This window comes from Kogia breviceps, chromosome 14 (genome assembly GCF_026419965.1).
Source record: "Kogia breviceps isolate mKogBre1 chromosome 14, mKogBre1 haplotype 1, whole genome shotgun sequence".
Lineage (NCBI taxonomy): Eukaryota > Metazoa > Chordata > Mammalia > Artiodactyla > Physeteridae > Kogia > Kogia breviceps.
The window spans coordinates 15782350-15839281 of NC_081323.1; the positions used below are offsets into that span (position 1 = coordinate 15782350).

The 56932-nt window shown below is 45.3% G+C and overlaps 1 protein-coding gene and 1 long non-coding RNA gene across 2 annotated transcripts; one reads left to right on the forward strand and one right to left on the reverse strand.

Annotated features, from left to right (window-relative positions):
• Positions 1-16277: 16277 nt before the first annotated feature.
• LOC136792610 (uncharacterized) lies at positions 16278-26896 on the forward strand. The gene is made up of 2 exons (XR_010836632.1): positions 16278-16315; positions 26648-26896. It is a non-coding gene; the product is annotated as an uncharacterized lncRNA (long non-coding RNA).
• A 5884-nt stretch (positions 26897-32780) lies between these two features.
• On the reverse strand, positions 32781-42317 carry R3HDML (R3H domain containing like). The gene is made up of 5 exons (XM_059037866.2): positions 42060-42317; positions 38734-38852; positions 38501-38633; positions 36986-37101; positions 32781-32880 (listed from the first exon to the last, which is right to left on the reverse strand). Exons 1-5 carry the CDS (start codon positions 42315-42317, stop codon positions 32781-32783), a joined length of 726 nt encoding a protein of 241 aa, XP_058893849.1.
• Between the last annotated feature and the right edge of the window lie 14615 nt (positions 42318-56932).

Genomic DNA, 56932 nt, shown 5'->3' on the forward strand with positions numbered 1-56932 from the left:
GAGTATTTTTTAAAGTTCTCTGGTGATCCTGATATGCAACTAAGATTGAGACCTACCACAGGAGGGCTTAAAATTTTGGAGCTGGAAAGGCCTAGATGTGCATCCAAGTTCTACAACTTCCTAGGTGCCACTTCAGTGAGGCTCCGTTTCCCCATCTGTAGAATGGGAACATAATAGCTTCCTCATAAAGTCAGAATGCTAATTCAATGGGATGCTACTCAGACAGTGCTTAGCACTGTGGCGGACATGTAGGGAGCTCCTGATTCTTGGTACCGATGACTATCATTTTGGTATTGGCAAAATGAAATCGGCTTAAAATAAAGGGCCCTTCTAGGTTAAGGATTCAGAGACTCGGGGTCAGCCTTTCTCGGTTCCTGAGTCAAGCCCTAGTACATGGGTCTCCATCTTGCCTGCACACCTGTCACATTATTGAGGTCTGAGCGATTATTCTGATGGTTTGATATTTTACCCAATCTATTTAAAACACTTAAATTTCTTTTGGAATCGGTACTACATGCACACGATTCAAAAGTCAAAACAATATAAAAGGTGCATTTTGGGCTTCCCTGGTGGCGCAGTGGTTGACAGTCCGCTTGCCAGTGGCAAGGGACACGGGTTCGTGCCCCGGTCCGGGAAGATCCCACATGCCGCGGAGCGGCTGGGCCCGTGAGCCATGGGCACTGAGCCTGCGCGTCCCAAGCCTGTGCTCCGCAATGGGAGAGCCCACAACAGTGAGAGGCCCACGTAACCGCAAAAAAAAAAAAAAAAAGGTCCATTTTGAGAAGTCTGGCTTCCACCTCCAATTCCTGTCCACCAGTCCACTGCCCTCTTCACTGTAGCTAATCACTTCCCTTAACCTTCCCTGTACAGACCAGGCAGCGTATGAGATCATACGATATCATCCCCCAGCTCTTAAACTGTTCTGCACCTCACTTTGTTCATTTAATAGCCTAACCTGGAGATTTCTCCATAGCAAATGAGAACAAGCTTTGAGGAAGGACGGGTTAGTGCCCCCCTTCACAGGTGAGGAAACCGAGGCTCACACTGCTGAGTCAAGAGCATTTGAACTATGGCTGCTTTGGCTCCAGAGCCGGTGTTTGCTCCCCTGCCCCAGTGTGGCCTTCCAGGAAGCCTGACCCAGGAGTGCTTTGGAACTGGGCCTAAATCTCTCCAATGCAGGCCTGGCAGGAGGAGGTGGGGCGGGGGATGGGCTCTCAGGGCCCCCACCATATCCAGGCCCTGAAGTCACAGAGGGGTGAAGCGTGGAACAAAAGATGTCCAAAGTCATCCTGATAGTGACCCAGTGAGGGGATGTCCCCTGGATGGGACAGTTAGGGCCCGGTGGCCATGCCCTCCAGTGGAGTGGATCCTTCCAGGGACATTCTGGCAGGCTCAGACTATGCAGGTAGCAGGGGAGGGCAGGAGGAGGGGGAGAGGTGGGGAGGGAAGGGAGGCATGGCTGATGGGACAGGCCCAGGGGAGAGAAGGCTGAGGGGACCCCATTCTTGGAGGTCAGGAAGGAGGATGTGGGATCCATGGCAGAGGGGACAATGACATTTTAACCAAACATTTTCTGCTCAGGCAACCCCAGGGCTCCCTCTGGATTCCTGACCTGCCTCAGTTCACTGACTCACTGACTGGGGACAAGTCACTTTCCTGTTCGGTGCCTCAGTTTCCCCAAAGCAACATGAAGCAGATTAGGAAGCTGGTCTTTAGGCAGCCTTGAAACACCCCTAAGAGACTCTTTGAGGCTCCCCTCGCCTTGTTGACAGAATCTGGATCTTGCCTTGATCAGAATATGGGGTTCCCCCCATCAAGACCCTGGGCCTTCCTGGGTTGGGGGCTGGGGTGACAACATCTCTATACTGCTCCAAAATCTGGACTCCTCCCCTAGGTCCTGTGTCTCTCTCCCACCACCTCGTCCTCCTTTCCAGGTAGCTGTGGAGTCAGGATCATACCTGGGGTGTCCCGGGGGAAGCCCTGGCCCCAGTCTGACATCCTCCTCCTGGTGTTATGGGGTCTCACACAGTGGGCACAACCTCTTCATCCTTAAGGGAGCTCCCACAGCCACTCTGGCACCCAAGACCCTGCGAGGGCTGCTGGGCAGAGTTAATCTCTTAATACTAGTCACAATGAGATTTCAGGGATGGAGGGAGGCGGTCTCCATGGAAACTGCAGACCAGCCTGGAGACCCATGCAAGGAATTAGCCTCAGGGCTCAGTAAGGGACTCCTAGAGACCCAACCCAAATAGGAACAGGAGACACAGCGGCCTGAACTCCTAAGTCCTGCTCCAGCCCTCCTGCTGTCTCTCTGGAGGGCCTGAGACAACCCAGACCCCTCATCCTGCCTCAGTGTTCTCCTGTTAAACTGGACGGAGCCTCCTTCACAGGGAGAGCCCTGTCACCTTTCTGGGCCTCAGTTCCTTCCTTCTCCAGTTGGGGGTTATGATCCTTAACCCAGAGACTTTTCAGAAGACTTCAGGCTTCAGAAGCTGCTTCAGCTAGGCCTTTTCCACTCAGACTGTCAACCTAGGCCAGGCATTTCACTTCTCCCAGCCTCAGTTTCCTCACCTACACAATGAGCACAATCACTATGGCACCTGACTGGTGGGTACTGATGCTCAGCGTTGGAGTCTCCTTCTCACCTCTTTCTGACTGCCCCACCCACACTGTACATCTGCCCTCCACCCCAACCGCTTGCAGCTTTCAGAATCCCGTAGCCCCTGCCTTGTCTCTGGCCCTTGCATATGCCATACCTTCTGCCCAGAGCAGCTGTCACACCTCTCTCTTCGCCTCCTCATCCTCCAAGTCTCATCTTCATCTTCCTCCAGGCAGTCCTGCTGGCTTGGACAGGTCAGGGCTCCCCCTCAGTGCTCCCACAGCCCCTAATACTTAATACCATCAAAGTTTAATCACATGATGGTTACTGGTTGTCTGCCTCTTCCATTGGACTATGTCTCATTTTACCCTATAGTCCCACGACCCAGCTGGCAGTTAATATAATGGGTTGCATGAATAAATGAGCAAAGGAATGAAGGAATTTGCCCAGCCAATCATTCGACATTTATTCAGCACATGCCACGTGCACTACTGTGGGTGCTGGAGATGAAGCAGTGAATAGTAAGATCCCTCCCCAACAGGGTTGCTGTTTTAGCAAATAAAAACACAGGATGCCTAATTACATTTGAATTTCAGATAAACAATGAATAATTCTTTTAGTACAAGTATGTACCAAATAACACATGGGACATACTTATATCTTTTAAAACTTCCGTTGTTTATCTCAAATTCAAATGTAACTGGGCATTCTGTATTGGATCTGGCCACCCTCTTCTCTCCCTCACAGAGCTTACATCCTGGTGGAGAGGTGCGGTGGTAACAGACAGGAGGAAGTAAATAAATAAATAAGAAGAGAATTTCAAATAGTGGTTAAGTGCAGGGAAGACAATGAAACAGTACAATGTGATAGCGCCTTGGGATGGTAGGGGTTAACTATGGATACGGTGATCTCCGAGCTAGTGATCTTGACCTTCATGAGACAATTCTAAGCTCCAGTGAGATGCTGCTTTGGAAAAGTTCTTTTAAGATCTTAAAGGGAGTGTAGGCTGTAAATACTGGCGGCTGTTAGTTGAGAGGAGGGCTACGAGGCGAGCAGAGGGCGCAGCCTGGGGGCGCTGCTGAGTCTCACTTGACAGACTCCACAATTTTGTAATTTGGATCTGGGCCTTCACAAACCTTCGCGAACCCGCAGCCCTCGGTCAGCCAATGCCCTCTGCGGGGCTGAGAGCCAGAGGAAGGGGCCAAAAGGGCTGTGCTGAGAAGCGTCGCCACCTGGGCCGGAGCTGGGAGCCCTGACGCCGTCCCCCCACGCCCAACCGTCCCTCGGTGGCCCTAGGACGCAGGGCAGAACCTGCGCGGCTCAGATCCGGAGGGCCTCCGGGAGGAAGAGGCCCAGACGCGCCCCAGCGTCGCATTTTGCGTGTCCTGGGCTCCTCCTAGTGGCCAACGCAGGAACTGGCGTACAGAAACCTTTAAACAACCGAGCGGGCTTCACCAATCACAGCGGAGGTCGTATTACAGCCCCACCAATCACAGGCCCAGACGGACTACCACTCTCCAAACTCAGCGGAAGACACCTCGACATGATCACCAATCACAACTCACTGGGTTTAGTTACGGGGCATGCTAACTTTCCTCCTATCACAGATCAACACGTGGTCACTGCACCAATCAGAACGCAATATTTTAAAACTGGTTTTCTAAGGCGGGCACCGCCCTACCGTTACACCATCTAGGGAATTTATATTCCCAACTTCTGGTCCCAATGTACAAGCGTCTTTAATGAGGGTCCCAGGCTTTGTGCGGGTTCTATGTGGAAGCCCATGGCTGCATTCACGGGCATTCATATATCAATATTTAATGACATATCATTAAATATCCTCCCCCCATTATAAAAATGTGTGGGTCCAGGAGAATGAGAAAAGCATGACCTTCGGAGTTAAACACACCTGAATTGGAGTCCATTTACTAACTTTGTGAAGTAGGACAATTCACTTCCCCTTGCTCAGTTTTAAAAAAGAACAGTAATAATACGTTAATTGTCATAGTCCATCACCCCACCCCCAACTCAGTTATTCAAGCCAAAATCCTGCGAGTCATTATCTTTGTGTCCTTCCTCCCCCCCACCGCCAGCTCTTCAGAAAATCTAGTTCTTGCTACCTCCAACAGTATCTCAAATTTTCATGATCTTTTCATCTCCACCACAGCCAATCTTGTCCCCATCCCCCATCATCTCTCCAGGTCTGCAAAAGCTCTTTTCACTTCTCATGTTTGTCCGATCTGGGTCTTCTACCACCCACTCTATACCCGGGGGCCAGGGATGATTTTCTACAAGCAGATTGGAACAGGTCCCTCCCTTAAACAGTTAAATTCCTTTCCTTTCCGATTACCCTTCCCTGGATATATTTTCAAAGTAGTGACAGAACCAAATCCTAGCTCAGGCAAAGCCCAAACTGCCATATCTAACTTCAGGGAACAAACAAAAGCTGACCACAGGGTTCAGCGAAAACCGCTTACGAAATTAAGGCACCCCCAACCAAAGGAATCGTGGGTCGCTGCTTGGGAGAAGTATCAGTGTAACAGAATGGTACTGTCAGACTTCTCCCTGATGGACCACTGTCCCTTCTCTGAGAACAGGTGTTGAAGACCACTTGGTGGGGCTGGTCTTAGTGGTCTATGACTGGTCATGACTCAGTCTACCTTTCCAGGGCCATCTTTCAGGCTCCTTTTACTCACAGCCCACCTGTGGGTTGACTATTCCACGTCCCTCTTCTGAGGCACTGGGCAAAATCACACTTTCTTGCTGCCTTTAAACTTAGACGTGCCCACGTGACTGGTCTTAGCCAATGAAATGTGAGCAGAAACTATCTGCGTCACACCCGGGCGGGAGCTTTAAGAGTCAGTGCTGTGGTTGTTCGGCCGCAAGTGTACGTATGGAGTCACCACGACGAGGACAGCGACGTGCCGACTCATGTCAGACAGTGCAGTAAGCGAGCGATAAATATCCATAGAGTTAAGCCAGTGAGACTTGAGGCTTTCTTTCTTTTATTAGCGCAGCGTAACCTCATCTAACGTGACTGAGTGCGGTCTTTTCAAAGCTTCACTGATTTTCCTATGACCATTACGATTTTTATCATATCTGAAAACCACCTATGTTATTACTTAACATTTGGCTTACATCAACTCACTTATTTTTACTTAGATTTATTTTAGAAGGAAACATTATTACATCCAAATCAAACACCAATATCATAAGTAGAAAGCAATGAGAAAATAAGCAGAATAAAAGAAACCATTATATTACGTCCTAAATTCATACTGTTGCCTTTCAAAGCCTCTGGGCCCTGGGTCTGTTCTGTTAAAAAAAAAAAAAAAAAAAAAAAAAAAGGAAGACAGTCACTGTGTGTCAGTCTTCTGGCCTCAAAAAGCTGGCTGAGAGGGACTTCCCTGGTGGCGCAGTGGTTGGGAATCTGCTTGCCCGTGCAGCGGACGTGGGTTTGAGCCCTGGTCTGGGAAGACCCCACATGCCATGAAGCAGTTGAACCCGTGTGCCACCGCTACTGAGCCTGTGCTCTAGAGCCCGTGCTCCACAGCAAGGGAGGCCACGGCAGTGAGGGGCCTGCGCACAGCAACGAGGAGTGGCCCTGGCTCTCTGCAACTAGAGAGGGCCTGCGCTCAGCAATGGGGACTGAACGCAGCCAAAAATAAATGAAATAAATTAATTCTTTAAAAAAGCTGGCTGAGATTGTCAAATGTTTGGAGGAAGCCCAGTATGGAGGCTGAGAGCACAAATTCTGTAGCCTGACTTTTTGGGCTTGAATTCTGGTTCTGCCCTGGACTAGCTGTGTTATCTTCGCTGAGCTCCTTAACTGTTCTGTGACTGTTTTCTCATTTGCAAAATACGGGGGATAATGATGTGTGTGTCGTTGGGTTGCTGTGGGGATTATTGTGTTAATGTAGAGAAAAGGCTTAGAACTGTGCCTGGCACACAGATGTAGAGAAAAGGCTTAGAACTCTGCCTGGCACACAGTACTTACACAGGTGTTAGCAATAAAATAATGGCAGGAGCAAGATCAGGTGGGTTTGGAGAAATGTTTGAACTCAAGGAAGAGGAACGAAAAATCCTTCACATTGACCAAAAATAAATCACCTGGACAGTGTGGATGGGGGGGGTGGGGAAGCTGCCTTAGCAGCAGGCCACGTGACCAAGTTCTAGAGGTTTTACTTGGCAGCGGCTGCCCAAACCTCTAACCCAGGTCTCTTGTGTCATTAGTGAAGATGTAGTGCTCGGGGACTTCCCTGATGGTCCAGCCGGTAAGGTTCCACGCTCCCAGTGCAGGGAGCCGGGGGTCGATCCCTGGTTAGGGAACTAGATCCTGCATGCATGCCACAACTAAGACCCAGTGCAACCTAAATAAATAAATAGATTTTTTTTTTTTTTAAAAAGATGTAGTGGGGCTTCCCTGGTGGCGCAGTGGTTGAGAGTCTGCCTGCCGATGCAGGGGACACGGGTTCGTGCCCCGGTCCAGGAAGATCCCACATGCCATGGAGCGGCTAGGCCCGTGAGCCATGGCCGCTGAGCCTGCGCCTCCGGAGCCTGTGCTCCGCAACGGGAGAGGCCACAACAGTGAGAGGCCCGCGTACCGCAAAAAAAAAAAAAAAAAAAAAAAAGTATATATATATATATATATATATATATATATATATATATATATATATATATATATATATATATGTAGTGCTCAGGTCAAAGGAGCTAAGAAGTCCTCTGTATACATGGACCATACACAAACAACTGTGTTTGATTTCAATTTTAATAGAAACACTTAAAATTTTCCTAGGATGGGATAGGGTGAGAAAACCATACCCTTTAGAGAATAATTGAAGATCCAAAAGGGTTCTGGGCTGACTGTTGGGGAAGAGGAGAGGGTCAGTGTAGCAGAGTGGTGAAGGCCACTGCCTTTGAAATATCAGTGGTACCATTTACATAATTGTTCAACCTTGTGAAAATGCTAAGTTCTTCAAGCCTTATTTGTTTCATCTGAGAAACAGGAATCAATAATAGGACCTCTTCATAGATTGCTTTGTGGAATAAATGTGATAAACCTTATAAACCCAGCACATAGTTGCCCACCATGCAGCTGTGTTATTTACTGAATTCAAAGTACTTTCCTTTGGAAAAGGGTGTTCACCTATTCTCAGAGCCCCACAGGCCAAATTAGGGTCAACAGATGGATCGTATAAGGAGGAAGATTTGTGCTGAAAATGAAGAAGATTTTTCTCCTGGATACAATGATACTACCAGGGAAAAAGCTGCTTCATTAAGTAGTGAGTGTCCTGTCACTAGAAGTATCAAACCCAAGCTAAATGACCACCTGTCAGGGAGGATGGTGAGAGGATTCTAGCAATGGATCAAAGATTGAATCAAAGTAGCATTTCCCAGCTCTAAAAGTCTTAAATAAAATGTGATCCAAACCAAATTCATGTTGGAAAAACTGGATATTCACATGTGAAAGAGTGAAGCTGGACTCTTAGCTTACATATATAAAAGAATTAGCACAAAATGGGTTAAAGACCTAAGTGTAAGAGTTAAAACTATAAAACTTTTAGAAGAAAACATGAGGGAAATATTCCTGATGCTGGATTTAGCAATGATTTCTTGGAGATGACACCAAAAGCACAGGTAACAAAAGAAAAAATAGATAAATTGGACTACATTGAATGAAAAATTTTGTGCACCAAAGGACATTATTAACAGATTGAAAAGGCAACCATGGAATGGGAGAAAATATTTGCAAATCATGTCTGATAAGGGGTTACTATTCAGAATATATAAAGAATTCCTACAATGTAACAACAAAAATCCTGATTTTAAAATGGGCAATGGATTTGAATAGACATTACTCCAGAGAAGATATACAAATGACCAAGAAACACATAAAAATATGCTCAACATCAGTAATCATTAGTGAAATGCAAATCAAAACCAGAATGAGATAATCACTTCACCCTATTAGGATGGATATATAAAAAACAAAAGATAATAAGCGTTGGGAAGGATGTGAAGAAATTGCAACACTTTCTCACTGCTGGTGAGAATGTAAAATAATGCAGCCACTATGGAAAGCAGTATAACACTTCCTTAAAAAATTAAAAATAGAATTACCATATGATGCACTGATACAACTTCTGGGTATATACCCAGAATAATTGAAAGCAGTCTGGAAGAGATATTTTTACACCATTTCATAGCAACATTATTCACAATAGCCCAAAGGCAGAAGCAAGTGTCAAGAGATGAACCGAAAAGCAAAATGTTATACATACATACAACAGAATATTATCCAGCCTTAAAGATGAAGGAAATTCTGATACATGCTACAACATGAATGAACCCCGAGGACTCTTTGCTAAATGAAGTAAGCCAATCACAAAAGGACAAATGCTGTATAATCCCATTTATACTGGTACTTTGAGTAGTCAAATTCATAGAATAGAATGGTGGTTGCTGGGGACTGGGGGCAGAGAAGCTTGGAGAGTTATTTTCTAATGGAAACAGATTAAAAATTTCAAGAGTTGGGTGGTGGTGGAGGTTGTATAACAATGTGAATGTACTTGATGCCTCTGAATAATACATTTTAAAATGGCTAAAATGGTAAAATTTATGTATATTTTACCACAATTTTAAAAAATTTCATCAATGTATAAAATATATGTATTTCATCCTGACAAATTTAGGCTTAATTCCAAGAATGCAAGGATAGTTTAACATTAGAATATTACTAAATTAGCAGACTAAAAGAGAAAAAAATGTGATTATCTTAGTAGATGCACAAAAAGCAATTAAGACAATTCAACATTGTGATTAAAAAGCAAACAAGCAAAACTTCTAGCTTCCTTAGAAGAAACGTTTTAAAACCCAGTAAAAGTTACCTACCAAAAACCTAAAGCAGATATCTTACTTAAAAAGGCCAAAGTCCCTTTAAAGTCAAGAATAAAACAAAGTTGCCCACTGTGGCAGAGGCTGCAAGTTGTCTGTTCTGTATTGTATAGTCTCCTTGTCTTCCTTTGTAATAGAACTTCCAATTTTCATTTAAACACATGAATGCCCCCTCAAAAAACTTATCTCAAGCAGTCCTTAAAGCTAGGGGAGACCATGTGAATATGTTCTGGCTAATTAAGTATAATCAGAAATGTAATGTGGCAGCTTCCAGGAACTTTTTTTTTCTTTTTTTTTTTGCGGTACACAGGCCTCTCACTGTTGTGGCTTCTCCCGTTGCGGAGCACAGGCTCCAGACGCGCAGGCTCAGCGGCCATGGCTCACGGGCCCAGCCACTCCGCGGCATGTGGGATCTTCCCGCACTGGGGCACGAACCCGCGTCCCCTGCATCGGCAGGCGGACTCTGAACCACTGCGCCACCAGGGAAGCCCAACAAGATAATTTTTTTAAAAAACAACTGTAATATGAGGAGGACATGCTCTATGATACATAAAGCTATAGTTTCACTGTCCAATATGTTAACCACTAGCCACATGTGGCCATTGAGCATTTGAAATGTGGCTTCAAACTGAGATGTGCTGTAAGTGTAAAATACACATTGTATTTTGAAGCCCTAGTATATAAAAGAAGAAAAATATCTCATTAATTATTTTTGATTGATTAAATGTTGAAATAATATTTTAGCTATTTTGTGTTGAATAAAATATTAAATAATTTTAACTATTTCTTTTTTGAACTTAAAAAAATTAAATGTCTTATTTTCGTATAATTGCATCAATAGATTCACTTACCTGGTTTTTTTTTTTTTTTCATTGTTTGAATGTGGCTACTAGAGATAAGTGGAGCAATATAGAGAGCCTAGAAACAGATCTACATATGTCTGAAAATGAGGGACAAAAGCAATGGCATTGCATATCAGTCAAGAAAGGACATCCTAGTCAATAATTGTCTGGGTCAATTGGTTATCCATATGAAGAAAAATATAATGGCATCTCTATTTCATATTGCACACAAAAATCAATTCCTATGGAATAAAGACCTATGTATGAGAAATAAAACTTCAAAAATTATAGAAAACGTTTAGCATAATATCTTAATGATTTCAGGGCACTGCAGAAAACAAAAAGCACACACTATAAAGGAAAAGATTATTAAATTTAATGATCTTATTTATAATTTAACCACAACTCAACTACATTACAATAGTAAACTTCTGTACAACAGAAGATACTCTAAAGAGAGCGAAAAGACGAGCTACAGACTGATTAAAGGTATTTTCCACTAATATAACTGAAAAAAGGATCTGTACTGAGAATAAATAATTCCTTCATATTGTTAAGAAAAGATAAATAAGGCAATAGAAAAATGGGCAAAGGATATGAATACACACACTCACAGAGGAGAGTCAAATGGCAAAAGGAACCTTCCCCTCTCTAGCAATATGGGAAATGCAAATTCTCATTTTACATTCATCATCTTTCAGAGTCAAGTGTGGAGGAAGGTGTGGAGCAAGCAGAACTCCTAGATGCTACTGACCAAAGTGACAGTTGGTGGGCAAGATCGAGCAATTTGCCAACATCTCATCAAAGTGAAGATGCCCGCTGCCTGAAATCCAGAAATCCCACTCCTCCACATTATCCTAGAGAAACTCTCACCCACAGGTATAAGACTGTTCTTTGTAGCATTGTTTAAAATAGTGAGGGGCTTCCCTGGTGGCGCAGTGATTGAGAATCCGCCTGCCGATGCAGGGGACACGGGTTCGAGCCCTGGTCTGGAAAGATCCCACATGCCGCGGGGCAACTAGGCCCGTGAGCTACAACTACTGAGCCTGCACGTCTGGAGCCTGTGCTCCGCAACAAGAGAGGCCGCGATAGTGAGAGGCCCGCGCACCGCGACGAAGAGTGGCCCCCGCTCACCGCAACTAGAGAGCCCGCGCACAGCAACGAAGACCCAACACAGCCAAAAATAAATAAATAAATAATTTAAAAATAGTGAAAAGCTGGAAACAACTCCATTGTCAAAAACTGGAATAAATATACTTTAGGATGTTCATTCACAGCATTTTCAGTGAGTGCCCTAGTGCTGCTTGTAGCTGCATGGGAAGATCCAAAAATAAAAGGAAGTTGCTGAAGGATACATACAACATTTGAATAAGTTCTCCAGATATGAAAGATAATGTTATATATAGTTTATGTAGCCATGTAGAGTGAAAGTATAAAAACATGTCTAGCAATGATGAACAGCAAATATTGACAGGGGTCACCTCTGAGAAGGGTGGCAAAGCAAGGCATTGAGGAGGTGTACAAGGTGGGGCTTCAAGTCTAAGTGGAATGTTTCATTTGTCATTAAAACAAACAAAAAATGAATCATGAAAATATGGTCATGCATGTAGGGCTCGACAAAACTGAGTGATGGGTACGTCAGTGTTCACAATATTATTCTCTCTACTTTTCTGCAATATTAGGGAATAATTACAAATTTTTTAGAAAGGAGAAGGTGAAAAAAATTAACTTTCTACATACCAGCAACAATCTGTAATGTAACTGTTAAATCATACTATTTAAAATATCTCTACAATTTTTTTTTTCTTAAATCTAGGAATGTATTAAGCTAGAGAATTTCTCTGTTGGGGGGCAGGGAGAGCCTTCATGGGTGTTGATGTTTTCAAGGGCCTCTGTGATGAGCTAATGTGAACACACTGGAGGCTTCTCTTGGAGTGCCCGAGGCATTCATTGTCCTGTGTTAAGGTCTCTGAGAAGTTCTCTGATGATGAAATTTGTAGAGCTTTCTTTAATCCAACATTTTTCAGACATCTCAGGATAGAATCCTCCTTGTCTGAGCGGTCTCGCCTTGGGGAAGTTTGATCTAGTCACCTCCAAGTTTCCTTCCAATCCTAACCATCACCGTTCTAGTTTTGGCTCTGCCACTAACGTGCTGTATGACTTTGGCCAAATCATCTTTCTTCTTGGGGCCTCAGCTTATTAAGATATTAAATGGGTGTGTGAAGTTTAGACTCTACGATTCTCTTACCTGTTTCTAGCTCTAAAACCCCATGTTGGAGGCCAGCCTTAGGATGACATTTCCACTCAATTTTATTCCTCTTCACTCAACTAACTTTTTATGATTTAACTGAATCAGGTTCATGGTAAAAGAATTATAAAAATGCACAGAAGTGAAATAAAAAAGAATTAAATTTACTCCACATGCCAATGGATGCCTTTTTCGAAAGGTATGATGATTGCTAGCATTTGTGGAACACTTATGTCCAAAGCACTGTGCTAGAATAGAACTTTTTTTTTTTTTTTTTTTTTTTTTTTTGCGGTACGCGGGCCTCTCAATGTTGTGGCCCCTCCCGTTGCGGAGCACAGGCTCCGGACACGCAGGCTCAGCGGCCATGGCTCACGGGCCCAGCCGCTCCGCGGCACGTGGGATCCTCCCGGACCGGGGCACGAACCCGTGTCCCCTGCATTGGCAGGCGGACTCCCAACCACTGCGCCACCAGGGAAGCCCAATAAAACTATTTTTAATCCTCATTTTATAGATGAGAAGACTGAGGGTCAGAGAGGTAAAGTCACCTGTCCAAGGTCATACAGCTTGCAAGGCTCTAACCCAAGTCTGCCTAACTCTGCACCACAAATTCTCAGCCACTACCATATAAGGCCTCCCCATCTGAAGGGCGTCTTCATCACTGTGAGATTCCTTTTCCTCCCAGCAGCACCCTAAGTCCTTCAGGATTCTCTCATCTCAGAGGAGCTGTGGGTAGATACTACCCCCTCCAAAAACAAAGTCAGCACCTTCACTGTGGGAGGATCCGTGTCCCTCCCCCATACTCCGTCCACCTTATCTCTAGAACTAAACTATGATTTGCCCTGGAGAAGGGGAAAAAAAATAATCCTCTCCCCTCCCCAACTCCACCCCCCAAATCACAGGATTTGGGGGTAAATTCACAGGCTGGAGACAGAAGAATGGGTGTGTAATTAAGATTCAGATTGACTATTGTTTTATGTGAATGTCTGATAAAGAGAACACAATGGTGGCTGCCTTGGGGGCTGGGAGGTGAGATTTCCCAAGTGTAGAATTTTAGAAGACAAGCCTTGAGTTCTAGAGCCTGGGTCCTCACCCCGCCCGGCCCCCCAAACCAGGCAAGCAACAAGGGTGAGGACGCCAGAGAAAACTGTGGGTTGGGGAGAAGACCCAGCCAGGGATACCTGCCCAAGATGTTTGGCTAGAAGTGGTCTATTTAGAATGGGAAATGGAGACAGGACGAGTTAGCTGCTATAGAATCCTAGGTGCTAGAGCAGCTGTGTCCAACAGAAATATAACGTGGACCACGTATGTAATTTACAATGTTCTAGTAGTCACATCAAAAAATAGTAAGTCTATGAAATAGGAAATTGTGCTCACAAATAATGAGCTTCCCCTTGGTCTTAGCAATCAGGGGTCTGAAACTCAAGTGCCCTCGGTGCCCAGATAGAGCTGTATGGAGCAGATAAGAGTATAAGCAGTTTTCACACTTTCCTATAAGAAAAAAACAGCAAATATAATGGTTTACGTTTATTAACATAACTTTAGTGTAGAGACACTAAGGAATGGTGGGGACTGTGGCAAATTAGAGAAAGCACACCCAGCCTAAATTAGCTCCAGTGGGCTTTTGTCTCATGGTTATGGGGAATCAGTGTTGCTAGAGCTTCCAGTTTTTTGAAAGAGGCGGTTTTGAAAAGTTAGAAGTCAATTGAAGTTTTATTTAAAAAAACTGGGTGGCCTGAATCTCAACCTCTGATCTCCTTTGAACCCTTGGCCATGTTTTACAGAGGAGGAAACTGAGGTTCAGAGTGGTTAAATTTTTCCCCACTCACAGTAGAGACAAAGAACTGGCCCTTCGGGTCATTCCTGCCTCTTCCGCTAATAACCAACATTGATTTTTCACTATTCTTATTGAGAATTTCCTAGGTCCCAGGTTCTGGGCTGAACATTTGACACTGTGAAGGAGGTACTGTTTACAATGCCCGATTTAGAGAGGGAAACCAAGGCTCAGAAAGGTAGAGTCGATTACCTAAGATCCCACTGGGAGGCTTGAACCTGGGCCTAGGTTTAATCACAAGACTCTCAGTGAAGCACCTCGGAGATCAAGGAGCCTGGTGGTTTTCACCCTGGGGCTACTTTGAAGGGCCAGGGGCTACAGGGTGGGCAGCATCCTGCACCCCGACACTTCCTTTAACCCAGGTGCCTCCTTTTGTATCATTCCCGCAAATTGGTTTCCGGTAAGGTTTTGTTTGAAGAAAGAATGCCACTGCCATTTTTTTTTTTTTAAGTTTGAAACCACTGATCAGCCCACGGTCTCTTGATTTACAGAAGAGGAAACTGAGGCCCAGAGGTGGCAAGTGTCTGGGGTCCCTCTGCAAGTTGGGACCAGAGCCAGGACCAGTACTGGGCTCTGGAGGCCAGGCCCCGTCTGGGAAGCTGCCCACTGGGTGTGCTCCTCTGGGCTCTGCCCAGGGAAGAGCCAACTGCTCTCTCTGTGTCTCAGCACCTCCTCTGCCTTTCCTCATGCCTGTTTGGATAACTTTTTGACCTGTTCCTTCACAAGCTCTCCCTGACGTGTGGCTGCCTCCGTTGCTTGTCCCAGGGAATCCTGGGGCCTTGGCTGTGTGACGGCCTGGGCTTGGCCAGTCCCATGGCAGACGGTTGTTAAATAGTGGCTGTCTGGGTAGAGGGAGGACTATTTACCCAGGGCAGGGCCCAGGCAGAGGCTGCAGCTTCCTGCTCACGTCACCGGCCCATCCAGCCATCCAGCATACTGACTCAGCTGTCCCCTTCTGTATTTGCTCATTCCACAAATATTTATGGAGCGCCTACTGTGTGCCAAGCACTGTTCTACATGCTGAGGATATAGCAAGACGGCCAGATTCCCCACTCTCATGGAACTGACATTGTAGTGGAGGAAACAGATGAGAAACAGATCAGCGAATTCACAATTGCAACGAAGACCCAATGCAGCCAAAAATAAATAAATACAAAATAAATAAATACAAAATAAATTAAATAAATAAATAATTTGCGGTAATTGCCCACCCACTCTTTTTTTAAAAAAATATTTATTTATTTATTGGTGCATTGGGTCTTTGTTGCTACACGCGGGCTCTCTCTAGTCGTGGTGAGCAAGGGTTACCCTTCGTTGCAGTGTGCGGGCTTCTCATTGCAGTGGCTTCTCTCGTTGCATAGCATGGGCTCTAGGCACGAGGGCTTCAGTAGTTGCAGCACGCGGGCTCAGTAGTTATGGCTCGCAGGCTCAGAGGTTGTGGCACACGGGCTTAGTTGCTCCACGGCATGTGGGATCTTCCTGGACCAGGGCTCGAACCCGTGTCCCCTGCATTGGCAGGCGGATTCTTAACCACTGTGCCACCAGGGAAGCCCCACCCACTCTGTCTTGAACCTGATTCCCACAGCTCAGGGGCAACCACCTGCAACTATTTTAGCTAGGTTTTCTTCCCTCCTGGTGTTGTCTTTATATTTCTAAATATCGTGGTTATACTGCTACTTCTTGATTTTTCAGTCTTAGATGTAATAGGTTAATTTGCTAATAGGAAAGATGCTATAAACTATTTTCCAATTTGGAGGTAAGTCAATATTCATTGTTTCATTTGCCTAACTGCACTATTATTCTTACCACTGTTCACAGCTGATGGAGTCTGTACATGAACGAACAAAGGCGTTTCCATGCAATATCTCAATTAATCTTTACAATAGCACTATAAGGTAGGTGTTGGCCAACGTAAGTAATACTAACTCTTGAAATCCACTGGAATTGGTTGCAGTTTGCAGAAGACCTTTGTACCCATCCCCTTGATCTGCAGAGCTGTCGTGGAACCAGCATTATTAACCCTATTTTCAGAGGAGGACCTGGGGCCCAGAATGATAAAGGAAATTCCACTTATCACAGTGGGGTGGTTAAAATAAAACCCATCTTCCAAACAAGATGGAAAGAGCCAGGGTCCCTGTGTGAAGGAGATAAACTCTTCTATCTTACATTACAATACCAGCTAGTATTGTCCTTTTCTTTCCCCCACCATCCTTATTGTGGTATAATTGACAAATAAAATTGTAATGCACTTAAAGTGTACAACGTGATGATTAGGTATATATATATATATATATATATATATATATATATATATATAGTGAAATGATTCCTGCAACCAAGTTAATTAACATATCCATTGCCTCACATACTTTTTTTTTTTTTTTTGGTGAGAATGCCTACGATCTATTCTTAACAAATTTCAAGTATACAAGTATTATGAACCATAGCCACCATGCTGTACATTATATACTCAGAACTTATTTATCTTATAACTGAAAGTTTGTACCTTTTCACCAACATTTCCCCATTTCCCCCACCCCTAGCCCTGTCAACCACCATTCTACTGTCTGGTTTTTTTGTTTGTTTTTTTAAACATCTTTGTCCTTACTAATACAATGCCTGGGTTTGAATCCTACCTCTGCCTCTTGTAGTCTGTGTGGGTAGGTTATTTAACCTCTCTGAGCCTTTGTTACCTCTACTGAGAAATGGGTATGGTGACAGTACCTACTCAATGGGCAGTTGTAAGGATTAAAAGAAGTAATTTTTTTTTTTTTTTTTTTTGTGGTACGCGGGCCTCTCGCTGCTGTGGCCTCTCCCGTTGCGGAGCACAGGCTCCGGACGCGCAGGCTCAGCAGCCATGGCTCACGGGCCCAGCCGCTCCGCAGCATGTGGGATCTTCCCGGACAGGGACACGAACCCGCGTCCCCTGCATCGGCAGGCGGACTCTCAACCAACGCGCCACCAGGGAAGCCCAGAAGTAATTTTTTTAAATTGAAGTATAGTTGATTTACAATGTTGTGTTAGTTTCTGGTGTACAGCAAAGTGATTCGGAAATATATATATATATATATATATATATATATATATATATATGGGTATGACAAGATATTGAATATAGTTCCCTGTGCTATACAGTAGGACCTTGTCGTTTATCTATTTTATATATAGTAGTTTATATCCACTAATCCCAAACTCCTAATTTATCCCTCCTCCCTTTTCCCATTTGGTAACCATAAGTTTGTTTTCTATGTCTTTGAGACTGCTTCTGTTTTGTATGTTCATTTGTATCATATCTTAGATTCCACATATAAGTGATATCATTATGATATTTGTATTTGTCTGACTTACTTCACTTAGTATGATTATCTCTAGGTCTACCCATGTTGCTGCAAATAGCATTATTTCATTCTTTTTTATGGCTAAGTAGTATTTCATGGTATATATATACCACATCTTCTTTATCCATTCATCTGTTGATGGACATTTAGGTTACTTTAAAAGGAGGTAATTTTTATGAAATGTTTAGAACAGTGCCTGGCCCATTGTAAGTACTATATAAGAGATAAAATAGGCTTCCCTCATGGCACAGTGGTTAAGAAACTGCCTGCCAATGCAGGGGACATGGGTTTGAGCCCTGGTCCAGGAAGATCCCACATGCCACAGAGCAACTAAGCCCGTGTGCCACAACTACTGAGCCTGTGCTCTAGAACCCACGAACCACAACTACTGAGCCTGTGCACCACAACTGCTGAAGCCCACGTGCCTAGAGCCTGTGCTCTGCAACAAGAGAAGCCACCGCAATGAGAAGCCTGCGCACAGCAACGAAGAGTAGCCGCCGCTCACCACAGCTAGAGAAAGCCTGCGTGCAGCAACCAACGCAGCCAAAAATAAATAAATAAATAAATAAATTTATTTTTTTTAAAAAGAGAGATAAAATAATCAACAAGGACCTACTGTATAGCACAGGGAGCTCAATACTCTGTAATCACCTAAAATGGAAAAGAATCTGAAAAAGAATAAATATATGTATATGTATAACTGAATCACTTTGCTGTACACCTGAAACTAACACAACATTATAAATCAACTGTATACATGTAGCTGATTCACTTTGTTGTACAGGAGAAACTAACACAACATTGTGAAGCAATTATACTCCAATAAAGATATAAAAAAATAAACAAAAATAGTAAAAAAAATAAATAAATCAACTATATTCCAGTATAAAATAAACATTTTTTTAGAGAGATAAAATAAACCAGAGCTAGGGAATGAATAGGCCAGGACCCAGATGTGGGCCTTCTGATGCCAAGTTCAGTATTTGACCCCAAAGCCCCAGACATTTGCATTCCTCTTTATGATTTTCACCATATTTGCCCAGCACCTGTATTTTTTTTATCTGTAAGTATTTACTTGATAATTTTCTTTCTTTTGAAGACATACATTAATCTTTTAAAGGATATTTTATATTAGTGCTTCAATATGCTAGTTATAAATTTTTCTAACACCCAGTAAAATAAATTCAGTAAGATTTAAAAGTGTTTGTCAATGTACTACCAAAAATCAGCCCCTGTTCCCTGTGGGTACGCTTAAGGAAAAGTATGCTACTTTTAGATCTATAAAGAACCTTTGGGAACATTCTGTACAGTGACTTTTAAACCCTTTTGACTATGACCCTCAGTAACACATTTACATCCCATACTTTATATACAGTGGTAGTAAAGGTGGCAGTCAAAACACAGACTCTGGAGCCTGACTGCCTGGGTTGGAACCTTAGCATCACCTCTTAAGGCATCTATCACTTTCACTGAGTGACTCAACTTCTCTGTAGCTCCATTTCCTCATCTGTAAAAGGGTAAAAAGACAATTATAGCCCCTACCTCAAAAGGTTATTGTGAAGGTAAGGAGTTACTGTTTGTAAAGCCCTAGTATGTGATCTATGAATTGTTGGTGTTATCACAACCTCACACACACATCCATAACCATATAGAAATGAACAAAATTTTCACACACAAAATTTGCTGTGACTATATGAGATGCACTAGGATGTTTTCTGTCCTATTTTACTTCAGTTTTTAAAAGTGGTCATCTTTATAAAATTTCATTAATCTATTTGTGATTTATGATTCATACTCTTTTCTGTGTGAACAATATACTTCAATAAACATTTTTTAAATAGTACATTTTTCTTCAAAGAAAACACAAGAAGCAATGTGCTGAAATTATTTTGTCCAGCACAGTGAGGGTACATGAACAGATTTGGGGTCCCTAACAGCTTGGATACTGCTGATCCATAATTTCTAATGAAAACTGTTGAATTGTACTCTAGGAATCATATATGTGCTTTAAAGGCTTTAAAAAAAGATATTCAATATATTTTTCAGTTTGCAAGAGTCAGCAAATTACAACCTCTGAGCCAAATCTGGCCCAGTGCCTATATTTATAAAGTTTTATTGGAACATGCCACACTCATTCATGTATTTATTGGTTTTTTTGTGGTACGCGGGCCTCTCACTGTTGTGGCCTCTCCCGTTGCGGAGCACAGGCTCCGGACGCGCAGGCTCAGAGGCCATGGCTCACGGGCCCAGCCGCTCCGCGGCACGTGGGATCTTCCCGGACCCGGACGCGAACCCGTGTCTCCTGCATCGGCAGGCGGATTCTCAACCACTGTGCCACCAGGGAAGCCCATGTATTTATTGTTGATGGCTGCTTTTGTGCTACAAGAGCAGAGCTGAGTAGTTGCTACAGATCCCATCTGCCCTGCAAAGCCTGAAATATTTACTATCTGGCCTTTTACAGAAAAAGTTTGCCAACTCCTGTATTAAAGTTATAATTCAAAACCCTTAAGCCTAAATTAAATCTTACGCTATTTGTATTATATTTGATTCTGTTCATAAGTCTAGCAAATTTTAATAATTACATATCCCCCAACACTTTACTTTGAACAATTTCAAACCTACAAAAGATTCAAAGAATAATACAGTGGGCACTAATGTGTCCTTTACCGAGGTTCATCAATTGGTAGCATACTGTCACGTTTGCTTTATCACTATCTACATATCTCTCTATGCTCTTATTTTATTAGAATGTTTAATGTAAAAAATTGTGTATTCATATATGTTATACATATTTGACTGTGTGTGTTTGTGTGTGTATTTGTGAATGTGACCATGGTCCCATGGCAGAGGCAGTCAGCTGTGTACCAACAAATTCACTCCTCCTTCCGTAGTTTAGAGCTATTCCTGGAAAAAAGCTGCCCATCTAGAGACCACATATCCCAGACTCCTTTGCATTTGACCAAGGCCAGGTGACTAGTTCTGACCAACAGAATGTAAATAAAAGTGATAAATGTCACTCTGAGCCAGGGTCACTTCTGGGGTCCCTGGATGACTATGTGACAGAAGTAAGTAAACTTCTAACTTACATTTTAGGTTTGTTTTTTTGTTCCAACAGGGAGCATTGCTGTAACTAATACAACCCAATACATTGCATGACCCATTAATGGGTCAAGATTGCAGTTTGAAACACACTGGTCTGGTCCACTCATTTTTTAACCATGGAATCCTTTCATTAAACACTTCCATCAAAAGTCAAAATGCAGGGCTTCCCTGGTGGCGCAGTGGTTGAGAGTTCGCCTGCCGATGCAGGGGACGTGGGTTCGTGCCCCGGTCCGGGAAGATCCCACATGCCGCGGAGCGGCTGGGTCCGTGAGCCATGGCCGCTGAGCCTGCGCATCCGGAGCCTGTGCTCCGCAACGGGAGAGGCCATAACAGTGAGAGGCCCGCGTACCGCAAAAAAAAAAAAAAAAAAAAAAAAAAAAGTCAAAATGCAGCGTCTCTGGTTAAACCAGAGGTTGCGGTGTGGGAGAACCTAAGAGCCTGGTCTGTTTGAACACCACCCCCAGGCCCCCACTGGCCTCAAAGTGAACTCTGAAGAATCTTTCTTGACCCCTAGGGCTCCAGTGAATATTGTGTGATGACCACTGAGCCAGGCACAGGGCTCCATTTCTCAGAAGAGGAGGCAGGGCACCAGTAGGAAAAGGACGTGAGTGAGGTCGCAAACAACTGCCTGGGCCCAGAGCCATTTCTCAGGGCTGTGGCCAGGCCAGGTCTGTTCCCCCCATTTCCATGCCTTCGATTTGCTCTACACAGGCCCAGACTCACAAGCCAAGCCCCCGAGAGCCAACCTCAGGCCTCAGAGGGCGTCTGAAGGCTCAGGACCAAGCTTTGTCCAGCCAAGGAACTGCAGGCCAGAACCAGTTACATAGCCCTCATTCATCTCTGTTTGTTCCACAGCAGCTAAAAGATGCCTCACACCTAGGAAGCATTCAGTCCCTCTCACATGGCAGGTATAATAATAACAACAATGCATAAAATTTACGTAGCACTTTCTACGTGACAGACACTCAACGCTTTACAGGCATCAACCTCATTTAATTCTCACAACCCTACAAAGTAGATGCTGTTATCATCACACCATTTGACAGATCAAGAAACTGAGACACAGAAAATTAGGTAATTTACCCAAAGCCATATGGCTAGTAGGTGGCAATATGAGCCCAGGCAGTCTGACTCCAGAGTCTGAGCCGCTAACCAAGGTGTTATGCAGCCTCTCAGATGCTATTATAAGAGGTAACAGCATAGCCAAAAGAATGAAGATTTGGCACCAGACAGACTAGATCTCAATCCGTCACTGGGTGATACAGGGAAACTTACTTAACAACACTGAATCTCAGTTTCCCTGTTTATGAAGTGGGAATAATATTTCCCACCTTGACGGGTATTGCAAAGATTAAAAGGGAGAAAAACCTAAAAAGTAGCCAGCATCCTGCCCATTACATAGAAGGGGCTTATATGGAAATAAATTTCTTTCCTCTGCAGAGATCCACCATTATGCTAGAGGCATATGAGTCAGAAATAAAATGGAAGGCGTAGTTCCTACATTTAAGCATCTCATAATCTTCTTAGGGACAAGATAAATCCTTTATGGAACAATCAGAAAAGTCCCAAGATACTTTCAATTAAGGATGGAATTCACTGCAGTCAAATGTTAAATAAAATCAGTGCCTTTGCATCTGCTGGTCCCCCTCCCTCTCTCCTCCTGGCTGACTCCTGTTAAACCTTCAGGTTTCAGCTTAGATATCAGTTCACTCCTCCAGGGTCAAGAGGTCCCTGACCCCTTCCCCTCTTCCTAAGCCCCTTTGTCCTCCCATTGTGCCATGTTCACCCCTGTTATGGCACTCTGTCTTTGACTGCTGCTGGTTCATCTGTTTACCCCACCAGATTGGACGCTCTCCAAGATCTAAAGCCACACTTTATATTCTCCTCCATTCTCCCAGAGCCTAGCAGAATGCTTTGCATACCATAAGCCCCCAGTGGTCATTTGTTGAAGAAATGAATGAGTGAACAATGAATTAACGAATGCAGGAGTTTTCCGGATGAAGACAGGATGGACTCTGGGTTATCCACATCCTCCCTTTATAAAATGGGACAAAATAAGGCAATGGTTTCCAAACTCCAGCTGACCCAACACCCCAAATCACTTAAGGAACTTAATAAAAATTTAAAGATTCTTGGAACTCATCCCAGAAGATTCTGATTCAGGTCTGGAGTGGAGCCCCCAAAAGATGTCATCTTAAGAAAGTTCCCCATATGCAGCAAGATTCGTAAACCATTGGACCATAGAGGCTGAAATCAAATTGAGGTGGGATAGGAAGATAATATGGACAGGGGACAAAGGCAGGAAGGGTGCGGGAGACTATATTTTGAGAACGAAGGGTGGGAACAGCCATGCCTGGTATCTGACATAGTCCCCTTGCTGGCCAGTATCTGAGGCCCTATCCAATTTGGGGCTCATCTACCAACCATTCAGGGAGACAAAGCACTTTACAGTTTATGATACCTTTTTGCCTTCATGAGCTCATGGATCTTCACAACGACCAAGGTTCATTTGGTAGATGAAGAAATTGATGATCAGAGAGCTGGCAAAGTGTCCAGCCTCTCACAGCTTTAAGTGGGAGAGCCACTTAACCCAACCACCTCTGATGAAGGAGGATTGTTGACCAGTGGCCAAGTCACCCTTGTCTCTTTACTTGCAGGTACTGATGTCCAAGACCAGCCCATCTCATCCATCCATCCATCCATCCATCCATCTATCTTTTCATCTGCCCACTCACCCATCACCTCATCCATCCATCCATCCATCCATGCATCTTTCCAGTTATTTATTCATCCACTTACCACATCCATTCACATATCTCTCCATCCATCCCATCCATCCATCATCCACCATACCCGCTCACCCATCCATCCATCTACCCACCTGCCCATATTCCCTGCTACTCATTCATTCATTTGTACCATTCGTTCATCTGTCTCTCCATTCCATTCCCATCCATCCATTCACCAACCCATCACATTGATTCACCAAAGCAACTACCTATCTACCCACCCAGATATCCGTTCATTCGTTCATCCATCTTCTCATTCGTTCATTAAATAAACCTCCTTCAAGTTCTACGTGGGACTAGGTCCTATGGTAGCCCAGGGTATAACAAGAAGCATCAGACATATACAGACCTTGCCCTCAAGGAGATTTGAAATGCTTACAGAAATGGCAGAGTCCCGAGGGGCCAAAATAAATAATCATCAAGGGAAGCTTGCTAAAAGCAAAACAAGGGCAGGAAAATAACAAAAAGCCAGGAGTTAGGTTAGCACACAGATATGCACACCATAGCATCTTATCCTCACAGTTGCTAAGGACAGCCCCAAATCTGGCACTGAGCTAGATGCTGGCACCCAAAGCAAATACTGCAACATGAGTCATGGTACACTCAGTTGTGGCAGATCCTACTCAGCAGCTATTCCTGCTTCCTTATAACACAGTGGTGTTTCATGTGCCCAAGGCACATTTGGAAATGGCAGGAGACATTTTCGGTTGGCACAGCTGACAGGAGGTATGCTGTAGCATCTAGTGAGTCGAAGCCAGGAAAGCTGCTAAACATCCTACAGTGCAGGATCCTACAGGCCAGTCCCTTTACAGCAAAGAATTATCCACGCCAAAATATCAGTAGTGTCAAAATTGAGAAAGCCGTTATAAGGGAACCCCAATTTGGCTTGCAGCAGACAAGAAAAGACCATCATTGGTCTAAACCTCTGTTGTGTGTTCCCATTTCTTTCCATTAGACACTTCCCAGCTTTCCTTGAACTAAGGAAGTCTGCTGGGAGGTTTCTGGGAAATTTTTACTTTGGGGGAAAAGAAACAAGTGCTTGGAGGAAAAACCCTTCCGGCTTCAGACACTGAACTGCAAACGTGATACCTGATACTGTGACAGCCACCTGGGGTCTGTGATGGAGCAAATCAAGAACCAAAAGCCAACACAGTGAGGATGGCAGGGAGGAAGGAAGGGAAGAGCACAGAGCTGGTGGACCCTGCTGACCATTGTCATAGGGCTGTCTCTTTAAAACTGACCTCAATTCATTCATCCAACAAATGCTTACTGAGCACTTATTCTGTGCCAGTCACCATGTGAGACGTGCAAGGCCGAACAAAGCACTGAAGTCCATGGCCTCATGGAGTTTATAGTCTAGTGGGGGAGACAGATGCGACAAGACACACAATGATTTGATCAGAGGAGCGAGGAGGACTATAAAGCCGAATCCAGTGTGCCATGCGGGCACTGCAAGACCACGGAAAGGTCAAGTGTGCCCAATACCACCACACCAAAGCTCATTAAAGACCATCCCACTAAAGGTTCAAAAACGTGAGGCAGCAGTTGGGATTTATTTAGTGCTTGCTTTGTGTCAGGCACTATTCTAAGCACTTGTGTATATATATGTATATATATATATATATATTTTTTAAAAAATTTTTATTGAAGTATCACTGATTTACAATGTTGTGTTAATATCTGCTGTACAGCAAAGTGGCTCAGTTATACATACACATACTCTTTTTCATATTCTTTTCCATTATGGTTTATCACAGGATACTGAATATAATTCCCTGTGCTATACACTAGGACCTTGTGGTTTATCCATCCTATATATAATAGTTCGCATCTTAAGCACTTGTACATTAATTCTTGTGATCCTAACCACAGCCTTGTCCTCCATTGCCTCTCCCAAGGCTCTGCTATGAACCATGTTCCTTACTCAGCAACTCACCTCTGCAATTGCTACCTTCAGAGGTTATTATTATCCCCAGTTGAGAATCCCAGAAGAAGGGGTTTTACTCAAGCACTTGTTTGCTTGCTTTTTTAATCAGAAAGTTCATCTTTCCAGAGCCTCTCAGCAGACTGCCCTAGTTTATTTTACAGATAAAACATCTGAGACTCAGAGAAGGTTAGGTTATACAGCTTAAAAAAAAATAAAAGGCAGATCCAGAATGCTAACCCAGATTTATTTTATCTGAAAAGCAGGGTCTTTTAGCCAATCTCTCTCTCTCTATCTCTCTCTCTCTCTCTCTCTCTCACACACACACACACCAGCAAATGCCCAGCTGTTCCAGGATGGCAATGTTCTCTTGTTGTTGATGCATGCTGCAAATCTGGGCATGGGAGCCCTTCTTTCTCTCCTCAGCCATATCTGTAGCTGAGCCAAGAGGGTCAGCACAGATGGACAATGTCAGGTCTGGAGTCAGATGGGTTTTTTTTTTTAACAATCCTAAACTTTAGTTTTCTCTTATCCTTGGAGATGATAATGTTATTTATCTGAGACAACTATCTTGAGAATTAAATACAGTAACAGGCCTAGAGTACCCATCCATCCCTATCTGACCCACTGGGAGATGATGAGTCTTCCTCTGGACACAGGGTCAGCCAAGTTCTCACAATTGTGTTTTAACCTTGGATGAAGCCCCCCAGGCATGCCCAGCCCTTTAGCTATGCTATCTCCACTAACCACCGCCCCCGCCCCCTGTGAGATAGGTCCTGTTGTTCTCTCCATTTTACAGATGAGGAAATAGGTTTAAAGATGGGAAGTGACTTTCCCAAGGTCACACGGCTGGTGTGGGGTTAGGTCCCCAGGCTGTTTTTGGCTCCTCAGCCTCTGCCATTTCCACTGCCTCACATACTCCTGCTTGATGGTGAAAGAGAGAAGATCCCCTGGACCAGTCCCTGATTCCTTGAGGCCATCTGCCCTTAGCTAATGATGATATCAAGTAATATTTACTGAGTCCTTAGACAGACGTGCCTGGTGCCAGGGGCTTACACCCTCTCTTTCCTTTAGTCCTGCCTGCAAGAAGCCCCTAAGACACCCTCTGTCCGCTTCAGAGAGAAGGCAACCAAGACCCAGAAATGATGAGTAATCTGTCTAAAGTCACAGAACAAGAGCCAAGATCTACTGGATTCCAGAGGCCAATCCCTGCGCGCGCACGTGACTGAAATCGGTTTATAAAATGCACCAAATTTTTGAAAATCCAAAATGTGCAAAAAAGTAAAACGAACGTTCTCTTGAACTTCCCTCCTTAGAAACAAAGCTCTGTTACCCGTCTCTTTGTGTCCTTCCACTAATTTTCTACGCAAATACAAAGGTGTGTACATATATATGAATATATCTGTTCTGTTATCAGAAATGTAATATGCTATACTCTCTTCAGCTTACTTTTTTCACATAGTTACTTGGAGGTCCTTCTCTATCTGCAAACAGATCTGCATTTTCTTTTTTCTTCAGCATCGGGATAGCATTCCATCCTAAAGAGGCATCGTGCTTTATTTACCCATATCCTCTATTGCTGGTCATCGGGGTTACTTCCAATTCTGGAGTTACCCCGAGCAGCAGAGCCCCAGCCCTTCACCGAAACATGCTCTTCCCTCACCCTGCATGTAAGTTACACCCTTACGGCAAAGATCATTCTCATTTTCCAGTGCCCCAGGCTGTGAGTTTCCTTCTATGGCTTCCCCTTGCTCAATTATCCAGAGCTGATGGTCCTCGTTAGAGGGGCTGGCCGACCCTCCCCTTGGGTCCCATCCCACCTAGACCAGGAGCTAGCTCCGTGACCGAGACCCAGCAAGCTTCTCTGCAGGCTTCAAAGTGAGGATGTTGCCTCCAGTTCCACGTTCTGTGAAATTTCCTAAAGCCCCCCGGGATGCATCCCCACGAACGCTGTCTCTGTGGGCGGGCCAAGTGAGCCAAGCCCCTACCCTGGGGCTCCTGCAGCCCCTCCAAGTACTTTCCCATATCGGATCCACCAGGCCTCCGTTTAGGAGCTTAGTGAAGCAAGTCACATGCCTCCCTCGGGTTTCCTGCCCTTCTAGAGAAGCCCTTAGAGGGTCTTTGGGGTGCTAGGAAACACGTAGAGGGCCATCCCATGGTCTCCCAAACTTAACGATGGTCCCACCATGTCCAGTCTTCCCCCAAAGCCCAACTGCAGACCCCACTCACCATAGGGACTCTCCACCGGGGCCCCGAGGGGCGCGTTCACACTGACCATGGCCAAGCCCGCCCAGCCAGAGACCTGGGGGCATGGAGGAGCCTGGGGCCCACACACAACGCCAGCGGGAGCTAGTCCACCAGGAAGGCAGTGAGTGCAGCCAGCTGCCACAGCCCGGTTATCTTATTGATTCTTCTAATCACCCAAGGTGGGTGGATACGTTAAAGAGTAACCAGTCACTTAGGGAACCTGTGGCTGGGGACTGTCACTGTTGCCATGGTAACGACAAGCTGGCCAGACCAGAGGTCCACTAGGGCCCCAGTCCTGCATTCTGGGGTTGGGGGCTCTTGGAGCCAGAATGTGAAGGACACCAAGCCCCTTCACCCCTCACTTGAGGGAAAGGACTGGCCAGGAGGGGATGAGGAGGTGAGAGTCCAACCTGGGTTGGGTTTTATGGCTCCAAACAATGGGTGTGGCATGAGGCAACAGGGAGGCGTAGAGGAGAAAAGGAGGAAGTGGGGGGGGGGGGCGGGAATTGTATTTATTGAGCACCTACTGGATGCTGGGAGTTGCAACAGGCATTGCCACGTTTAAATTAAAACTTGAGATGAGGAAATTGAGGCACAGAAAGAAGTTGCTCGCCTGGAGTCTCCCAGCTGGTACAAAGAGGAGTTAGAATTACAACCCACGATTTCCCTTTACCTAACATATATTTATTGAGCACCTACTGTATACCAGGCTCTGTGCTAGACTCCAGCGATATTGAAATGAGCAAAGAGACATCATCTCTGCACCCATGGAATTGTGGACTAATGGAGGAGATGGGCATTAATTCGATAACATTAAAGATATTATTGCAAAGACATAATTACAGATGGTGAGTGCTGCGAGGAATGGAGAAACACAAGTATGCCTGCAGGCCCGGCCCAGAGGCACTCTGCCTGCTGCCTCCACCGGCCCTTTGGTCTCCTTCGCCACACAAAACAACCTACTGCCAAAATCTGCATCCTGGCCTCGGGATGCAGAGCCATCTTGCATCTTAGCTGTCCTGCATGCAGGGCTATCATCTGGCTTTGGGGGGAACGGTCCCATTTCTTTTATCCCAATGTTGGGTCTCACAGCCTGACTTGGAATCCTGAGCTCAAGGTCTTCATCATGATGGGGAGGCTCAAATGAGAAGTAGGAAAACCGGGGACTCAGAAAAGTCAGAAAACCCCAGCTCCACCATCATCTTGCTGTATCGCTTTGGGTACATTATTTCATTTTCCCATAGTAACACCTACCTCACGTGTTGCTTCACTTCTAAACTAGCTAGTTGATCTATTCCTCTCTGTCCACAGTCTCTTTTTCCCAGTGTGCTTGCTCAGCAACCTCAAGGGGACCTCTCATCCCTTACTGATGGACACTGGGGTGTCCCCAGGCCTTTGTTCCTTTTGTTTCCTCCAAACCTGTTGCACCTTCCTGTCTTCATTTCCCCTTGTCCAGTTTGAAGCCCACAGTCCATCATCTTAGTTGCTCTCTTGCTTCTGTCTCAGTTCCTTTCCTTCTAACCACCTGACAAAAACCCAAGCCTGGAAGAGCCCAAGTATCTTGCTTTCTTCATGCCTACGAACCGGCAGCCAATCCCTGTTGAAAAAAAAAAAATCACTTAGCAAGACAGATGAGGGCCACCAGAGATTAATGATCAACAATTTCGACAGGTTCCTCCACACTGCCTGGAACGTCTACTCTGTTTCTCTTCTCCTTGCTTTTCTATTATCGGCCTCTACTTCAGATCTTTTCTCTCCTCAAAACTTTTCCATCTCATTCTCAGCAGGCTGAGACTTTACCTTCTTCACAGAGAAAATAGAAGCCTTCAACCTGGACCAGCCTCAACTCCCCACAAACATTCACCTGCACCTGCACTTTGTTCACCTCCTTCCCTCCAGATCCACGTGGGGCCACCCCCTCCATCTTCCCACTGCTCAGGAGCCCCATGTGACCATGTGGGTGTTCTATATATTCAACCTCTCCCTCTTCAAACTTTAAAAATCAACTTTACTGGGCTTCCCAGGTGGCGCAGTGGTTGAGAGTCCGCCTGCCGATGCAGGGGACACGGGTTCGTGTCCCGGTCCGGGAAGATCCCACATGCTGCGGAGCGGCTGGGCCCGTGAGCCGTGGCCACTGAGCTTGCGCGTCCGGAGCCTGTGCTCCACAACGGGAGAGGCCACAACAGTGAGAGGCCCACGTACCGCAAAAAAAAAAAAAAAAAATCAACTTTACTGAGGTATAATATTTACCTTTTTTCAGGTGTACAGTTTTATGAGTTTTGACAAATGTATACACCTATGTAACTATAACCTTAAGATACAGAACATTTCCATTGCCCCCGGAAGTTCCCTTTATTCCTCTGCAATTAATCCCCCAGCACCTCCCACTCCAGGTGACTGCTGATCTGCTGCTTGTCACACTAGAGTAGATTTGTCTTTTCTAGAATGTCATAGAATCACACAGGATTTACCCTTGTGTCTGGCTTTTTTGCTCAGCATATTTGTGAGTTTCACCTGTGTCAGTGTCCTTGTTTCTTGCTGAGTATTATTCCATTGAATGAATACACTGCAACTTGTTCACCCATTCACCTTGTGACGGACATTGATTGGGGTTATCTCCAGTTTGGGACAATTATGAATTAAGCAGCGATGTACATTCATGGACAAGTCTTCTTGCAGGCATATGTTTTCATTTCCCTTGGTTAAATTTCTAGGAAAGGAATTGATGGCTGATATGGTATGTATATGTTGAATTTATAAGAAACTCCAAAACTATTGTCCAAAGTGGCCATTGTCAAAATTGTCAAAAATGTCCTGACCCAGATGTGGGGAGTATATCTGTAGGACAAATTTCTAGAGACAGAATCCTATCAATATTTAAATATGCTACAATATCTCTTTTATTAAAAAAGCAACTTCTGGGACTTTCTTCACAGTCCAGTGGTTAAGACTCCATGCTTCCACTGCAGGGGACGCGGGTTCAATCCCTGGTGGGTGAAATAAGATCCTGCATGCTGCCTGGCCAAAAAAAAGCAACTCCCCTCCATAGCTTCCTCTTCCATTTCAGTGACTATGTCACCTCTCTCGTCCCTCTTGATGTTGAACTTTTATTTTTTTATTTTTTGGCTGCGTTGGGTCTTTGTTGCTGCACACGGGCTTTCTCCAGTTACAGCGAGCAGGGGCTACTCTTCGTTGCAGTGTGCAGGCTTCTCATTGCGGTGGCTTCTCTTGTTGTGGAGCATGGGCTCTAGGCGCGCAGGCTTCAGTAGTTGTGGCATGCGGGCTCAGTAGTTGTGGCTCACAGGCTCCAGAGCACAGGCTCAGTAGTTGTGGTGCACAGGCTTAGTTGCTCCGTGGCATGTGGGATCTTCCTGGACCAGGGATCGAACCCGTGTCCTCTGTGTTGGCAGGCGGATTCGTAACCACTGTGCCACCAGGGAATCCCGATGTTGAACTTTTAAAATAGCCATCTACACTAGTGCCAGGTACTGTTCCAAGTGCTTTCCATGTATTCATTCATTTAATGTTTTGAAGGACTAGTGAGGCAGATATGATACAGATATCATATCATATCATACATGCACGTGTGATCTAGCTGATGTACCTGGTGCAAAGGAGGGGCTGAGGGGCTGTTAGCCCCTCCCCTGGCCTTCCTCTTGAGCTGGTTTCCCCTGACTCCATCTCCCCTACTCCATTTCCCTCTCTCCTCTTTTGACCCTCCTGAGAGTTGAGACAGGGACCAGAAAGAGCCATTGCATGGGATCTCAAAGGACTTTATTGAGGGCGGAGGGAGGTGGTGTTGATACGCACAAGACATAGCCCAGGTGGGAATGACCAAGAGGGAAGAAAGCTCACTCCGTTGACAATGTAGGGACTCTGGGGAAAGGGGACCTGTTTTCCATCCAGGTCTTTGAATGGAGCTCTCTCCAGCCAGGCAGGGAGTGGGCCCCAGCTGGAGGGCAAGGTCTGAGAGAGATTTTACTATCTCTAAAGACAAAAGGACTTTTGTGTGTTATGATAACTGGGTGGGGTGGGGTGGGGAGAGGGGAAATGGTTTCTGGGAATGAGAACGAGATTCCATGGGAGAAATAAGGAGGGTGAGAGAACGAGAGACTAGTAGGTGAAAGAGAGACACCAAGGCAGAGAGAGTGACAGGAAGAAAAAAAAAACACTGAAAGAGGGAGTTCCCTCAGGCCAGCTTTGGCTTTAGCCTCTCAGTTCTGACATTCAGAGAGGTGTCTGGAACAGCCTGAAGGGATTGTCAGAGCCTGAGCTTAAACCTGGGTGTTTTCCTGGACAAGGACAAGCCGTGCAGCTCTCAGTAAGTCACACCCCTTCACTAAGCCTCAGTATGCCCATCTGTAAAAGGGGTGCCTGGACCCTGCCGTGGCTCCAGTAACATACACTATGGGTGGAGTGTCCATATGCTAATTTCAGTTATTTTTTAAAAGCTTGGAGCTGAAATGGTCCCATCTTAGAGAGGGAGACCACAGGTCCTCAAAGGCTGCCCAGAAGCTGGTTGGCCATTATTGGATGAATGAAGGTTGGTTTCAGGATAAAGATTATTTAATAAATACCTTTTATTGGATGGACAAAGACTTGTGGTTTTGAGGCCTGAAAGTCACAAAACTGCTGCCACTTCTCCTTCCAGCCCTGGCTCTGGGAGGACTGAGTCAATTAAAGATGCAGGCCTCTTTCCCGGAGGCCGGAGGAAAAGAAGATGTAACAGATAAGAAGGAAGGCAAGGAGGTTGTTTTCTTCTGGCACATGCTGGACATTTAGGAAATGGAATCAGGAGGGAAAATTCAGACTGGTGAAGAAAGCCCAACTCATGTCCTTAAAAAAAAAAATCGCTTGACCCGGTCTTTGGGAAGGGACTCTTGGAGGGTCAGGCCCAGCTGGAGCCCTGCCAGAGCCCAGGGAAAATTCAGAACCACAGGAGCCTGTTGGATTTGAGCCCCTAGAAGCACATATTGCTGTTGCAGCTGCCTTGGTAGCTGGGAGGGCAGGCAGAACACGGCCTCCCCATCTTGTATGGCGCCTCGCCGATCCAGTTGCCCCTGGAAGAGAAAAGGTCCCAGGGAGGTGGGGTCGGGGGACAGTTACATGGAGCCACCTTCACAGAGGTTTCCAAATCTCAGCACTGCCACTGTCTGGCCCTGTGACCAAGTCACACCTGCAAGCCTCTGTGTCTTCATCTGTATAACAAGTAGAAGACTTCCCTCCCACACAGGGATGCAGCAGCAGATCAAATAATGGAGCCATATGCGCATGCCTCTAGCACCTCACCTGGCAGATAAGTGACTCCCCAGGACATACTGATTTTCTTATTCCTTCCACCCCACCCTCACCTCCCAGCACAAACGCCCCCCTCCCCTCCCCAGTGGGTGGATCTGAGTTCTGGTCCTGGATTCTGCCACCTGCCAGTTGGTGACAGAATAAACCACCTCACTTCTTGAGCCTTGATTTTTATCCTCTGAATAAAATAAATAAATGAAATGGTGTCCATAAAAATTATGTGAAAACACTCTGTAACTTATAAGATGGTATGCAAATGAGAACTAGAATAATTAGATACTGAGTATAATTCACTCATGGGGGACATGTCCATGAAGCCTCTTTGTGGCCACTGCTGTACATTTATTTCTTCAATGGCCTTATCGCAAATCCATCCTACCTGCTCCGGAGTTAATCCTCTCAATGAACCACAGCCTTTAGGAAGGAGAAGAGTAGGGAACCATTGCTTTAAGGTTACAGACTTTCTCTTTGCGGTGATGAAAACATTTTGGAAACAGTGATTAATGCCACTGAGTTGTACACTTAAAATGGCAAATTTTATGTTACATATATTTTACCACGATTGAAAAAATGAATAACGTAATATACCCCAAACCCATTGAGTTGTACACTTCAAATGGGTAAGTTATATGGCATGTAAATTATATCTCAATAAAGCTGTTTGGGGGCTTCCCCGGTGGCGCAGTGGTTGAGAGTCCGCCTGCCGATGCAGGGGACACGGGTTCATGCCCCGGTCCGGGAAGATCCCACATGCCGTGGAGCGGCTGGGCCCGTGAGCCGTGGCCGCCGAGCCTGCGCGTCCAGAGCCTGTGCTCCGCAACCGGAGAGGCCACGGAGGTGAGAGGCCCGCGTAACGCAAAATAAATAAATAAATAAATAAATAAATAAAGCTGTTTTAAAAAAAAGAACAAACCTTCATCATATCATTCTCCTGCTCAAGAACTTTTAGTGGCTGCCCATTGCCTGTGCAGGGGTTGGCAATGTAAAGGGCCAGATAGTAAATATTTTAGGCTTTGGAGGCCAAATGTCCTTATCGCATGAAAGCAGCCCTAGACGACACGTAAACAAATATCGTAGCTGTGTTTCAATAAAACTTTATTTATGAAAATAGGCAGGAGGCCAGATTTTGTCTGTGGGCTGTAGTTTGCTGGCCCCTAGCTTATGAATCATGTCTACAGCTTTCGGTCAGGCCTTCCAGACTGCTCTAGCAGCAAGTGGATCCAGCTTGCACACCTCATCTTTCCACCACTCACTTCTCCATCCCAGCCCACAGATTTCTCTTCCCCCCCCCTTTGTCTTCTCAAAGCCTAAAATCACTCCCCCGGTTCTTGCTAAGAGCTACCTAATAATCTCACCACTGGCCTGTAGTGTTAGTTACCTTTCAAGTCCCAGTGCCTTATTTTCTCACACATTAAACAAACACTCTTTGTGGACAGAAATGGAATCTTTTTCCTCCAAAAGTGATTGTTGAATGACTGTAAGTAAAGTCAGCCAAAGTGCTTAGAAAAGTATGCATTTCTGGTTTCGTATGGGTTCATTCATTCATTCATTCAACAAACACTTCCAGAGCATCTAGTGGGCATCAGGACTTGTGCCAGATGCTGTGAGTCCACCATTTTCAAAAGGTGCTCCCAGAGTGAAAACATATGCATGTTTGTAAGTACATAAAAGATCTCCAGAAGGTTATGCAAGAAACTTACAGAGGGGAAGTGTGGACAGAGGAGGGAGACAACATTCTGTGTTTACCTTTTTTCATACCCACTGAATTTTATAGCATGTACATCAGTATAAAATGTAATAAAATTTTAAACAATGATAAATAAATACATCAAACGCTACCAGTTTTTCCAGCAGGAGGAAAAAAAAAAAGGTGTTCCTGGAAGTTTGGGGGCAGGGAATGTGGGTGGTGGAGACAGCAGGGGTGATGGAATAAAAGTCATTATTTTTTTTGTTTAATTTAACCGCTTAGAAAAGAGTTCTGCTTCAAAGAACAAAGGTTTGAAATCACTGTAGTAAAAGGATACCAAAATGAATCAGGTATATTTCCTGCCCTAAAAGAGTTTATAACCTAGTTATAATCCTGGTCACTATTTATTTAACATGTACTATGGGCAACTATGTACCAAGATCCTCTGTGAGCCAGGTAGCAATAGCCCTATTTTAAAAGAGGAGACTGAGACCCAAGGAGATGAAATGACTTATCCAAAGTCCTCAGTGTGTACATGGTAGAGCTGAGAACCAAACCCAGGTCTAGTAATAAGAATAAGAACCAACATGTATTCCAAAATTATTATGAGCCTGGGCACATTACCTGGGTCAGCTCACTTAATTCTCTCAACAATTCTATAAGTAGATACCATTTTACTCCCATTTTGTAGATGAAAAACAGGCATGGAGAAGTTGAGTCACAAATTTGAACTCTGACAGTCTTGACTCCAGAGCCTAAAAATCTTAACAACTATACGGTTAATATTCAATGCTTCAAAAATTCAATATGTCAGCACACAAATTGGAACAGTTCCTTAAGCTGTGTGTGATGGAATTTGCTTTGCTGCATTTTTCCATATCTGATAAAGCTTGGCTGCATTACGACACTTTGTCAATAGATGTCTCCATCTAACAAATATCTCGACTTGAGAATCGGAGCTTGGGCTACCAATGACTTCCAGAACATCAGGATAGTACAGTAGATAGAATATGAAATCAAAAGACTTGTGTTTCAAACAGCTCTGCTACTTATTGGCTTTGTGACTTTTGGTAAATTACTTAACCTCTCTGATCCTCGATGTCTTAATCCGTATAAAGGGTAAATATTTTCCCAGTGTCCTTCCCTTTTTCCTTCTTTCTCTCTTTCATCTCTTCAATGAGATAATAAGGGGAAAGTGTTTTGTAAATGATCAAGAGCTACGTGAGAGTAAGAAGCAGTTATGACTATGTAATCTTGAAACTCTGAATACCATGTTTACTTAGAATTTGTTCCCGTTTGTGTATGAGAGTCTGTAACCTGTGTTTTTTTGTTTTGTTTTGTTTGCGGTACGCGGGCCTCTCACTGTTGTGGCCTCTCCGGTTGTGGAGCACAGCCTCCAGACGCGCAGGCTCAGCGGCCACGGCTCACGGGCCCAGCTACTCCGCGGCACGTGGGATCCTCCCAGACCGGGGCAAGAACCCGCGTCCCCTGAATTGGCAGGCGGACTCTCAACCACTGCACCACCAGGGAAGCCCTGGAATCTGTTTTGTATGAGAATCTGTTGCAAGTTTGTATACTGTACGTTGGATGGAAACTCCCATCTCCCTTTCTCTGTGTTTCCAGGAGACTAGCATATGAAGACCACTCTTGGCCTCTCTCCCACCAAGCTGACTGGAGAGTCTGGGAGAAGCAGCCGAGCATGCTCATTGCATCGCTCCTTTCTTTCCTATGGGACCTGCCTGCCTGTAGGGAGCATGTATTCTTGGTTGCTCTATTTCTTGTGGGAAGCTTAGAGGGGCTGGCACTGCACTTAGAAGAGGCCTATGGTTGGCCAGTGTTGCCTGTCAGTGGATATGAAGGTCTAATGCAACAGTGAGGTATTTGCAAGCCCACTTGGCTGGCAGACCTAAGCCACATTCTCCACTGTTGGCTTCATTAGGGACACTGCCTATCCACCTGCCTTGGTCCTCTGTCTATCTCCCAATCGATTCTGAAACTTGGGTAAAGAAAAAGGATTCTTGATTGACTCTAAAAGTACTGAATTGTATGGTGTTCAGGTTATTTAGAACGGAGGAAGGCAGGGTGTCCTGTATGTCTTCCTTTTCTGCGAATCCTGCCCACTCCACCTCAGGGTCCACCCTCCTGCCCCAGAGCCCCCTCTGCCTCAGAGCTGCACTCACTTAATGGCGTAGTTGCAGACCAGGTACACAGCCTGGTGCCAGGTGCTGCCCAAGACATGGATGCTGCCACAGGTGTGGATGGCACAGCCCAGCCGATTGGAAGATGCCCACACCATCTGAGGAGGGACAAAAAAAAAAGGAGGCTGTGAGAAGGACTTGGGGCTGAAAGGTTCTTGGGCTTCCTCTGTCAGGGTGGATGCATTAGATGGGTTTTCCTGGGGGAAGCACCTGTCTCAGGGTGAGGGGACTAGAGGCATATTGTACTATAATGTTTCTCAAAATTTTTTCCACTATAACCAACAGTAAGGAATAAATTTTATATTGTTACCCAGTGTACCAACACACACACACACACACACACACACACACACACACACACACACACACACACACACACTTACCCCTCCTCAAACAATTTGAACAAAAGTTTTATGAACCAATATTTAATCTTATCATATAGAATGATATACGCTAATATGTTCTATACCTTTCAATTAGATTTCTTTCGTTTTTTTCCCCCTAGTGACCAATGTTTGAAAATCATTGTCATGTTGGAAGTTAAAACACAAACTTTGGAGTTAAACAGCCTTGGATCAGAATCTCAATATCACTAGCTGTGTGACTTTGACCAAGTCACTTAACCACTCTGTGCCTCGTTTCTCCTTTGGTAAAATGGAGGTAATAATACTTCATGGATATCAGGAAGGGCATTTGGTTTAGGCCTCACATTTCCTAGGGGGTCTCAAATTTCAGTTTTTGACATTTACCGCAAATGAGTCACAGCGAGATTGGCAGGCCTGAAAGTAGACATTTTTCCTACCATTGAAAACTTCTGGTCCTATTTCTTGCAACATTATACTGCATTGTATTTTTTTTTTTTTTAATTTTTTTTTTTTTTTTTTCCGGTTCGTGGGCCTCTCACTGTTGTGGCCTCTCCCATTGCGGAGCAGGCTCCGGATGCGCAGGCTCAGTGGCCATGGCCCACGGGCCCAGCCGCTCCGCGGCACGTGGGATCTTCCCGGACCAGGGCACGAACCCGTGTCCCCTGCATCGGCAGGCGGATTCTCAACCACTGCGCCACCAGGGAAGCCCATACTGCATTGTATTTTTATGTGTGTAAGTGGTAACAGCTTCAATATTAGCACTCAAAATATACTACAATCTTTTGTAATCTTATTTGGCGTTTCTTGTTTTAAGCCAGCAGGAGCCTTAGAAAATAAAAAATACTAGAAAATGTTTGGACGTATCGAAATCAAAGGCAGTCTTGAACTTGTCAGACCACACATCTCCATTTCGGGGTCAAACAATATGGTCTGCCGACCTAAGACCCTCCAAACAAGATCCAGTTCAGCTCAATTCAATGTCCACACAACTTTCCAGGAACAGGCTCGTTATGTAAAAGGAAGTCTGTTAAGGGCCTCTGTTTTATTTCTAATTTCTGTCCCACCACATTCGTTTTCTTCTAAGGTAGAGGATTTGTTTTCTCATCATCCTTACATCCCAACAAAGGTGTACCTGGGTATAGTGAGAGCACACAGGCCCACTGCAGCGCCAGGGGCAGCGCGGGGTACAGTCCTTCGGGGCCGGAAACAAGTAATGCCGCTTCTCCTCAGACCAAGACTTCATGAGATCCACCACCGAGCGGTACCTACAGAGGCGGAGAAGATGCAAGAAAAGTCACTTTGCCATCAGCGTGCTCAGTGACCTTGTTGAGTGATGGAGTGAAGGAAGGGCAGAGGTTCACTCACCGGCCAGAATGGATGGACAGGTTCTGGCCCACGTATCTCATCAGCTGTGAGGGCCCGTGGGCCCAAACGCACTGGGTGGCCCAGGCCTCAGCAGACCTGGCCAGCCGCTCGTCCCAGACCTGGGAAAAAGAAAGGTCATGACATTCCCCGGGGGAACAAACACCATCATTTCAACAGTGTCTAGAGATGCACGTATACATGGTACGTTGACTCCCCATCTCCTTTGGAACCCTGCAACAAATCCACTTGATAAATTAGAACACTGAGGCTCAGAGAAGGCCTACGACTTCAAGGTCAACGGCAAGTCCACACCAGAGCCGAGATCCGCACCTAGGTCACTGACTCCTAGTCCAATGCCCTTTTTCCTTCACTGGACTTCAAGCTTGGGGCTCTCTGCTCTGAGCAGGGTCCCAGGGTATTGGCCTAGGAGTCCCCAGCAGTCCCTAGAAGTGACTCAGCCCAGAGTGATGGGAAGAGGATGGATTTTTAATTTTATTTATTGTATTTTTTTCAATGTGTTTGTTTATTTTTTTTAAAGATTTAATTTTATTTATTTTTGGCTGCGTTGGGTCTTTGTTGCTGCGTGCAAGCTTTCTATAGTTGCACCGAGCGGGAGCTACTCTTCCTTGCAGTGCGCGGGCTTCTCATTGTGGTGGCTTCCCTTGTTGTGGAGCACGGGCTCTAGGCATGTGGGCTTCAGTAGTTGTGGTCCACGGACTTAGTTGCTCCACGGCATGTGGGATCTTAGTTCCCAGACCAGGGATCGAACCCGTGTCCCCTCTGCGCCACCAGGGAAGCCCGCAATGTGTTTATTTAAACATTAAAATTTTGTCCTTCAAAAGGTTCTTTTTTTAATAGTGAAAACATGAACAAATTTAATATGTAAGATGTTTGAAGGAGGAAAAGTGGAGAGTCTTTCATTCCCATCCTACACGAGTCCCTCCAGCCACCCTGACCCTGGAGGCACCTGTCACTGTGAGTTTCTTGTGTCCTGTTCCAGAAATATTCTACACCTATAAGTATATTATATATGCACATATATATATATATATTTTTTGATGTGGACCTTTTTTTTTTTTTTTTTTTTTTTTGTCTTTACTGAGTTTGTTACAATAGTGCTTCTGTTTTATGTTTTGGTTTTTTTTTTTTTTTGGCCCCAAGGCATGTGGGATCTTAGCTCCCCGACCAGGGATCGAACCTGCACTCCCTGCATTGGAAGGCAAAGTCTTAACCACGGGACCACCAGGGAAGTCCCGCACACATATATATATATATATATATATATATATATATATATATATATATATATATGTACTTATATATCTTATATGGTATATACATAAAATAATTATATATTACATACATACTATAATTATATATATATATATATATATATATATATATATATGAATTTTTTTGACAAATGGCAGGACTCCAGACATTCTATTTGGCCCCTAGCTCTTTTCACTTAACCAGATGGGTTACCTTAATGATGATTCCACATCAGTACATAGAGAATACCTTCCTCATCCTTCGTAACAGCTTCTTAATTTTCCAATCTCTGAATGCTCCAACTTTTATAACTTGAAAAAGCATCACTTTAAAAAAAAATACTAGTTCCCTTCCACTCTGACTTCCTGGGATTCTGAGATATTATTCTTTTATTCGTTTCATCTGTTCATTCAGTAAATATTGAACAAAGACTCACAGTCTAACAAGGAAGTGAGATGTTAAACAATCATTACAATTGGCGGGTGTGAGAATGTGAAAAGGGACCCGGTCTTTCTTGGAGCCAGAGGAGGGAAAGGGTTCCTTAGGCAAGGGATGTTTAGCCAGATACTGGTCCTGTGGGCTGAAGACAGCTAGTGAAGCAACGGGGATCCCCAAAGAGGGGTCCAGACATCTCCCCCGAGATGTTGGACTCAGCCATTTTTAGGGAAAGCAGAGGAATGTTTCCTTCGTGCCACAAAGGGGTGAACTGAGATAGGGGTATGCAAACTTCAAACCCACATCACTGACACTCCTCGGGCCCCTGGTGAGCTGTCTAGCTCTCTCTGTCCTACAAAGCATGCAATAATTAAACACCTGTTGTGGGGAGGGCCTCGCACACAGGCTGTTGCTCAATAAATGTGTCATTGTTTGAAAACTAGAAGGGCTTCTACATGCCAGTCACTGTGTTAATCAATGGATGAGTCAGTTAACGAACAAATAAATGGCTCCCCCGCCTCTAGCTGCCTGCCATTTGGGCTCCTATCCCCACCCCTCCCAACACCTCATTGCGACCTGATGTCGTCTTACACGTAAATTTTGTGGTTGATCTTTGTTTTCTGTCATCCCCACTAAAATGGAAGCTCTGTGAGGGACGAGACCTTGTCCATCCTGTTCTTGGCAGAGTCCGCAAGGCTTAGCGTGGCGCCTGGCTCCAAGCAGGAGCCGGTACGTAAGTGAAGGGACACGCTGCAAAAGTATGAGCATTTGCAGACTGTTGAGGGTGTAGGTATTTGTCTTAGAGGGGGCAGGCCAACAATCCCTTTGCCTAAAGAAATCTGTGGGTGGACTGGAAGCCTATCTCTCCAGGCTGGTTTAGGACAATGGTCCTGGGGGAGGGGCTGCAATAAAGAGAAAGGTTCCCTCCTCCCCTCCGGAGTCTGGCTTGTGGGGGGCTGGGGTGAGAGCCTCCCACCCTGCCTCTTTGAAGGAAGACATTCCAGCTGCCTCTGCTGGTCTGCTGCTGTTTCTCCTCAGCCTGAGACCCTCACTCCCACCCCAGGTACCAGACCCCATCTCCAAATTCTACCTCCACAGGCTTGCTGAGGACAGTTTGGGTGTGTCCATCAAACCCCTGGGGCAAAGAGACAATGGCAGGGAAAGCTCCAGCCACCCGCCCCCTGCGGCTCCCTGGCTGGAAGCCAGAATTCTTGGAAAAGGTATTGTGTTAGTTAAGACAGCTTTAGCAGCTGGCAGACCTGGGATGCAATCCCAACTGGGTGACCTTCGGCAAATTAATTCTCCGCATCTTGATTTCTGTATTTGGAAAATGGAGCTAATTCCCACCTTGAAGGAAGAGGGTTACACGTAAGTGCCTGGTACACAGGAGATGCTCCATAAGTCACAGTCCTCTGCTCCTGCCTGCAGAAAGGACTTATATAACAACCTTAGTTTTCTCATCTGTAAAATGGGCAGACAAATTCCTGCCCATTCCACAGGGCCCAGATGCCCAGATACTAGCTAGTGAGGCCAGGCTCGTGAATGGTCCAGTCTTTCCAGGACACGCTGAGTGGACTGGCGTTTGCTGGAGGAGGCACTGGGAGGGCATGGGAACTCACCATATACTCCATGTTGGCGGCAGGTGGGTGCACGCTGGCCCGGATGTGGTTGTGATAATCCAATAAGGCACTCATGTCCCGGGCAGAGATGTGGCCCTTCCGCCGGTACCGGGGCACCCCCAGGCCAGTCAGGGGTCGCACAGCTGTGCCCTCGGCCTGGGCCAGTGTCGGGGTGGCATTGGGCATCAAGGCGTTCATTGTCTGGCCAACCCAGAAGAGCAGGCCTGCCAGGCCCACGGTGCCGGGCAGCAGGGGCATAGCTGGCTGGAAGGGTCACACGTCTGGCCTTGTGCAGTCACAGCCGGCTGCCTGGAGGGGGCGGTCATGAGGGCACCAAACCCTGAGTGCTCTCCAGCATTACCACCCCAGAGGATGCTATCTACTGGGAACTTGGCAAAGACCTCCTGACTTGGCTCTCGTCCAGGGACGCAACACCCCATTCTTCCCACCCCAGTGGACTAAGTGGATGGGGCAATGGGAAGAAATGCCCAGACGGTGGCTAAATCTGGACCAGGCCCTGGGGTGAGATGACGCTGCCACTTCAAAGCCAGGGTTTCGTTCCACCTGCCCAGGAGGCAGACCCCAGTCCTCCCCAGCCTGGACACCCTCTTCACCAATCTTACTGGAAGTGGGCTCTGTTGGTGCCCTCAGAGGGGCAGCACCCACCTTCCCCAAGGTACAGTGCAGGGCACTCTTGTCCCTGGGGTGCTGCAATTTCGGGACTGAGAGAAAGACAGAAAGAAGCGGAAAGAAAGTAAAATGAGAAACAGAAAAAAAAATGAGGGAGAAGAAAAGGCGATTGACAAAAAGAGATACAGAGAAAAGGCATGAAAGAAAGAAAAAGGTAGATACAAGAGAGAATGAGAGGCAATGACGGGGGCAAAAAGAGAAAAAACGTGGGAGTGACAGAAACAGGTAGAACGAGAGAAAGGGGAAAAAGAGAACAGAAAAAATGGAGAGAAAAGAGAAGAGCCAGAGAGAGGCATCCGGAGACGAGGCACCAGGCTCTCCAGGGGCGCGTACCCAGGATGGGCAGCCCAGGCGGGTGGCAGGAGGCGGCTGAGGAGGCAGAGGACCGCTGCAGACACCCTGGCCCTCCTGGCAGCACAGCGACTTTAAAGGTCGCCCAGGAGGTGATGGCATCTGACGTCCCAGCTCCACAGCCCCCTCCCCTTCCCGCCGGGCCAGACTTGGACGGGAGGCTCCGCCTGCCTGCCGGTCTGTGGGCTTTTCTCTCCCGCCCTCTCTCCTCTGCTGTTCCACCTGGAATGCGCAGGGCTGGGGCTGAGCTGCTGGTCAGGATCGGGATGCAGTCGTGGCAGGGATTCCAGGACAAAATACCACCTCCCCTCAGGAGACCCCAGATCCGGAGGCTACTCTCTGCCTTCCAGACCCTAACATCTTATGGCCATCTTGCACCCAGAGAGTATTTTCTGACTGTTTTCCCCACAAAGCCCTCCAGCCCCAGAGTTGGCAGTTTTCGTATGGCCTCATCTAATGAGCCTGGCTGAGCTTGACACACACGCTCAGCCAACCCTCGGAAGCAGATACGATCGCTCTCCATTTTACAGATGAAAAACCGATCCCCAAAGAGGTGAAAGAACAGCCCAAAGTCAAGCCAGCCTGTGTGCAGTGGAGCCAGGATTCAAATCCAAGTCTGACCTCAGGGTCCTGCTAGTATGTAAAAAGGATGTCATTTCTGTAACCAAACCAAATATAGATGCATAGGGGAAAAAAACGTACGGGAATATCCCCTGCGATGCCACTCAAACATAGCACCATGCAGCCTAATTAATTAAGCCCACGGATCTGGGTTCAAATCCCCATTATTTTGTTTTTGGGTTTTTTTGTTGTCCTGTTATAAAAAATGCTTTTTAACATTTCTTTTTATGCTCACTAACTGGGTGTCCTTGGGCAGATTACTTAACCATTTGTGCCCTATCTGTAAAATGGGAGAAATAATGATACCTACCTTATAGCACTGATGCCAGGATTAGATGAACTCACAATGGTGGAGCACTGAGTGTTGCTCTTTAAGTGTGTGTGCACACGCATGTGCTTGTGTGTACATGTGTACTTAGGAGACTGTGTGTTTGTTATAGGTGTGTGAGCACACGTGGACATACACATGAACATGAGGGCTTATGTGTCACAGGTAGGTGTACAGATACATACATGACCATGCAGATGCCTGTACCTATGTGTGTACTCACATGAGTATGCATGTGCTTGCATGTTATAAGTGTGCGAGCACACACGTGCAAGGGCATGCTTATGATGGTTTCTATGTCACATGCATGTGTGCGTAGATATATGCATGAATGTGCAGGTAGGGGTGTGTGTGTGTGTGTGTGTGTGTGTGTGTGTGTGTGTGTGTGTGTGTGTTGACAGAGCCCCTTTGGTCTCCGAATTGCTGTACTTCAGTGTTGAGAAAGAGTTTCATTTTCTCTTCTCTGATTACTTGTATTCTCCACAAATAACAAGGGACACTTTTGCAATGGGAATGGACAGATTTACAAGAAAGATGTCACATTAAAAAAAAACCAAAGTTGGACTTCCCTGGTGGCGCAGTGGCTGAGAATCTGCCTGCTAATGCAGGGGACCCGGGTTCGAGCCCTGGTCTGGGAGGATCCCACATGCCGCAGAGCAACTGGGCCCGTGAGCCACAACTCCTGAGCCTGCGCGTCTGGAGCCTGTGCTCCGCAACAAGAGAGGCCGCGACAGTGAGAGGCCCGCGCATGGTGATGAAGAGTGGCCCCCACTTGCCACAACTAGAGAAAGCCCTCGCACAGAAACGAAGACCCAACACAGTAAAAATAAATAAATTAATTAATAAACTCCTACCCCCAACATCTTCTTTAAAAAAAACAAAACAAAAAAACCCCAAAGTTGAAGCACTTGTAATCCTTCAGCCTCCTCTTCCAGAGACCTTGGAGAATTCCCAGGCAGAACCCAGTCTCCGGGTGCCAAGCAGAGCCCTAGCCCAGGTAGCAATGCAGGGCTGGGGGCTGGGACTGGGCTACTGGAGTGGGATCCTCCCCAGACACATGGAATTCCTGCCCCAGGCAGCGGCCCGGCCTTAGCCTTGGTGGCCCAGACAGTGCCTGCTGCCAAAGCACACACCTTCATGCTGGAGCAGCTTCCCCTGGCCCAGGCTGACTGCTGGGTGCTGGGAAAGTGGGGCAGACAGGCAGTGGGGGTTGGGAAGTACTGACCCTGACCTCTACATGGCTTTCCCATCATGCCAGAAGGACAAAGAGGGACCGGCTCCAATCTAGCCCTTCTCTGCCTCCAGTATGCTAGGTGTCCTGGGGCAAGTCCCTGTCCTTCTCTGGGCCATTGAAGCAACTGGACTGAGGGCTTTTCTGCCTGTGGTGGGCTGGGATCCGTGACCTACCAGGGAGAGCTCTGTAGCCCAGAGGAGGCAGAAACAAACGGCTTTGGCACTAGTGACCCAGGAGCGTCCCGATGATGCCCTGCTTTCTCAGAACACTTTGTAGGGACCTCTCCCATGTCCCCGGCACTTGCAGTGAGTGGTCCAGAGCATTACATCCATGACTCACTTGGTCCTCACAGCTGCCTTTGAGGCAGCAACCCCGCCCATGGACAGACGGGGACACAGAGCCTCAGTGACTTGTCCTAGGGCCTGGAGTTTGTCTGGTAACTAGGGTTCTGGCAGGGAACATTCTCGCCCATTTACAGCATGCACACGCATCCGCTGTGCACACACCACACACACATGCACACACTCACACACACATACCCTCCTCCAACGAATCACAGAGAGAGCTGGCTCCCCTAGCCCCTCAAATCCTTTCTGATAGATGCCCTCAGGTGCCCTTGCACACATATACAGAAACCCACCCTTTACACATTTAATCATATTAACATATGTAAGCTGTATTTGTTCTTATCTCGGTGCTCTGAACCATTTCAGGCACTTTACCTGGAATGAGGCCATTCAATGTTCAGAACAACCCTATCAGGTCGGTACTATTATTGTCATCATAACCATTTTTCTGTACGTGAGGAAACAAGCACACAGAGGTGAGTTGTTGGCCTGGGATCTCACAGCCAGTGGGTGGCAGAAGTGGGATATGGGCCAAGCTGGTCCCACTGCCACTCCACAGAGACAGACAGACAGACAGACATCTGAGGAAGGCACAGCTTCAAAATCCAACCACATATACAAAATCACCATCTCCTACCCCATGCGTTCACACATCCAGGGAAAACCAGAAAATCGCACTGGTGGCAAACACACAGTGACACCCCTGGCTGCTCCACCAGGTAGGACCTTCCCTGCTGTCCTCGTTGACTAAGCCTGTTCCCAGGTTCACTTCGGCAGGTGGCCTGTGGATAAAAATGTTAGGGATGGAGGCGGGAAATAATCTGGGATGGCCCAGATTAATGCCCTGGGTTGGGATCTCACTTCGGGGTAAGAACTTTTCTCACTCCTGGATTTTATCACACTGGATTCAGATATTGCTTCATCCTTACCCCCACTGGAATTCTCTCTGGTCTTGGGCAAGCGAAGGGGAAATTCTTCTAGATAGCAGTAGTATTTGAGGTAGTATATCTCAGTGACTAACACTGCTGGCTTTGGATCCAGACAGCCTAGGTTCATGGCTTACTAGCTGTGTGATCATGGGCAAGTTACTTAACCTTTCTGTGCCTTGGTGTCTCATCTATAAAATAGGGCTGCCTCGTGGCATTGTTTTGAGGATTCAGTGCATTAATACACTTGACACAAAGCCTGAGTAAGCAGTCAATGTTAGTTATAATAATAGCTAAAAATAATAACAAAAACAATAGCAGTTAACATTTATTTAGCACATACTAGGAGCCAGGCACTAAATATTGTAGGGGTATGATCTCATATAAGTTTTGCTCCAGTTTTATGGATTAGGTATCAGGATCTCCATTCAACAGACAAGGAAGTGGAAACTCAGAGAGGTTAAGTACCTCATCCAAGTTCACACAGCTAGTTCCAGTGGAAACTGGATTCCAATGCCAGGTCTCTGATTCTTACCCCAGTAAAGTTGCTTTTAAGAACAACCTGTGCTGTACAACACAGGGAATATAGCCAATATTTTATAATAACTATAAATGAAGTATAACCTTTATAAATTGTGAATCACTATATTGTACACCTGTAACTTACATAATATTGTACATCAAATATAATTTAAAAAGAGAGAGATAAAAAAAAAGAAGAAATTGTGGGACAGGAGCCTGGTGTTTGAGCGAGGAGGCTGAGAAAGTTGGAAGGCCCTTAGAGATCTTCAGAGTCACTCCTTCATTTGCCAGTTGAGGAAGGAGGTTCAGAGTGGGTGAGTGACTTGTCCAAGGTCACACAGCAACTGGCAGACTCAGAACTGCAACCCAGATCTATGTCACTCCAAATCCAAATAAGGGAATGAGGGAGCTGGAGGGAGGGGTACACATGTGAAAAATAATAGTGGTGATCCAGACTCTTCAAAGCTTTCCAGGACTTCTCTGGTAGCACAGTGGTTAAGAATCCGCCTGCCAATGCAGGGGACACGGGTTCAAGCCCTGGTCCGGGTAGATCCCACATGCCGTGGCACAACTAAGCCCATGTGCCACAACTACTGAGCCTGTGTTCTAGAGCCCGCGAGCCACAACTACTGAGCCCGCGTGCCACAACTACTGAAGCCTGTGCACCTAGAGCCCGTGCTCCACAACAAGAGAAGCCACCGCGATGAGAAGCCCGCGCACCACAACAAAGAGTAGCCCCCGCTCGCCGCAACTAGAGAAAGCCCGCGAGCAGCAACGAAGACCCAACGCAGCCCAAAATAAATAAATGTGTTAACAAAAACCAAAAAACAAAAAAAACCTCTTCAGTCAAATGCTCCAGACCCTTCCAAAATATAAACTGTAAGACAATGAAAGAGATGGAGGAAGTAGAGACTCAAAAGATCTACATTTTTTATATATGGACAAATTTTTTGTGGACTCGACTGTTTAGAGATGTGCACTTGGGTGATAAAACTAAAAAGAGACACAGAAATACTATAAAAGTCAAGGTGTGATTGGGGTGGAACATTTAAGGGGCTTCTATTTCTTGATCTAACTGGTGGTTACAAGTGGTTTGCCTTATTGGGTCCCACGTTTGTTTTATGTGACTTTCTGCATTTATGTTTTATTTTTCAATAAGAAGGCTTTTTAAAAAATAACAGCTGTGGTAATTTATAACATGACACCTTCCATCTGTTACCACCATAACCCTGCATGAGGATTTTAACCTTCTTTCAACAGTTAAGGATGTGTGGTTCAAAAAAGGAGGCAATTTCCTCACAGTCACCCAGCAAATAACTCTCGGAGCCAGCCCTGTGGTTGGTGTGTCTCTGCAGCACTGCAGTGGCTGGGCTGCGGGTGGTGAGTGGTTCCTGATCCAGCAATGGGGAGTTGGAGAGATCTCACAACAGATTCAGAGACACCGACTCCTCGGAAGATAAATAAAGCACACCCAGCAGCACCTTTGGTCTCCCAGGTCTGACTCCTGCTCTCTCTGCATCCAATAAGCCATGTCACCTCTTTGGCAGGTTACCCAGAGGAAGGCAGGATGGTCTAGTAGTGGGCAAGGACCAGAGCCGTGGCATTGGACTGGTGACCCTGCTCTGGGTGACCCAAGGCAAGTCATGAGCCATCCCTGAGCCTCAGCTTCCTCATCTGTATAATGGGAACAATAAACAGGCACTACATTATGTGGCTATTCTGATAAATTCAGTGAGATACGGGAAGTGTCAGCACACAAAGCAAGGTTGTTTAGTGTTAGCTATTAACCTCCCCAAGCAAACACCGTGTGACTCCATTGACAAGATATTCAGGAACAGACAAAACTAATTTACGGTGGTGAAAGTCAGAGCAGTGGCTACTTTGAGGGGTGCTGACTGAGGGAGGGGCATGAGGAAGTTCTAACTGAGAGTGCTGTATCTTTTATTTTTATTTTTATTTTTTTTTTGCGGTACGCGGGCCTCTCACTGCTGTGGCCTCTCCCGTTGTGGAGCACAGGCTCCGGACGCGCAGGCCCAGCGGCCATGGCTCACAGGCCCAGCTGCTCCTCTGCATGTGGGAACTTCCCGCACCGAGGCACGAACCCATGTCCCCTGCATTGGCAGGTGGACTCTCAACCACTGCGCCACCAGGGAAGCCCTGTATCTTTTATATTTTGATCCAAGTGGTGATTACATGGGTGCATGTATATAAAAATTCATCTAGCTGTACACTTAAGACTTGGGCACTTTAAGTTATACCTTAATAAAAATTTAGAGTTATAGATGGTTTTAAAAGTCTTGGTTTAATTTAAAAGAGTTCTTTCAACAAGTATCAAGTTAAAGTCTTACATAAGAAAAAACGCACACACCAACAGAAATATCCCATTTTTTTTGTCTCCCTGACACACACTTTCTACCCAATACACATAAATATTCTCCCCAATACACCCACCAAAACCCCCAGCACTGTACACACATAGCCAAAGACCCCAACGTCAACACAAACAGAAGTCACAGCCCAATAGAGCAGACATGCCTGCACTCCCACTCTACCCACAGCACCTCCATCTGTAAATATAGATGCTCATCCACTCTGGGTGCATGGAAACACACCCTACATGCAAACACACAGAGGCACACACAAACCAAACCCATACACCGAATTGACTTGGGCAGATTCGTGAGTCTTGGCTCACCACTTCCTCATCATAGGACCAAGGGCACGTCATGTAATTTCTCTGAGCTTCAGTTTCCTGATCTGTGAAATGAGCCCAATAAGATATTCTCACACAAAATGAAATAAAATAAAAAAGAAGACCATGAGCAAAAAAGCTTATTGAGGGAAGGAGCTGTGTGACTGGTCTCTGTATCCTCGATGACTCACATCATGTCATTATTAGTAAACTTGCATGTGTTGTCAATTCTCACCAGATTAATCTTAGATATGATACAATCCCAATGAAAATTCCAGCCAAGTTTTTAGAGGAAAGTGGCAAGCTGATTCTAACCTTCATGTGGGACAGCCATGGCCCAAGAATTTTCAAGATACTCCGTTAGTCATAGTATTAGTAATAGGTGATGATTAAGCAGAAAACAAAACAATGTGGGGAGGGTGAAGCTGGGACATAGGGGAGAGCCAAGAGGGACAGCAGTACAAGGAGAGGGGACAGCATGGGCAAAGGCTCTGAGGCTGGAGGGCATCTGGTTCATTTGCAGAACTGAGAAAAGACAGGTTAGGGAAGACTAGAAGGGACAGAAGTGTAAGAGGCGGTCCAGAGATGGGAGCAGAGGTGAGCAGAGACCATTTTTGCAGCCCGGAGGCCTTGAACGCCACACCAGCTGCAGAGCTGATGAGGACCTCAGGTTCTCCTTTGCTTTGCCCTGCGCCCAGTCCTATTGCCCCACTGTGGGTAGGGGACGGCAGATGGGAGGGAGCAGGGAAAGTAGACTATGGCTTAGCCCTTCAGGGAGATGAAAGCGCCTCACCCCAGGGTGACCTTCTAGGAGCTGATTTCCCATGGACCCCCAGAACCCCGAAACCAGAGGGATGTTCCTGAGGGGTCCCTCTCCGTCCTCCATCCCCCAGTAAGCATTCTGAGCAGGGTATTCTCAGAGGCTGACCCAGGGAGCCCCTCATCCTCCTGGGTGTCAGAGAGGACTAGCCCCCTTCCGAAAAGGCCAGGTGAAGGGGAGTACCTGGAGGGTGGGGCTGATCCGGCGCGCTTAACCCCGAGGGGGAGCCCGGTGCTCCTGTGCCCTGGCCCAGACATCTGGGCCCAAGGCTGCCAGGGGTCAAGGCCGTGCCCTACAGGGCCGGCAGCCGGAGGACTGGGGAATCCACCTCTCGGTCCAACCCGGACAGCTGCAAGGCCAGGTGTAGCCACGGAATTTTCTGTGTCGCCGGTCCGCGCAACTGGAGCGGAAAAGCCTCGGCGTCAGCGCCCCATCTTCACCACCGTTCAGGCCCCGCATTCCTGCGCCGGGCGCCAAGTGAGGGCCGGCGGCCACATCCAGAAGCCCGACCCGAAGAATTCGACAGCGCGGGGGCGGCTAGGGACCCGTGGACCCCCTGGGATTCCTCACTGCTCGGAGGCATGAGAACTGAGCCAGACGTCCCATCTGTTCAATGGGGATGGTGACACTAGGCCTTGTCTATTTTGTAAGCTATGAGCCGCCAAAGATGAGCATCTTTATTTTAGAGGTGATCATCTATTGTGTGCCTACTGTGTGCCTGATACCCGGCAAATAAAGTTTCCCTTACTTGTCTGGGCAACAAAGCTGGCCGAGTACCATTCTCATTTTTCAGGGGAGCGAGAAATGACTAGTTATACAGGTAATAAACTCTGAGTTTAGATTTGAACCCATATCTGTCTGACCGTATTCTTAACCAACATACTACATGACCTCTAAACCCTATCAACTGTTTGTAAACTTTGCAGAGTGTTGTGACTAGGTGGCCATTATTTCAGCAGGCAGGTGACGTCATACCTGGCAGGCAGTATGGGCCAGTGGTTAAGGTTTTTGCCCCTGGGGTACACTGACCCTAGTTTGAATCCCAGCCCTGCTGGATTGCTAGCTGTGTGACCTTGGCTAAGTTTCTTAGCCTCTCTGTGCCTCAATGTTTCCATCTGTAGACTGGAGTGATCCCCGTACCTACCTGTGTGGTTGTTGTGAGAAGCAAGAGAGTCAAGTACAGTAAAGCACTTAACACAGTGCCTGGCACCTGGTAAAGGCTCAATATGTTATAAATCAATGCTACTTCCATAAAAAAACAAAAACAAACAAAACAACTAGCTAAATGTTTAAACTAGAAAAATGGAAAATTCATGTTTAACTCTAGTTTAAGAATAGGGGCATTAAATTATTATGTAGGTGCATTTGGATTCTGTGCTATGCTTTGGTGAGAAAGACTGCAAAAACAAAAAAAAACTTGTTCTTCTCAGAACCTAGGCATTTTATTCACAGTTTGGTGTTCCTTTTTAAAAAAAAAAAAAAAAAAATACCATTTCTTAAATTGTGAAATATAACAAATGTACAAGATTTATAAAATACAAATTATAGTTTAATGAATATTTTTAAAGCAAACATCTGTGTGACTATCCCCAGGTAAAGAACACTGCCTACACCTACAAAACCCTCTGATCCCACACCCTCTAAACTCTATCAACTGTTAGGGTTAGAGTTACCCTCTGTCCTACAGGTAACTGCTGTACTGACACTGGGATATTCATTTCCTTGCTTTTTTTTTTTTTCTTCTAACTTTACCAATGCTCGTTCAGGCAAAAAAAAAAAAGCCAGCCCCCTCCTTCCAAGCCTCAGCCCTGTGACTGCTTCAGAGAGGAGGGTCTGGGGTTTGTAGGACTCAGTGGCCAGAGGAGAAAGCAGGAAGGTACTCAGGGTCCCTGGCCCTTCCTGCCACTCTCCCTGTGGCCTGAAGACGAGCAAAGCCAAATCCCTGCCCTGCTGCACCAGCCCCTCTGACCCTGTACCCAAATGGGCCCAGAGGATGGGCAGCCTGGGCTTGTGTGTGTTGGGGGCACAGCCAGTGGATATAACCCCCTCCCAGTCTGGCAGTCAGGCAGCCTGGCCTCTGGCAGCTGCTGGCTTTGCTCAGCTGCCTCATTCTAGGGAGTGGCTAGCCATCCCCTCCGGCCAGAAAGAGAGGTGGCCAGAGGTTCAGAATGGGGGAGGCATTGCAGAGGGGAACTCAGAAAGAAGGAATTTGTGCTGGGGATGAATACCTCTGGCTAGGAAATGCGGACAAAGAGGGCTGCCTGCTGGGAGGATTATTGGGCTGCTGATGGCCCTTGCCGCCAAAGCGGGAATGAATTATTTCATGCACACCAGCCACAAAAAAGCACCTGCTGGTTGCTCTTCCTGGAATGACTGCTTCCCACTGTTCCTCTGGCCACCCTCTAGCCAGTCCTTCCAATCTCAGCTTAGACAGAAATCACCTCTTCCAAGAACTCTTCTCTGACCCTTCCCTGATCCTACAGGGTCCTCTCCTCATGGCCCCATGCATCCTCTCCTTAACCCGTTACCATTCTACCGCGGCATCTTTCAAGGCTTTATGGACCAGAAACCCCTTTCGCAGCGATTTATAATCTAGGGAACCCCTTACTAGTAAAAAAAAATTGTTTTAATTCCATAATTATTATTTTCTGCTGTTTCTCTTCTGTTTTAAAGGAAGCAATTTAAATTTTAAAATCATTTTCTTTCATCAGCATATTAATAATTATTCTTTAATTTATTTAACAAAATAAATATTTTGTGAGTGCCTAGTAGGCGCCAGATATGGTTTTAACGCTTGGGATGCCTTAGAGAACAAAACAGGCAATGTTCCCTACCCTCCAGAGCTGATATTCAAGTAAGGGAGACAAAAAATAAACAAATAAGTAAATTATGTTTTTAAAAGAATCTGTGATGATACTCCTAATCCATAAATACCTTCTCCTTTTTGCATTTAATCACGTGATACAGGCCAATTGACCCTTAAAGCAGACCAAGATCACTGTTAAAATAAAGATCTCTTTTCCAGTGGAAACACTCACATTTTTTTGGTATTCTACCGTAGCAGAATTTTTTTTTAACATCTTTATTGGAGTAAAATTGTTTTACAATGGTGTGTTAAGTTCTGCTGTATAACAAAGTGAATCAGCTACATGTATACATACATCCCCATATCTCCTCCCTCTTGCGTCTCCCTCCCATCCTCCCTATCCCACCCCTCTAGGTGGTCATAAACCACCTAGCTGATCTCCCTGTGCTATGTGGCTGCTTCCCACTAGCTGTCTATCTACATTTGGTAGTGTATATATGTCCATGCCACTCTCTCACTTTGTCCCAGCTTACCCTTCCCCCTCCCCATGTCCTCCAGTTCATTGTCTATGTCTGCATCTTTATTCCTGTCCTGCCCCTAGGTTCTTCAGAACCATTTTTTTCTTTTTTTTTTTTTAGATTCCATATATATGTGTTAACATACAGTATTTGTTTTTCTCTTTCTGACTTACTTCACTCTGTATGACCGTCTCTAAGTCCATCCACCTCGCTACAAATAATTCAATTTCGTTTCTTTTTATGGCTGAGTAATATTCCATTGTATATATATGTGCCACATCTTCTTAATCCATTCATCTGTCGATGGACACTTAGGTTGCTTCCATGTCTTGGCTGTTGTAAATAGAGCTGCAATGAACATAGCGGTACATGACTCTTTTTGAATTATGGTTTTCTCAGGGTATATGCCCAGTAGTGGGATTGTACCCCAGCAGAATTTAATCTTATGGATCAGTGGTATTATAATGTAATATGGTTATAAAGAAGAAAAATTCTTTACAGGAAGGCAGTCAAAGCTTACATTTCCTTTTATTTAATCTTTAGTTTACATATATTCATGTTCAACCTGGCCGAAGCCCAATTGTAGCCTCAGATGATTTCCAGGCAACCATTCACAAATTTAGTGATTTTACATTTTTCAAAGAACTGAAACCGCCATCAAAATAAAAAGACAAGTGATTTTCAAAAAATTCAAAAAGCAGAGTATTTATTCGTGCAAGAGAGACTCAGACTTCAAGATGAATTCTATAATCTCCAAACTCTCGCAACAAAAGTAACATACATGTGGAATTTGCTTATGAAATTACATTTAGCATTCAACAAGAAAATGCTACTTTTTTGTAGCAGACATATTTTTGCTTCTAGTTCTCCATTTCTGTAATAAACATGAATCCATGTGCTTATAAAATCTGACCCTAAGAAACCTAAAATATAAAATTCTGAGCAAAGGTCACAATTATGATAATCTGATTTAAAATTTTTAAACCTTATGAGATAGATCTGTAGAGATTTAGTTGACAGTGCTTCTCAGTATTAAACTTTTCTTTTTATGAATAGCTGCAAACTGACTCTTCTTTTGGATGAATCTGACTCACCCATATTTCAAACTAACATTTTAAACTTCCATGTCTAATTCTGTTTTTCCCTCTTCATTTACTCCTTGAGATATTTTCTTTAACAAGAAATTCATCTGCTCCTTGGTTATTCAGTGGTTCAGTTCCCATAGGAGTGGCAGGAAAAATGCTTGATTCGTTCCCTTTATTTACTAGTTGTCAAAATGATGAGTTGATTTCTCCAAAGGTAGCCATTAGTTTAAGTACATTATGAGCCTCTGGATTTAAACATATGTGTGTATTTCCATCCATTGCAGTTAATACTCTTATTTAGGCTCAAACTGTCCCATCTTTGGCCTGTGAGCCTTTCTGATTGGCTTCTGTGTCCTCCTGAAATGACCTTGGCAGTGTTTGATAGCTTATGTTTTCCTTGCTTTCTTGTTTGACAAGACGGCCCGGCCTCATCTTGCCTCAAGCCTGAAAAATGGTGAGTGTGTGTGAGTGTGTGTGTGTGTGTGTGTGTGTGTGTATTTCTTTTCTTTTTGGCCGCACAGCTTGTGGGATGTCAGTTCCCCAACCAGGGGTTGAAGCCAGGCCATGGGAGTGAAAGCCCAGAATCCTAACCACTAGGCCACCAGGGAAATCCCCAAAATGGTGTTTTTAAACAGCAATAAATCTACGGTTATTAAGGAAACTCATGTATCCAAAACACTGGAGGTCTTAACATCTAGCCCAATGCTTGGTGCATAGCAAATTGTTAATACGTGTTGGTTGGTTGAATAAATTAATGATGATTACCTTCACTAGATTTTAAGTTGATGGAAGTGAGAGGCCATATAATTCGAACAAGAATTTGTTGAATAAATAAATGAAGGAATGAAACCCAACAAATTAGGTGATACCACTGAAGTCTCAGGCAGGGCAGAGCCCTGATATTCGTAGTCTTCTATCACCCCCTGGTGGGGAAGGGCAGGTCATGGTTCTCCAATGCCTTCAAATCAGGTGAAGTGTTTTTCAAACTACAGATCCCCACCCATTAGTGAGCTGTAAAATCAATTCAGTGGGTCATGACCAGCATGTTTAAAAAAATGAATTTATAATTGAATAGAAAATATTAGAGTGCCTCACACATAGTAGAGGCAACTCTGTCATGAACCGTCATAAAGCTATATTTATAGCTATACCTATATATTTATTAGCATATATATTCACTTATGAATGAATATATATATTTATATATATATACAATATATATATATTTATATACATATATATATTTATATGTGTACTGGATTACAACCAGTGATTCGTTGATAAATGTCTAACAACTATCTGTCTAGGAGAAAATGTATAAGTATGTATGTACATAAGTGTATTATAAATTTCTCTTTTTTTTTCTTTCCTTTCTTTTTTTTTTTTTTGGCTGCGTCGTGAGGCATGCAGGATCCTAGTTCCCTCACCAGGGATCGAACCCATGCCCCCTGCATTGGGAGTGTGGAGGCTTAACCACTGGACTGCCAGAAAAGTCCCCAAATTTTATTTATTTAATATTTGTTTGGCCACACCGCAGATCTTATTTCCCCAACCAGGGATCGAACCTGTTCCCCCTGCAGTGCAAGCGTGGAGTCCTAACCACTGGACCATCAGGGATTCCCCAACTTCCTCTTAATATAAAGAATGCGTAGCCGTAATTTTAAAATAATAAAATAAACAAATTCTCTTTACTGTAAATTCCATATAGCGAATTGATTCTCCCAGAATGCTTTCATTGATGTTTGCTGGACTCTTGTATTCATAGCCAATCTATAGTTTCAGTTCAACCACGTTTGACAAGTGGAATTGCATCCCAGTCTAGACAGTCAACAAACCAAATAAAGCCCTGATTTATAGTACTTGCCATTTCCCTTAGTGTAAATACTCCTACCAGGGCTGGTTTCAAGCTACAAATGTGACACCAATGAACACA

Excerpts from the sequence above, each read along its gene's own strand:
- R3HDML (XM_059037866.2), bottom strand. The coding sequence starts at position 42,317 with ATGCCCCTGCTGCCCGGCACCGTGGGCCTGGCAGGCCTGCTCTTCTGG. Across the intron at positions 38,853-42,059 it reads CCGCCAACATGGAGTATATG|GTCTGGGACGAGCGGCTGGC; the intron begins GTGAGTTCCCAT and ends TCTTTTTCCCAG. Across the intron at positions 37,102-38,500 it reads TGTGCTCTCACTATACCCAG|ATGGTGTGGGCATCTTCCAA; the intron begins GTACACCTTTGT and ends GTCCCTCCTCAG.